At 45.9% G+C, this 71,131-nt stretch overlaps 1 protein-coding gene and 1 long non-coding RNA gene across 4 annotated transcripts; both read left to right on the top strand.

The window, feature by feature from the left end:
• The first annotated feature begins 7,735 nt into the window (after positions 1–7,735).
• On the top strand, positions 7,736–12,791 carry LOC120855872. The gene is made up of 3 exons (XR_005719327.1): positions 7,736–9,317; positions 9,693–9,815; positions 12,493–12,791. It is a non-coding gene; the product is annotated as an uncharacterized LOC120855872 (long non-coding RNA).
• A 31,490-nt stretch (positions 12,792–44,281) lies between these two features.
• On the top strand, positions 44,282–70,730 carry CGN (cingulin). Of its 3 annotated transcripts, none has more exons than XR_005719326.1 (21): positions 44,282–44,389; positions 50,927–51,801; positions 52,527–52,627; positions 52,771–52,840; positions 52,941–53,030; positions 54,968–55,095; positions 55,700–55,832; positions 56,339–56,551; positions 56,986–57,134; positions 57,383–57,515; positions 60,575–60,775; positions 61,107–61,313; positions 62,091–62,348; positions 63,357–63,527; positions 64,610–64,771; positions 67,986–68,075; positions 68,537–68,620; positions 68,732–68,850; positions 68,969–69,059; positions 69,169–69,277; positions 69,662–69,771. XR_005719326.1 is itself a non-coding variant. In XM_040230682.1 (21 exons), exons 2-21 carry the CDS (start codon positions 50,941–50,943, stop codon positions 70,239–70,241), a joined length of 3,585 nt encoding a protein of 1,194 aa, XP_040086616.1. In that variant the 5' UTR covers positions 44,282–44,389; positions 50,927–50,940; the 3' UTR covers positions 70,242–70,730. The 3 variants fall into 3 exon arrangements, 2 of the variants coding, with proteins under 2 accessions (XP_040086616.1, XP_040086617.1); XM_040230682.1 differs by lacking the exon at positions 68,969–69,059 and adding an exon at positions 70,100–70,730 and having other exon boundaries at positions 69,662–69,825; XM_040230683.1 differs by lacking the exon at positions 69,662–69,771 and having other exon boundaries at positions 68,969–69,264.
• The last annotated feature ends 401 nt before the right edge of the window (positions 70,731–71,131 follow it).

The raw sequence follows: 71,131 nt of genomic DNA, 5'->3' as shown, positions 1-71,131 counted from the left end.
TGATGACTGTTGGCTTGGACTGCACCTAGGACTGTTAGTCAGAACAGTCAACAGTTGGCCTCTCCATGTGGCCTGCTGCTACTGCTGCTAAGTCGCTTCAGTCGTGTCCGACTCTGTGTGACCCCATAGAGGGCAGCCCACCAGGCTCCCCCGTCTCTGGGATTCTCCAGGAAAGAACACTGGAGTGGGTTGCCATTTCCTTCTCCAGTGCATGAAAGTGAAAGGTGAAAGTGAAGTCCCTCAGTCATGTCCGACTCTTTGCGACCTCATGGACTGCAGCCCACCAGGCTCTGCCATCCATGAGATTTTCCAGGCAAGACCCATGTGGCCTAGGCTTCTTCATATCATAATGGCTGAGTTCCAAGATTGAGGGTCCCAAGAGGACCAGGCAGAAGGTGTATGGGTTTTTGTGACCTAGCCTCAGAGGTCACTGAAGCTAGCATCACTTCCACCACAGTTACACACCCACCTTGGTTCATGAGGGATGGGAAACATCTCTCAAAGGAAGTAGCAGAAACATCACTTTGTAAGTAAAGTGTGTGGAATGCGAAATCTTGTTGTGGTCATCTTGAAGAGTACAATCTACCACACAAATAAATGAATATATAATAGTGATATGGTGTAAGTGCTAGGGGTGAGGAAAAGGGAAAACAAGGAATTGGGGGTGTAGGAAAACAGTAGGGGTGGTTGGAGGAGGCTTTGTCATTAAGGTGACATTTGAGCACAGCCCTGAAGAAGGTGAAGTCAAATTCAGGTTTTATTCTTAGTGAAAGTGAAGTCAAGGGAGGATTTTGAGCCAAGGAGTGACATGGCCTGACTAACATTTTTAAAGGACTACTCTGGCCACTTGGCGAGAACAGCTGGTAGGGGCAAGGTTAGCGAGCTATTGCAATTTGCAGGTGAGAGATGATGGTGGCCTGGACCAGGGTGGGAATCGTGGAGCTGCGCTTCAGTTGAGTGAGTTCTGGAGTATGTTGTTTACTTCTATGTGACCTATTTTTCTGTAATTTAGTTTGTGCCCTGGGAGACAGTTTTGACCCATAAGGGCTAAAAAATGTGTGTGGGTAATGGTACTATGCCTGCCATAAAGAAATAAAGGAAGAATATTCTGCTGAATGTTAAAATGGGAGTTTTGCAGGGGCTGGGGACACCTTTGAAGAAAGAATTCAGGAAACAAGGATAAAGATCAACAGATCATCACAGGATGGAGTAAGTTCTTTGACACTGGAAAAGATATTCTAGCTCTGCCACAGCCTGGGGGGATTGATCAACAGTTGAATGATAGCTGGAAGAAACCGGGGGCAGAGGCATCTGTAACCTCAGAGCATTTGAAGAAAACTCTAAACCTTGCAACACCAGAGCAGCATCTCGAAAAAAACTATATAGTTAGCATTTCCATTTCCAGAAATGTATTCCCCTAGCTAAACAGGGAAAACCCATATTAATCTGGACAGTCTTGGAACATTGTGTCATCAGCTAACACACAAATTTCTAGAGTGAAATATTAATAATATGATTGATACTTGTCATCTTGATGATTACGGGAAAAACCAAAGCAACAGAACAAATAGCCTGGATCAAATCCTTAGGAATGAATTCACGTAGGCCTCTATAACATATTGGGGATGGGTCTGAAAGCCAACCCAGTTTTCTGTATTGAAGAAATTGGGACCCTAACACTGCTGCTAAAAAGCTATTCCAGTCTTCAGTAACCAACTTAGAAAAACTGAATCCTCTCCATATGGGTTTCTAAGAAAGAAGGTCAAAAGTTAATGGAAGTCCCAAGTTGGGCATTTCACAGTTAGGGAGCAGGAGGGTGTTTCTTTTCAACAGTTTTTGGAAACACTTATTTGCTTCCTTGGCTTATGGTTTCTGCCACGAGTTGAAAATTGGAAACACCTGTAACTTGGAGAGAGTCAAGGCAGAGATACAAATGATTTCAACATGTCTTCAGAAGTAGTGAGCCTTGGGTGCCCCTCTGCTGTCATTTTGTTAATGTACAGACCTAGTCACTGACTGCTCAGGTTCAGTGTGAGGGTGACCAGTACGTGTCAGGGTGGGGATTGGAGAGGACTGTGAGGTCAGTCCAGGAAGAAAGCAGCTTTGCGGGGACCAATGCCAGGTTTCCTTAAAAATGAGCATCCCGTTCTTATAGAACACATTTAGGGTCGTCAAAACCAAGAGCTCAAAGGGAGCGACTCATTTTGGAAGAGCTAGGAAAACAGTGGCAACATTGTTCACCATCTGAACATCTCCCAGCTCAAAAAGATTGACAACTGATTGCACTGAGCCTGGAAGTCTAAAGAAGTCAACATGTAGGAGGAGAAGGAGACACGCAATGTCTAGCTTAACAGGGAAATCATCGGGAAATAAAGGGCAAGTGAAGAGCTATATCTGACCGGTGTCAAATTAAAAATGGGAAACTTGGAGGCTGCTGTAGATTGTACTTATGAATATTGCTTGGTAATTCCTTCTGTTTATAGGCTCTGAGGTCTTTCCTTGGGGCTCAGAAAATTCTCAGGAGGTGAGAAATAGCTGGAGGAAGTTTTCATATTGGGTTTCTCAAAGCAGAATTCCTGGTTCTCTTCCAATAAGAAGCAATGGAACGTCTCTGTCTTCAATATATATTTTTCAAGAAATGCATGAGCAGTAACTGCATCAGTCATGAAGACTTCTCTGTGAGCTGCTATATGATTTCATGGAAGATAATAACTTAGTTAAGTTTAGAATTAATATTAGTTAAGAGATACCGAGAAGCAAACCTATACTTGTTGCATCTAGGTTGTTGCCATGGAGGTGAGCAGGTATAAGAATTGAGTAATTAAACTGATTCCATAAAACTTCATGGAAAAATGAATTGGATTACTTTATGGACACACTTGGTTGTTTGTTTTTTTAGTTTTACCAGTTTATTGCTACCAACCCATCTCCCTCCACCCTCATGCATGCATTCTCAGTCATGTAACCCCATGGACTGCAGCCCGCCAGGCTCCTCTGTCCATGGACTTTCCCAGGCAAGAATCCTAGAGTGGGTTGCCATTTCCTTCTCCACTTTATGGACACACTTGTTATGTGGCTTGTTCCTTATAAGAGATTGCAAAGCAAAATTTAATTAAAAATTGTTTTTGGTCTAAGATACATTCTTTTTCTAAGTTAGCAGTGTTTGTTTTTTATTATGGTTGTAATAATTTCCAGACACAACTGTGGATGTTAAAAAAAACTTGAGTCATCCTTTTGAAGGACATGAGGATTAAATCATTGTTTTACAGTTGAGGAGACTGAGGTATCCTCCAGAATTAAGTTTAAACATTTTCTGGTGTAGATAAGTGGTCAGATTTTTTGAGGGGTATCTTCTAATTGTTGGTTATATACAGTAAGAGTTAGAGATAGCACAGAGACCATCTCCTGTGATAACCAAAGAGGCATTTTTAATGCCTTTCCCATTGCCTGAAACATAAAGGTAATAAAATTTGAACATGTGAAAGTGCCAAGATTCACCGATTTAAAATCATTTAAAAGGAGGAAAATTGTTTAACCTTCATTCAGCCAGGAAATAATTCTCACTTCTAGGTTTGCATGCAAATGCATTGGTGTGTTGGTACTATGAGTCAGGTGGGAATATGAATTTTCTCTTTCCTATGCACCTGCTTCCTGACAGCCTCTGATCTCCGCTTCTCCTATTTAGAAACCCTATTCCTAGTTTAGAAACATAAATGTTAATGTTTTATGTACTATCAAACTATTGAAAATCTCTGTGAAAGCTATGGATAATCTCTACCAGAAAAACACACATTTGTGCATCTACACAAAATTTTGCAAACATTTTGCGGTCTAAAGCCCATTCCCACGTCTGTACATGGTCCCCAAGGAAAGCACCTCAGGTCCGGGGCTCGTTGGACAAGATGCTTCATGTCCTATCTTCCCAGAGAGATGATAGCCTCTCAATAATCATATGAACAGGTGTGCCCAAAGAACTATAGAGTTCCTTCTTATTCTAAGTGGCTTATTATTGTTGTTGTTACTGTTATTTTATGTCTTCCTTTACCTTTGCCCAAATGTTCTTCAATATCTGTGAAAGTCCAAGCACCTCTAAAACCTGAAAGATGATGAAATAGTCTAGCTACCTCAGCCAGCTGAACTTGATACCACTGGAACTGAGGAGGTTATCTCTGATTCTCCAATCCTACAAATAAAGTGACCCTCTTGGGATGCCTGGCCCCACTCCACCTGATTCACTGGCTGTGGCTTATTGAATATTCATGTTCTCTCTGCATTTCTCAGGCTCCCTTGCAAGTGTTAGGTAGGGCCTCAAGATTGAGTCCTGGCAAATGGGAATATGGGTGTTAGGTGATGGGTGACTCCCAGCCCACTTAGAGACTGGTGTGGCTGTCCTCTTCCTACTTAGAGGAATGGTAGAAACATAATATAGAAACAGCCAAGGCTCCTAAGTTACCCCAGGGAGAAGACCTGAACTACTGAGCTTTTCAAAATACATTGGGTTTTACCAGAACCACCACAAACCTTTATTGTGCTAAGCCTTTGAGATTCGATTAATTTGCTAATTCAGCATGGCCTGACTATACTGATAAGTACATTGGTATAAAGACTGGATTTAGAAAAGAAGAAAGAAATTACCCCAGAACATCTTTATGGCTAAGAATGGAAATAAGTATGGTTAACTTGATAGAGCTTGATATTCCTTACATCGCAGGGTTATTGTATTATAGATATGACAGTATATAAAATGCCTAGGATGGCACCTGGGTGATGTTAGTTACTCCATAAATGGTGGCTTTTATTGTTAGTTCTTAAGATATCCTATCCCATAAGTATTTAATGGGACATGATAAAACTTGACTACTCTCTTAGATGATAGGCTCCATATTCTGATTCTTTCTCAGATTTCTTCCCTTTAGGGTGTCTCTCCTAACCAGTTTGGGTGTCTTTTATAAAATTACTGCAAATCATAACTTCCAAGAAACAAACTGTATACTGTCTTTAATCCAATAAAAATTGAGTCAAATCCTGTTATTTCTTCCACGTGTTAACTAACAAAACAGCATAACAGGCAGAATAATATCTCTAGGTGCTAATTCCTGTAGTCCAGACAATGAAAGAATATGACATATAAAATATTGCTACATGAGGGACTTCCTTGGCGGTCCAGTGGCTAAGGCTCCATACTCCCAATGCAGGGGGCCCTGGGTTTGATCCCTGGTCAGGGGACTAGATCCTGTATGCTGCAACTAAGACCTGGAACAGCCTAAATAAACAATTTTTAAAAAATAAAGTAATGCTGCCAGAGACAGACAGTACATTCTGGATTGGTGGGGAGGATAGCTCTATGCAGGCTCAAGTCTTCAGTGAAAACTTGAAAGAATTAGGGCTCAGATCTTGTCTTAAAGCACAGGTAGGATGTAGATAAGTGAAGGAAAGGAAGAAAAACATTCCAAGTGGGCAACAGAATGATCAAGGTACTGATCAAACTCACAAAGGTTAAATATCAGGTTAAATCATATAAAATTATTGGGGTTTTTTGGTAGGTAAAAAACAGTCAAATATGGGCAATTTCATCTTGTTCAACCTAATAAAAGTGACATTTGTGGAGTGGTATACTGGAAGTTTCAACTGTGTTGGTAATGTTCCTGTCTTTTGTACTGAGTGGTAGTAGATACATAAGTTCTTTACATGACTTCTTATTTCTTAAATATTTCACAATTATTAAAATAATTAAAAGAAAAGCAAAAAAAGAAAGTTAAGTCTCATTAAATAAATAACTCCTTTAGGTAACACTTTTTCTCTGGATGAAAATAACATTTCTCAGCAATCTCACATTTTCTCAGCATTCTGACACCTTCACCCTCTTCCCCAGCATTTCTCCAAGTGTACCAGCAGGGCTTATCAACCATATGACAAAGGAGAGAACCCAGAGACCCCTCAAGTGCAGTGTCCTTTGACTCCTCTGGCCTTGGGGGCCATGTCCCCTCTCCACCTGGCCGCTCCTTGCCCTGTTGGTGTTTGCAGCTGAAATTTGTGCTTGGAGACCATACAGCTATGATCTGTGAGGTGGCCTTCCTCAGGGTGCTCAGGCCCTGTGGCCCTCATTCAACCTCTTCTTAGCTCTCTGACTGTGGGTCTATGAGGCCTGTGGCGCCCTGGCCCAGGGTAGCCGAAGGGCGTGGTTCCCTCTGCAGTGTTCACTCCAGGGTCACCTTGCCCCGAAAGTTCACCCCTCCAGCCACCAGCCAGAGAGTCAGTCACTGTGGCTTTCCCAGGAAAGCTGGATCTCCAGGCCTCCTGCCTGAGCACACTTCTGCATGGTGTGACAGAGTGGAACAGAGCCTCCTGGGCCTCCTGACGAGGGCCCAAGTAGGACGAGTCTCTGCCATTCCCTCCGATTCTATGATGCACCCCGGTCATCTCTACGCAGAAGCCTGGAGGGGAGAAATTGGGACACACACCTGACAGTTTCCCCCTTGTGCTTATTTCTTGTTCCCATCTTCCCATCATTCCCCCAGGACCAAAAACATAGTGTCCTTCTGCCACTGAGCAGCAGGCATCGGACCTGGCAGTCATACCCTCTGGGAGAACTTCCTGAACTAAGTTCCCCAAGTGGGGCTCTTCAGGGAGGCACAGGAATTCTCTTTTTCAAAGGGAATTTAGGAAATCCTCTTTCAAGCCACTAACCTGGCTTATAAAGTTCTTGTCTTGCTATAAAATCCCATGTTGACTGTCAGAAGCCAAATATCTCAGTTATTTCCCCCTCATTCCTTCTGTAACAAATCCTTATTTCCCCTAGGCAGATGAATGTCAAGGGCCAACTGAGGATCAAGTCATTTTCTCAGAAAGGGAAAAAGGAAAGCATGTTATTCTTCAAAAGATTACTTTTCTAATTGCACAAAAATTCTCCCCATCCCCTGTTGCTCTCCCTCAAAGAGCTCCAACAACTCTCATGACCCTTAAAGGTCAAACACCAAGATTTACTGGCAGGATTGGTACTCAAACATGAACAGCTAGCTGAATAGCAACCCTGACCCATGACGAACATGTACAGGAAATAAAACCAGCTAAGTAAGTTCACAGTGTTTGCTTTTCTTCTCTCCCAAAACATATCTGTGTATAGCTTTGTATACAATTTACCCAGGGGCTCCCCTTCCTCCATTCACGTTTGCAATGACCCCTTCCTGCCTGGTAAATAAAATCTGTGGTGCACTTCAGATGCCAGTTAACAAGGCATGACTTACATAATCTATCTCACTGGTATCACAATTGCCTTTTAGGCAAGAGGTCTTTGGAGGAAAACACTCAGATTCCGTATTCAGTCAGTGAAAAAAAAAAAAAAAATGAAAGGAGAGACCAGGTAAAGAGTCCTGCCAATCACAAACCAGCACATCACTTACCCTCGTCTAAGCTCGGTTTCTTCAATTATGAGATAGGGTTATTAGGAGAATTCACTGACCCGATGCACGTAATTTGCTTAGCACAGGAAAGTGTTGAGAAATAGGTGTTAATGATAATCATCATTATTATTTTATTGTTATTACTGGGCCAGTGGCCCACTACTGATGATGGAAGTGTTTCCCTGCCATCAGCACCTTTACCCACACATACATGTGAGCCTTTTGATCCAAATGTTGAACTAATGAAAATGGCAGGAATGAAGTGAGTGTGTGTAATGGGGGCAAAAACAGAAATTTCAGTCAGAGACCATAGCCCTGATTAGCACAAAAGCAAGCTTCCCCCACTGAGAAGGGACAAAGTCAAATTCAAGCACTTCAGGCTCTCATATGACTTATATAGACCAATAAAAATATTTTAATAAACAATTAGGGAAAAGAAAAATGTTTATTTTAAAGTAAACATATATTAAAAAATAGACCCACAGGAATACTTGACCACATGATGTTCTAGTAACCCAGACTTTCAGGTCTGCACTTCGACAGCGCTTCCAGACGTGGAATGTATCCAGGGCCCCGGGGTCACACGGTAATAGAAGAGCCATAGGGAAAAGAGGAGCTTGGCAGAATTCCCTTCATATTTTAAGCTACAGCTTTCTTTACTGAAATAATAGCTTTCAAGACACAAATTGTTCACAAACCATTAATAGTATATATTGAGATGGGAAGATAAGCAGGAAGAATAACTAAGTCTGGCCTATTCTTTAAATGGGGACTTCCCTGGTGGCTCAGACAGTAAAGAATCTGCCTGCAATGCAAGAGACCCAGGTACCATCCCTTGAAGATTCCCTGGAGAGGGGAATGGCAGGCCACTCCAATATTCTTGCCTGGAGACGTCCATGGACAGAGGAGCCTGTCCATGGGTCTCAAAGAGTTGGATAGGACTAAGCAACTAACACACACACTCTTTAAATGAAACACTGCCTAAGCAGAGAAGAATGAAGTAGATGACTTTTCAAACGCTTCTAGGTCTCTTAAAATAATTCCACTGTCTATTGCAGTGGTTTTTCAGACATTTTTTTGACCACAACACACAGCAAGAAATATATTCTGCTTCTTGATCCCGTACATGCAAACATGATACTGGTTTCGTGAAAGAATACTGGCTCTTAGTATGGAATGTTTTTCTGTTCTTTTACTCCGGCTCCCGCCTTCCTTTCCCTTTCTTTCTCCCTCCCTTCCTCTCTAAAACTCCTTGCCAAACTGATTTTTGCCATTTATAATCTGAAAACATACAGGCCTAGTGGGTTTTTCTAATCACTATATATTTCTGCAGGTGAGTTTACCCATCCAGAATATGGATAGAATTCAGCCAACTTCCCAGGGCAGCAGTTTCTAGGTTTCACTTTTGTCTCTAGGATTCAAGAAGTCATTCCCAGGGGATCTTGTTTTCTCTATAGATGAAGGTAAGGATTTAGGAGCCTGGGGGAAGAAGGGGTTCAGATGAGAATCAACAGAAAGAACTGCAAGGTCTGAAAACAAGAACCATTTATCTGGTGCAATAAATTTTATGTTAATTTAAGAAAAAGTCTATCTTAAATACTTAGCATCATCAAGCATCTTTTACAGTTAACCCAGCAAACAAAGCTCTGGCTTGGAGGCCCAATCATTTATTTTCACGGAAAGAGACCTCTTTTCTAAAAACCAGGTCCCATCCCCCGCCCCCAGAGCCCCGACCCCTCCCAGGCCTCGGGTAACTTTTCCCTCCAGTTTGGTGGAAGGTTACATTAGAAGAAAATAGTCCCTACCGTCTAGAAACTTTTCAGGGGAAAAGAGGGCGTTTGACGTGTGGGTGGGTGTGCGGAAAGCGCCAGCAGCAGCAGCGGGAGCGGCGAACGCCCGGGGCTGGGCTGCAGACGGGTGCGGAGGCGCCAGCGGCGGGGGCGGGACCGGGCGGGGGTAGCGAGGCGGAGCGCAGGGAAGAAGATAGCCCTGAACTCTCCCAAAGGGCAGGGGCTGCCGGCTCTCCTCGGTTGAGCAGTCGCTGCCCGCGAGGGGGCGCTGGCGGCCGGGGAGTGAAGGATGGGGCCTTGGTCTCCCGAACCCAGTGAGTGGCTTGGGTGGTCAAGACTCGTCTTTTTTTTGATAATTTCTTTTTGTCATGATGCTCTTTTGGCCTCCGACTCCGTGAAGGGAGCCATATTAAGAGTGCAGAAGAGGTGACCTGGAGGAAAAATTAAAAGGCGACTTTTAAACATAGAGTTTTTCTTTCTTTTCTCTCTCAAATTAATTTAGATGTAAATTACATTTGGAAAGATCAGGCTGCGAGGCTATTTACCCTCACCAGATACTTAGAATAAGATTTCGGCGTGATAGTAGTTTTGCCAGTGGAGGCCGACTCCCCAAAACATCACCCTGGTAAGTAATGGACATTTCCATGGGTTATGACTTTGAGGTTTTGTTTTACTCCATTCTAATACATGGCCCTTCTAAAAGTGGTTAGATCATAACTCAGCCCAGGTTTAATTAAAATTATTTTTGAAAAATCTCAATGGGTAGGTAATTTACCTAGTTTCTCATTCAGATTGAGGAAATTTCGCTTTATTGCTGCATTAGTGTGGATGGAAGACAGCCTCTCTCTTTCCTGGTTGGTATGTCAACAAACATTTGAGGAGTGTTTAGTTCAGAATACTGTTGGGTATTATGGATTAAATGATCTGATATACCTGTCAATTTCATCAGAAACAGCATTTATGTATACATATAGTCTATATCGGGCTTCCCAGGTGGCATAGTGGTAAAGAATCCGCCTGCCAGTCCAGGAGATGCAAGAGATGCAGGTTTGATACTTGGGTCAGGAAGATCCCTGGAGAAGGAAATGGCAACCCCCTCCAGTATTCATGCCTGGAAAATTACATGCACAAAGGAGCCTGGAAGACTACAGTCCATGAGGTCACAAAGAGTCAGATGCAACTGAGTACACACACACGCACACGTCTATACCACGCTATACACCAGAACACACACACACACGTCTATACCACGCTATACACCAGAAATCTTTGTGAAATGTAAACTCAAATTAGAGACCTTGTTTTATTTTGCAGTGAAGTGGAGTTAATCTCATTGCAGTGTTGTGTAGATTTTAAGATACCTGGGATATAATAGGGACTCATTAACTGATAACTATTTATTATTTATCTAGATATGCTCCAAAGTGCTTTGCTCACGGCAAACAGTAAATACTGGTTGAATGAATGAACATGGCATGTTCCTTACTATATACGTAGGGAAAACAACAGGATGGGGATCCAGTAGCGAGATGACGTCATCAGTGAAGCTTAGCGTGGAGGTGTCTGCCCTAAAGCCCTTTCACCAGATGCAGGCTCTCTTGACCTTGGAATGTGGATTACTTAAAATTTTAGGGGGAAAAAAATGTGTACCTACTTGACTAGTAGGCCCTCGCCTCTTGTTAGTATGGAGCTTGAGAAGTTTTCTTAAATGTGGAAAAGCTAAGCTCACTTGACACAAATCAGGGGGAAAAAAGGTTTCTACAAGTTATTCAAGTTATTCATGTCAAAAGCGATTAGTGGGCCCCAGCTTCCATTACACCATTCATTGGGAGAGTGTAGGCTGGGAGCTCTGCAAGTCACATGATTCCATGGAGGAATTAAGGCTGAATTTTCTTTTGTGTTTCTGCCCTTAGCTATATTCAGTAGTAAGCATGTTTGGAAAAGGTTAAAACAGAACATGGAGCTCTAGTTTATTTTAATGCTGTCAGACTGCTAAGCAGTGGAAACTTGCTGAAGAGATTTACCAAGCTGTTTCCTTAAAGACTTTAGTGAATTAATTAAAAGGGTTCTGAGAGATACAACATGCCAGACCCCTACTGGCTCATAAAATTGTTCTTTCTGATTGATGTGACTTGACAGCTAAGCACAGCGCATGTAAAGCTGCAGGGGAATAAAACAAGCGTAGTGCTGATGTGTTCAAAAGACATGTGAGTGTTCCGCTTGAATTGGCTGTGACCGCAGAGTCAGCTGGACACTGTGCTCGTTTCCTTTGGCTCAAGTACCCGAGCTCCGTAGAAGCACAGATTTGGCAAGGTGCTCAGCCACTGAGTGAAAATGAAGTCACAGCTTCAGAAGAGATTCACAGATGGTGATGTGTAGGTATTCTGTTTCGCGTTTTAGTCATTGCCTTTAGAGTGCCTGCTTTAAGTGGTCCTCGGTTACGGAACCATGCCTGTGCCACGGTCTCCAGAGGGCCTGAGCCACAGGTGAACTGTGTTCTTTAGTAGACAAATATCTAAGACAAGCAGATGGGTCGCAGAAGTATTCTAAAGTTTTTAGCCAAATTCTGGGCAATGTTGGGTCTAACTGATTTAGAAAACACATTCTTTTTCAGCCAACGGTGAAGCCAAGATTGTTAACAATATGAACCAACACTGAAAGCCTTCATCATTAATACATACCTGCAGTCAGAATTTGAATGTGACCTGGCCAAATATATTTACTCATTCAATGCTTATTTAAATAAGTGGTAGGCCTTGGAGATACCTCAGTTCTTATATTCTCTCATAGTGCTGTTCAGTAGGAACATAATGTGAGCCATATAAGTAATTTAAAATTTTCTGGTAGCCACATAAAGACATTTAAAAGAAACCAATAACATTAATTTTAATTATGTATTTTATGTCCACCAAATATATATATATCATTTTAATATGTAGCAATATAGAAATTATTAATATTTGCATTATTCATTTTGAATTGTTTTCTAATTCAGTGTGTATTTTACACTTAGAGCACATCTCACATTGGCACTGCTCAGATTCCACATATGACTAGTGATGCTGGGCAGCCCAAGTCCAGAGGGAAATACAGATTGAGTATTGAGTAAAAAGGTAATTTCAGTAAGACGTAATAAAGGCAACGATGAGAGAAGTGTAAGGTACAATGAGAACACATAGAAAGGGCTTACTTCCTTTAGTCTTCCACCTGAACTTTCCATACTTTTCTCTGCTCCTCTGTATTCTTCCTGCCACCATGCCAATCCAAGCTGGCATCATCTCTTTCCTTGATTTCCACCACAGCCTCCAAAATTGCCTGCATTCACCCACGGCCCTCTCTGCAGCTACAGTGGTCTTTTAAAAATGACCGTGTGGGACTTCCCTGGTGGTCCAGTGGCTAAGAATCTGACTGCCAATGCAGGAGACATGGGTTCGATCCCTGGTCTGGGAAGATACCACATGCTGCAGAGCAACTCAGCCCATGCACTGCAACTGTTGAAGCCTGCTCACCTGCAGCCTGGGCTCTGCAATGAAGAGTAGCCCCTGCTCACAACTAGAGAAAGCCTATGCACAGCAGGAGAGACCCAGCGTGGCCAAAAATCAATAAGCACTTTTTAAAAATGTCCATCTGATAATATCATTCCCCTGCTGCAATCCTTAACTGTATGATGAACGCACATTGAACAAGCGTGGAATGATGGATATAAAACCCCCAGCACAAGGCTTCTGCTCACTGGTTGGTTCTCCCCCATCTCCCTTTCGCTGTCTTGTTTCTGTCCTTTCCCTCTCTGGCTCTGGAAAAGCCATCTGCCTCTCACTTCCTCTCATCACTTCTTAGTCCCTTATCATTTGACTTTTCTTTTTTCTTTCTTGCTTTCCTCTTTCCTTTTTCTTCTCCTCTCTCTCATGCTGTAGTTTATTACAATATAGAATTTAAACAGGCGTAAATTTTAGTGCTGTAGTGAGTTCCCTGGTGACCTAGTGGTTAGGATTCTGGTTGCGAGTCTAGATTTTCAGTACCGTGGCCTGGGATCAGTCCCTGGTCAGAGAACTGAGATCCCATCACGCACACTTCACAGCACAACGGACAAAAACAAACAAAGAAATGTGTGCTGTAGTTATGTACTTCAAGTTCTTCATTTTATTTGTTTATTTGCTACTCGGCATGTGAGATCTTGGGCTTCCCAGGTGGCGCTAGTGGTAAAGAACCCGCCTGCCAATGCAGGAGACGTGAGAGACACAGGTTCAATCCCTGGGTTAGGAAGATCCCTTGGAGGAAGGCATGGCAACCCACTCCTATATTCTTGCCTGGAGAATCCCTTGGACAGAGGAGCCTGGCAGGGTATAGTCCATAGAGTCGCAAAAAGCTGGACATGACTGAAGTGACTTAGCACAAACGCACTCATGTGAAGTCTTAGTTCCCTGGAAACAAAGTGTCAACCACTAGACCATCAAGGAAGTCCCAAGTTCTTCATTTTAAAACTTAGAAGAGATTGACCTTGTATCAGGATTAAATTAATATGCTTTTTATTTCAGCATGGCCTTCAGTTAACTCTTCTTATAGAGAACTTCTGTAGAAGCAAACGTATTCTCTCCTGGGAGGAAAGCAATCCCCTTTCATGTTTTGTAGAGGAGAAAATGATGCAGCTATATGCACAGTATCCTCCTCTAGTGATTTGAAACAAGTCAGAAGGAGAATCCAGGTACCTGCCCGTAGCTGTGCCTTTCTTAGGTAGATTGCTGCTGCCTTCTGGCAGTAGGGCAGTGAGGCAAGTTAATTATTCAGTGTCAGTGAAGGTAAATAAATAAATGAATTACCTAATTAAATAAACCTTCGGGGTGCTAAAAGCTGGCAGTTTCCTTAAGCACACACTTTTTTTTGAGAACCAGTTCTCTTGTATGAAGGAACAGGCAACCCAGGCATATGGACTCTTCCCTTTTACCTCTGAGAAAGTGGATTTATGACCTTCTGTGTACTCATCTCTCTGTTTATGTCTCTGACATAGACCACTCTGCCAGTTGCCAGGACTCTTTCTACCTCCACTGAGAACATGGAGAGATTCTGCCACGACAAAAGGAAAGAAAGTTATAATTCAAGAAGGACTTCCTGGGCTTCCCTGGTGGTCCAGTGGTTAAGAATTTGCCTAGCAATGCAGGGGACAGGGGCTCGATTGCTGGTCCGGGAGGACCCCACACGCCGCAACTACTGAGCCCATACGCCCTAGAGCCTGAGCTCCACAACAAGAGAAGCCACAGCAACGAGAAGTTCATGCACCACAACTGGAGAGTAGCCCTCACTCGCCACAACTAGTGAAATTCCACATGGAGCAACAAACACTCAGGGCAGGCATAAATAAACAAATAGATATTAAAATTAAAGAAAAAGAAAGGCTGTCAAGGCATGACATGGTGTCAAGGCTGTCATGCTGTCAAGGCATGACAAACACCAACACAAAACAAGTGAGGGAGAATCTTAGCTGAGAAAAGATGTTTCTGTTATAGAAAATACCCCACCTCACCCCCTTCCCCCATCCCAAGCCTAGCTTGAGCCCTACTCCCGGAAAGGCTTGGGTGTTCAGAGTCAGAATCAGCAAGCTTTTGTTGAATAGACAGATACTGCATACAAGGCAGTTCTGTGTACTTCTTTATACTAACCCATTTAATGTTTGAACTTAAGAGAAACCCTCCAACTTTTTCCTAAATGGAATTTTATTTTGAAATGAGATCCTGCAGCATGAGGACCAACTACAGAAATACTTTAGTGTTAAGGGACCTCCACAGCCTGAAGCATTTTTCCTAACTTGGACCACTGTTCCATGTGTATCCAGAGGCTATACCACATCCTACGCTAACAGCTTGTTCTTAACCTCCCACTTCAAAGATCTACTGAGAATTTCTTTCTGAGCAGAACTACTCTTGTCAAAGAAATAGTTGAAGCATGTTGTGTTAGTTAGGATAATTGCTATAATAAAAAGATCCAAGTAAAGGACATAGCTCACATACAGTAGTTTATTTCTCGCATCTAGAGTTGTATAACTTTTGAACTGTGGTGTTGGAGAGAACTCTTGAGAGTCCCTTGGACTGCAAGGAGATCAAATCAGTCAGTCCTTAAGGAAATCAGTCCTGAATATTCATTGGAAGGACTGATGCTGAAGCTGAAACTCCAATGCTTTGGCCACCTGATGCGAAGAACTGGCTCATTGGAAAAGACCGTGATGCTGGGAGATATTGAAGGCAGGAGAAGGGGGTAACAGAGGATGAGAGGGTTGGATGGCATCACCGACTTGGTGGACTTGAGTTTGAACAAGCTCTGGGAGTTCGTGATGGACAGGGAGGCCTGGCATGCTGCAGTCCGTGGGGTCTCAGTCAGAAACGACTGAGCAACTGAACTGAGGGTTGCAGAGCAGCACTCCTCCATGTAGCCATTTAGGAACTCAGGTTAATGAAAGCCTGCAAAAGGCGTGGAGGAAACACCTAGGAGGTTTTTATGAATCTAGAAGTAGGGCTGTTGTCATTTTTTTGCTAAGTCATGTCCGACTTGGTGACCCCATGGACTGTAGCCCACCAGGCTCTTCTTGTCCACAGATTTCTGAGGCAAGAATACTGGAGCGGGTTGCCAAAGAAAATTTTCATATGTAGAGAGGACTGAGCCCCCAGGATGCGGGTGAGCAATGGGGAGCATATCCATCTTACTTTCATCACCCTGGAGACCACTGACGGCCATTGGCATTAGTTACCGTCCAGAAGGATTTGACTGCTAAGGCCTGAAGGAAAACTGTTGTGTTTATTGACTGTTCATCTCTCACACTCAAACTTTTCTTTCCATTCTCCCAACTATGTCTTAATTCATCATTTCCTTTTTTAAAAAAAATATGTATTTGGGGGCACTTGGTCTCAGCCACCGCTCACAGGATCTCTGATCTTTGTTGTAGCAATTAGGATCTTCAGCTGCAGCATGCTCAATCTTTTGGTTGTGGCATGCACACTCTTAGTTGCAACATGTGGAATCTAGTTCCTTGACCAGGAATCGAACCCAGGCTCCCTGCATTAAGGGCTTTGAGTCTTAACCACTGGACCACCAGAGAAGCCCCCAGTTCATCATTTCTTGAACTACGTAAATAGCCTCCTAACAGAGGCCCCTACCTCTGTCCTCACGCACCCTCAACCCCATCTAACATGTGACTCTCACCGTGTTATGCTTCAATAGTTCCTTATCACTCGCAGGCTTGAGTCAACTTTCGTGATAAAAATCCCATCAGGACATTCACATTCCAGTTCCTTCCTACCTCTTAGACCTCATCTCTTGGCATTGCGCCCTGGGCATACTGTGTCCAGCGTTGTCTTCCCGGCATACTCTATGTACTGACGTGCCTCCTTGCCCGGGATGTGCCATCCTTCCTGGGCCCGCTCCCACCTGTCCATCAGTTCTCTCTTTAATGTCACTCTGTTGGTGAAACCTTTCTTGATTCTCCTCAGCTTGGTGATGCACCCCTTCTTCAGGAGAATCATAATTGATTGGTAAAGAATAGTTCTCTCTCTAAAAAATGTATTTTTCTCCCCTAGACTACTAAATGAGGCCCTAGAACATGTGTTTTCATTGTGTATCTCAAGCGCTTCATATGGTTTCGGACGAAGCGCTGGTGCTCAGTGAAGATCTGTCGAGTGAATGAATGGGTTTTAACATTTGGATCATTTAAGGATGAAGATGCTCTTTCTTGTCTGTCACCCACCTAAGAATAAAGGCTTTGGAACTTCCCTGATGATTCAGTAACTAAGACTTCATGCTCTCGTTGCAGGGGACGCTGGTTCAATCCCTGGTCAGGGACAACCCATATGCCACAACTGAAAATCACACATGCCGCAACAAAGACCTGGCACAGCCAAAAAAGGAGAGAAGAAAAAGAAAAGAATAAAGGGTTTGAGGAAGATAGGACAGGAAGTTGATGCAAAACCAGAAGAAATGAAAGTTGGATCTCAGAAGACTGTCGAAGGAGAGGACTCTGACATGTCAGTGTGTGGGGTTGGATGGGACATCTCAATGCTGTGAGAGAGGAGACTGCTCGTCAGTACCCAATCTTTCATGCCTCCTTAATGACAGAGAGCCCTTATTGTGTTAGTAAGCCTAGCTTATTGGAGGGGGTTTCTTGGAACAACCTTTAAAGATGGCTGACTTTGCTGGGAGGTCTCCCCTTTGCCTCAGCCTCATTTCTGCTGCTTAGAATGGATGTGGTATCTGCAGCTGCAAATCTTGTTACCAGGAGACAACCCTGAGGATGGAAGCCATGGGCTAAGGAGAGCAGAATAGAGATGTAGAAGGAGCCTGAGTCCCTAATAGGATGGAGTCACTCTACCGGGCCTACCAGGCCTATTTTGAACTTCCCCATAAGAGAGAACTAAAGTTTCAACTTGTTTAAATCACTCTTACTCACATTTTCTGTTTTATGTGAAAGTGAAGTGAAAGTGTTACTCGCTCAGTTGTGTCTGACTCTTTGTGATCCTATGGATTGTAGCCCACCAGGCTCCTCTGTCCACAGATTTTCCAGGCAAGAATACTGGAGTGGGTTGCCATTCCCTTCTCCAGGGGATCTTCCCGACCCAGGGATCAAACCTGAGTCTCCTGCATTGCAGGCAGATTCTTTACCATCTGAGCCACCAGGGAAGCCCAAACTAATCCCAGCTGATACAGAGATATTTACAGAGTCCTCATACATCACATGGAGAAGGTCGCTAAGAGTCAGACACGACTGAGCGACTTCACTTTCACTTTTCACTTTCATGCATTGGAGAAGGAAATGGCAACCCACTCCAGTGTTCTTGCCTGGAGAATCCCAGGGACGGGGGAGCCTGGTGGGCTGCCATCTATGGGGTCGCACAGAATCGGACACGACTGAAGTGACTTAGCAGCAGCAGCATACATCACATATTTCATGCATGTTACCTCTTCATAGCTTCACAATAGTGCTATAAAGGTTAGCTAGCTTACTCCTTATCCAGCTGTGTGTTATTAGGAAGGTTACTTCACCACTCTGCACCTCAGTTTCCTCATCTGTAAGATGAAGACAACACAATAATAGCACCTCCTCATAGAGTTATGAAGATTGGACAGTTCCTGTTTGTAAAATGCTTAGAACTATGCTTGGCATGTAGTCAGTGCCTACTGTTGCATGCGTGCTCAATCACATCTGACTCTGTGACCCTGTGGACTGTAGCCCACCAGGCTTCTCTGTCCATGGGATTTTCCAGGTAAGAATACTGAATTGGGTTGCCATTTCCTTCTCCAGGGCATCTTCCTGACCCAGGGATAGAACCTGCGTCTCCTGTGCTGGCAGGTGGATTCTTTACCACTGAGCCACCAGGCAAGCTGGTGCCTACTCTTAGCAATTGCCATGTTAGCAATAACATAATCGCATTCAGATGCCTGACTGTAGCTCAGAAAACTTCAGTAACTTGTCTAAGGTGACACAGTAAGTGGTAGAGCCAAGCTGCAAACACAGGCCTACGTGAATCTTAAAACTCTGCATTTCTCCATGCACTTTGGAAGGACCCAATGTGGGTAGGCTGCAGGGTGGAGGGCAGGAGACTGGACGGATGAATGAAATCCTGCCTTTTGCTCTGTGTGACCTTGAGTCTTCCCCATGGAGCCAACATCCATCTCACCATCTTGTGGCCACAGGATTCACTGAGGTCTTGATAAGAAGTGACATGGAGTCCAGTGGGGAGAGCTAAAGCCAGCCAAGGGCTTAGCTCAACCCACCATGGGAAGAAGATGAGGAATTTAAGGAGAAGGAAGGCAGCAAGCAAGTTTAAGGGAAGCATGCTTAGCCCAACTTCCCAGTCCCAAGTCCCCATCCTTAGATCGAAGAGTGTCAGCCTCCCATATAAGTGCGGCTCAGGAAACTCTAGGCAGTTGATAAGACTTCTTAAGCATGATATGGGGCTCTCAAGAGAAGAAATGGAAGATATAATGCCCTCAAGGAACTGGTCATACAATTATCCATTTAAGCAATCAGCAGACAAAACTGTATATGGTTAAGGGCATGACTCTTTGACAGAAAACAGAATTGTATATGGTTTATTAGTCTGAAAGTGAAAGTCATTCAGTCATGTCCGACTCTTTGTGACCCCATGGACTTATACAGTCCAGTAGAATTCTGCAGGCCAGAAATACTGGAGTGAGTCACTGTTCTCTTCTCTGTGGGATCTTCCCAACTGTCTCCTGCATTGCAAGTGGATTCTTTACCAGCTGAGCCACCAGGAAAATTTTACTAGGTGTGAATTCTGTCTCTACAATTTGCTGGGTGACCTTGAGCAACCTATTTAACGTCTCTGTGCTCCGGTTTCCACTTCTAAAAGAAGGGTGATAATACCACCTTCAAGGGTCATTGAGTTCTCATGGCAAGAATGCTGGAGTGGTCATGATCATGGTATCCAGTCCCATCACTTCATGGCAAATAGATGGGGAAAAAGTGGAACCCGTGACAGATTTTATTTTCTTGGGCTCCACAATCACTGCAAACAGTGACTGCAACCATGAAATTAAAAGACGCTTGCTCTTTGGAATGAAAACTATGACAAACCTAGACAGTGTATTAAAAAGCAAAGATATCACTTTGCCGACAAAAATTCATATAGTCATGGCTTTTCCAGTAGTCATGTATGGGTATAAAAGTTGGACTATAAAGAAAGGCTGAGCACTGAACTGATGCCTTCGAACTGTGGTGCTGGAGAAGACTCTTGAACGTCCCTTGGACAGCAAGGAGATCAAACCAGTCAATCCTAAAGGAAATCAACCCTGAATATTCACTGGAAGGACTATGCTGAAGCTGAAGCTCCAATACTTTTGCCGCATGATGCAAAGAGCCCACTCATTGGAAAAGACTCTGATGCTGGGAAAGATTGAAAGCAAAAGGAGAAGAGGGCAGCAAAGGATGAGATGGTTAGCACCGCCACCGCAATGGACATAAATCTGAGCAAACTCCAGGAGATAGTGAAGGATAGGGAAGCTTGGTGTGCTGCAGTCCCTGGCGTTGCAGAATCAGACACAATTTAGCAACTGAACAATAATACCACCTGGGCTTCCTAGGTGGCGCTAGTGGGAAAGAATCCTCTGGCAATGTAGTTGGCCAGGTTGGATCCCTAGGTCAGGAAGATCCCCTGGAGAAAGAAATGCAACCCACTCCAGTATTCTTGCCTGAAAAATTCAGAAACAGAGGAGCCTGGCGGGCTACAGTCCAGGTGGCCACAAGGAACACACACATATAATACCACCTACTTTATAAGATCATCATGAAGATTAAATGAGGTAATATATGTAAAAGAATAGTGTCTGACATATAGTATAAATGCATAGTGTGAAAGTCACTCAGTTGTGTCTGACTCTTGATAACCCCGTGGACTACACAGTCCATGGAATTCTCCAGGTCAGAATACTAAAGTGGGAAGCTGTTCCCTTCTCCAGGAGATCTTCCCAACCCAGGGATCAAACCCAGGTCTCTCACATTGTGGGAGGATTCTTTACCAGTTGAGCCACCAGGAAAGTCCATAAACACATGTGTTGTTTAAATAAATATATACAATTTGAGAGTTATAGATAACATATAAATGAAGCACTCCTTTTGTAGTTTAGCACCATAAAAATTCAAAAACAAGAAAAATCATAGGAAAAAAGAAATTTCACTATTTTAGTGGAACGAAATAATGGACAGAGATGTGGGCTGGATCCAGGCAAAAGTATGGAGGCAGAAACTTGCCTGGTCAATGCTATGGATGAGGTGGGGATGAGAAGGGATGGTCAGACAGTAGAACTGGGGAATAGGAGAGAGAAGGTTGAGGTCTGATTACATAAGACTCTGAAAGCTAGATTTGCTTTAATGGGCAATGATGAGTGGTTGGAACATTTCATGATGAACGTGGCCTATCTGGAAGATTCATCTGGCAGATGAAGATTGGAGAAGAGAAAATTAGAAGGAACGACAATTAGGAGGCAGTTACAAAAATTCTGGCTTGAGGCAGTGAGAACCTAATTTAATATTGCATTAGACATGGAGGAGATGAGGGGAAATTTTGAGATATATGGTTTTATTTATTCTTTTAATTTTTATTTTATATTGAAGCATAGTTGATTAACAATGTGTTAGTTTCAGGTGTGGAGAAGGCAATGGCACCCCACTCCAGTACTCTTGCCTGGAAAATCCCATGGATGGAGGAGCCTGGTAGGCTGCAGTCCATGGGGTTGCTAAGAGTTGGACACCACTGAGCAACTTCTTTCACTTTTCACTTTCATGCATTGGAGAAGGAGATGGCAACCCACTCCAATGTTCTTGCCTGGAGAATCCCAGGGATGGCGGAGCCTGGTGGGCTGCCATCTATGGGGTCACACAGGGTCGGACACGACTGAAGCGACTTAGCAGCAGCAGCAGTTTCAGGTGTATATCAAAGTGATTCAGTTATACATATACATGTGTTTATTCCTTTTCAATTTTTTTCCCATTTAGGTTTTTATAGAATATTCAGTGGGGTTCCTGTGCTATACGGTCAGTTCTTGTTGGTTGAGATATATGGTTTTTAATTTATTTTCAAGAAAATAAAGGTAAGTTATATTTAAAGTTGAGCTTCCCTGGTAGCTCAGCTGGTAAAGAATCTGCCTGCAATGCAGGAGACCCTGGTTCAATTCCTGGGTAGGCAAGTTCCCTTGGAGAAGGGATAGGCTACCCATTCCAGTATTCTTGGGCTTCCCTGGTGGCTCAGATGGTAAAGAATCTGCCCGCAATGCAGGAGACCTGGGTTTGATCCCTGGGTTGGGAAGGTTTCCTGAAGGAGGGCGTGGCAACCCACTCCGGTATTCTTGCCTGGAGAATCCCCATGGGGAGAGGAGCCTGGTGGGCTACAGTCCATGGGATCACAGAGATTCACACATGACTGAGCGACTAAGCACAGCACAGGACAGAATACTTCGAGTTAAAAAAATCGAATAGTACATAAAGGCATAAAATGAAAAACAAAATCTCCCTTCTCTTCCTCACCTCCAGTCTAGCTTCACAGAGGCAACCACTCTTAACAGTTTCTTGTGTATCTCAGATGAGTTTTAAGCACATAGCTGTCAATAAACAGTTGACTCTCTTTTTTTCAAGGAGGTTACGTTCTATAATGTTGCCTCCAACACTGAATTAGCAAATACCATTGCTCCTGGGGGGAAATACAGGGTAGGTTTCTTGCAAGACTCTGATCAGAACATTTTCAACTAATAAATTCATAACCTTGTTTTGTGTTTCTGTCAAAACACACCTTCTTTAATAACTATTGTTTCGTTAACTTGTGACTAACAGCTTCTAAATCCTGCCTGAAGGAAGCTTATTTAACACCTGTTTTCTCTGTAGGGCACAGGTCAGCCTTCTTGCACCTGGAGGTGCTTAAGCACTACTGCTAGGGGCCACTGAACAGTGAAATCACCAACAAAAACCAACCTGAAAACCACACAGTACTGAGCAGACTGTGAACAGGACACTCGGCAGGATGAGAGCTGAGACAAGAGGCAGAGGGTTGCCCTGTTGGGCCTCAGCTGGAACGCAACTGTCCCATGACTCAGATTTGTTGTTACTCTGGACTTGTCTGGGAATGACCATGAAAACCTTATGAGTACTGATTGGGGAATTACAGATAAATTTTAGTAAGTAGGCAAATTGACAAATACAGAACTTACAAGTCATGAGGTTGAACCAAATGTAGAGAGAGGACCAGTTTCTCAACCGTGTGACTTGTCCAGTCACACAGATTGCATTCGGAAGGGCCTTGAGCTTGGTTTAATGCTCTGCTGTTGTTACTGTCCTGAAATTTCTAACCTAAAAACAAAAATTATTGTTGATTTACAATATTGTGTTAGTTTCAAATGTATAGCAAACTGATTTGGTTATATATATACTATACATAATTTTATATAAAATAAAATTAATTAAATATTTATTTTATATAAAAACAGATTATTTTCCATTATAGGTTATTATAAGATATAAAATATAGTTCCCTGTGCTATACAGTAAACCCTTGTTGCTTGTTTTTATCTATTTTATATATAGTAATGTGTATCTGTTAATCCCATACTCCTAACTTATCCCTTCCCCCCACCTTGAAATTCTTAACTTTTGAACAAGAGGCCTCATGTCATTTTCACTTTGCACTAGATTACAAATTATGTAGCTGGTCTTGTCTTTATGTTTGTGTATGCATATTTAATTGCATAAATGAGATCATATTATAAATACCCTTCCTTTTTTCCTTCTTATAGTTTTCTTTTTTAAAAACTCAATCTTCGGTGGTATTTTTATATAGACATATATAAATCTACTTTCATCCTTTTAACATCTGTGGTATAGATGTATCATGATTTATTTTTCAAGTCTCCAATTACTTTGGACAATACTTTGTTTATGAATTTTTGCTTTTAGGAATTATGCCAAAAGAACTACCCTTGCTAAACACACACACATGCTTTGGCATATCATCCAATTATATTCATACACTAAACTAGCAGTAGAATTGCTGCTACACTGAAGTATATTTGTATTTCAAATAATGATCATTATTGCCTTGTTGCTCTCTAAAAAGTTTGTACCAGTTCTCACTCATACCAAGAACATTTGAGAATTTATGTTCTTAAATACAGCTTGCCAACTTCACAAATTTCCAAACTTAAAAAAAATTGTCAATCTGGGCTTTCCTGGTGGCTCAGTGGTAAAGAATGGAAGATCCCCTGGAGAAGGAAATGGCAACCCACTCCAGTATTCTTGCCTGGGAAATCCCATGGAGAGAGAAGCCTGCTGGGTTACAGTCCATGGAGTCGCAAAAGAGTTGGATACAACTTATTGACCAAACAACAATACCATTCTAAAAAAAAAATAGTGGAAAAAAAATTTGCCAATCGCATCAGCTGAAGAGGTATTTTGAGCTTCCCTGGTGGCTCAGTGGTAAAGAATCTGCCTGCAATGCAGGAGACCTGGGTTCAATCCCTGGGTTGAGAAGATCCCCTGGGGAAGAAAATGGCAACCCACTCCAGTATTCTTGCATGGAGAATTCCATGAACAGAGGAGCCTGGCTGGCTACAATCCATGGGGTTGCAAAGAGACATGACTGAGCAGCTAACAAACTAAAGAGGTGTTTTGTAATTATTTTAATTTGCATGTATTTAATCATGTGTGAAGCTGCACATTTTTTGCATGTTTATTTATTAATCATTTTTTCTCTGTTTTTGCATCTCCTATTGCTATCCTTTGTTCATTTTCCTATTAGGTTGTCTTTGTGCTTTATATAAATTTAAAAAATTCACCCTTTGCTTGTTATATGAATTATAAATAATCCTGACTTATGAGTCTTTTGCTTTTATTTGCAGCATTGTTTTTTCCAAAACAGAAATGAAGATTTTTGTGTTATACACTGAAACTTCTGGATGAGAGATATTTTAAATTTCAAACAGGGAATTCCCTGGTGGTCCACTGATTAGGACTCTGCACTTTCACTGCTGGGGTCTGCGGGGAGCTAAGATCCTGCCAGCTGAGTGGTATAACCAAAACAAAACCTTTCTTAATCAATATTACTTGATGATAGCTCAGATGTAAAGGGCCTGGTAGAGGAAGACATCAAAAGACAACAGCGATGTTTCTAGATTTGGGGAATAATAATAGTGTCTTTACCAGGTTTCTCCGACAGGAGTTCTCTCAGTGATAGGTCCTTCACCACGAGCTTAGGGAGCTGAAGTTTCAACATCAAGAATTCATTAGAGTTTACTGCTTTTATTTTTTAATAAATGATTCAGGAATAATTTTAGATTTACAGAAAAGTTGCAAAGATAGTAAGTAAGAGATGGTTCTCAGATACCCTATGCCCAATTTTCCCTATTATTAGCATATTACATTAACATGGTGTATTTATAGCAACTAATGAGCCAATATTGACACATTGCTATTGAGAAAATCCGTACTTTCTTCAGATTTCCTTGGTTTTTAGTCTCATATCTTTTTTCTATTCCAGGACACCATTGGTAACGTCTGTTTTAGCATCTTTTTGGCTGTGACAGTTGAGTTTCCTGATTTTTGTAACTGTCATTCCACATCAAGTCACTAATGGGAGCAAAATCCTATCCGAGCTAGCCGTCCCAGGGCAGAGGATCAGCAAACAACTGACTCTAGATTCCTATCTTCCCTCTCTTCCTGCTTCAAATCCCCCTTTTCTGAGGCTCTCAGCCACCCTCCACTTCCTCTACATTCACTCCAGTACCCTGCACATGCCTTCTTTGTCCTCTGACTTCAACCTAGTATTGGTTAAGACTGTTTTCTAGACTCCTTTGCCGAAGATTAGGATTAACCCCCACATCTTCCCATAAATTTGCTTTATTTATTTATATAATTATTTGTTTATCCCCTGAATCAGGGTAGCTGGCTAGTTTTCTTAGCAGCTAGTCTCTGGTACAATTCTAAGCCTGGAGTTGCTCCTGATACTGGAGAGAAGGAGGACTATAATTAGCTGCTACTGCTGCTGCTGCTAAGTCGCTTCAGTCGTGTCCGATTCTGTGCGACCCCATAGACGGCAGCCCACCAGGCTCCCCCATCCCTGGGACTCTCCAGGCAAGAACACTGGAGTGGGTTGCCATTTCCTTCTCCAATGCATGAAAGTGAAGTTGCTCAGTCGTGTCCTACTCTTCGCGACCCGCATGGACTGCAGCCCACCAAGGCTCCTCCGTCCATGGGATTTTCCAGGCAAGAGTACTGGAGAGGGGTGCCATTGCCTTCTCCACTATAATTAGCAGAGGCAGGGAAGTTGGGAAGGAGAACCGGTTACTGGGGAATTTAGCGCACCTGGTTTGTATGTGTCCTAAGTAAAGGTGAGATACACAAGTGCAGAAATCCTGGAGCAAGTTAGAAATACAGATTTCGTACGCTGATGAGAGGTCAGTGTTTAAAAGAGAGCTTGGAGAGATGTTGTCTACTTTTGGAGGTGTCAGTAGGAAGCATAAGAGTGAGAGAGAAGAGTGGGGGCAGAGGAAGAAACTTTGCCCACAGTCAGGGGATGGGGGAGACACTCCCACGTAGGAGGCAGGGGAGGAGCTGGAGTAGTAAGTAGATCATGGACAGAGCATTGGTGTAGGAACCCAAGGAGAAAGGAATATGGAATACCAGGAAGCCATTCAGTGTAGGGAGGACTAAGAAAAGCCTTCAGTTTCTGAGCTCACCTGCAGAGGAGGGACGGGAGGACTTGGAACCCTCCCATAAAATAAAGTGCTTGACTCAGACATAGTAAACAGAAAGGAAAGAAAGAAGACAGCAGCTTCCGTCTGCAAAAGAATGGGGCTAAATTTCTCCTATACATCTTCAGGTCATAAGGAAGGTATCACACAGAAGAATTATTGAAGATGATAGAGAAGAAAGGGAGGTTAGTGGAAATAAGATTCTAGCTTTTAGTTGTCCTGCTTCACTTAGGATGTCAACTCATGAAGGCAGGGGTTTCTGTCTGTTTTGACTTCTTTAATGTTCCAGAAGCCTAAAACAGTGTCTGGTACCTGGTGGGTTTTCAATAAATATTGCTGAATGGTGGAAAGGAACAGAAATTATTAAGTCTAGACACTCAGAGGAGAGGCTGGTTTTAGAATGAACGATAAATTAATATCTCTTCCTCTGAGACCATGAGGAAAACTGAGGAGCCAGAGGGGAAGAAGGAACTTATACCTGAGGCCCTAAACTGAATAATAAGGTACCCGATGATGATGGACTGCAGGAAAGCAGATCTGGCAGGGAACTGAGGGCAAAAGTCCCTTCCTGCTCCCATGCAGGGAAGCCAAGAACTGGCCTGGGACACCAGCTGGGCACTCTTCCCAGCCCTTGCATTCCAGCCGAGTACCCTACACAGTGAAGAAAGGGGGCTGACAGTGCAGTGACATGATTTAGGTTAATGAACTACTGACCATCTGCCAAGTGGGTGGGAAGTTGTTTTTGTCTGCCTGCTTCTGTGGAAAAAAATTTTTATGAATGATTCATCTTGTCTCATTACTCAAGAGCACAAATTGATAACAAGAGTTTAAATCTAGGGAGAACATAGCTACCTCCACCCTATCCCACAGCCCAGTTTTTGGTGGATGGGTACGTTCACCCTCTCACCTTCTTCTTTTTTTTTTTTTTTCATTTTTTTTTTTCACCTTCTTGATTATGAGGATTTCACAGATGTGTGTGTGTGTAAATATATATGTATATATATAGTCAAATTGTATATTTATATGTGCACAGTTCACTGTGTGTCAATTATACCTCAATCAAGCTGTTTAGAAAAAGGAAAACAGAATCTTACATGTAAAATTATTTCAATCACAGAGTTTGGATTATATATAATATATATATATACAAATACATACACAGGGCTTCCCTGGTGGCTCAGATGGTAAAGAATCTGCATGCAGTGTAGGAGACCCAGGTTTGATCCCTGGGTCAGGAAGATCCCCTGGAGAAGGGAATGGCAACCCACTCCTGTATTCTTGCCTGGAGAATCCCAGGGACCAAGGAGCCTGGCAGGTTACAATTCATGGAGTCGCAAAGAGTCAGACACGACTGAGCGACTAACACACACATATTTACATACGTATATATATTAACTTGCATATATAAATTCATCTAATTTATCTTTACAATCCAAGAGAAAGTTGTTTTGAAATAAATTATTTGAGGGGAAAATAAAGGTCAATCTAGGGAGACAAGATACAAAGAGAATCACTGTAAGATTCCCAGCCACATCCCAGGATAAACTAAGGAATTCCTTCTCTCGGGGAGAAAACTGAAAAGGAGAAAGAAAGTTTTTGGTTAGCTGGGGGTGAGAGTGTTGTGTTCTTTTTGTAAACTGTAATTCTTCTTGAGGTCATGCTCTCCTTGTAATCTTCAATCCATAGAAGACCCTCTCTTCCACAGCCTGGAGAGAAAGATGGCTTTTTCCTAGGAAGGCCTGTTGCTCTGCCATTCTGCTGCCGCCAAGGGTCACATTTCTTCATCCTCCTGATATACTACAGAACTCGAGAGACACCGGTACAACTCACCACATAGATGGATCTGGGGCCTCGGCGGTGAACCAAATCCTGGCTGAGGCCAGTTTACTTTAAACTTTTCTGAAGAGGTTTTGTAAATCATTTCCAAAGGAATTAAATTTAATCGAGTAAGGCTGAAATTACTCCCACTGTGGTGTCTGCCATCATCTAGCAGTCTTAGGGTTTTTATGCCAGACAATATTCATGAAACAGTGCTGGGTGCTGTTCTTATCCCTAAAGAGGCAGGCTTGATTCTTGATCTCAACTTGAAATTCAGAAAGCCTAGAGAATGAAAATCCCTGGGGTGGGGGTAACAAATCAATATTTACTTTGTGAGTTGGAACTGGTCTGCTTAATAAAGCTCGTTCATAAGTGAGCAGGGTAAATATCAACTCACTTCCTGAACTAACAGGCCCCCCAATTCACCAAAAATCTCCAGAGGACTAGAGGGAAAAGAACCAAGTGTGCCAGTAGTTGCTTTCTAATCCTTCAGGCTGCGCCTCCAAAGCCAGTTCCTGCTTTTGGTCAGATCAGTCCCCAAAACTTGTCACCATCACGATGCCCTTTAAAAAATTGTCTTCATGGCACTTATCAGTGTTTTGTCAATTACTTTAGCTGTTTATTTTCTGTCTCTCCTACACTGGAAGAGAATCTCCATGGGAGCAGGGACCTTACCTCCTGTTTTCAACACTGTACTGCCACAATAATGTAGTGTAACGGCTTCCCCAAAATGGGCTTCCCTTGTGGCTCAGTGGTAAAGAACTTGCCTGCCAATGCAAGAGATACAGTTTGGATCCCTGGTTGGGAATGTTAGGTTGTTAGAACAGGAAAAAGGAGTCCAAAACAGTGGTGGCTAAAAGACAAAATGGGCTTCCCTTGTAGCTCAGTCGGTAAAGAAGTTGCCTGCAGTGCAGGAGACCTGGGTTCGATCCCTGGGTTGGGAAGATCCCGTGGAGAAGGAAATGGCAACCCACTCCAGTATTCTGGCCTGGAAAATCTCATGGACAGAGGAACCTGGTGGATTGCAGTCCATGGGGTCGCAAAGAGTCGGGCACAACTGAGCGACTCACACACACACACACAAAAGACAAAAAGAGGAAAAAGTCCTTGAAAAGGGAGCAAAGGAAAAATTTATGGACCCAGAATGGGAACCTCAGGTGAAATAAACACTCCCCCTTCCTGATCATTGATAGGTGTTCCGCTAGTCTTAATTTGCAAAGGGCAGGCTCGGGGGGTGGAGACAAACGGTATAAAAAGAGGGAGCCAAGACAGGCTGAGGCCTTTCCTTCCAGGGTTGGCCTGCCGTCATGCCTCCGGGGTGTATTATCCTTTGTTTACCAAATAAAACTCTGAGCTCTAACCCTGGTCCTTGTTGTGGCAAGACTGAACAGAGGAAATTACGCACTCTCCCGACAGGAAGACCCCCTAGAATACTCCAGTATTCTTGCCTGGAAAATCCCATGGACAGAGGAGCCTGGTGGGCTACAGTCCGTGGGGTTGGGAAGAGTCAACCATGACTGAGCGCGTGCGCACACACACACACACACACACACACACACACACACACACACACGCACGCAAGTCCCAGGGGGAGTGATGGGCAGGGTTCTTTCCTTGCCTGTCTTGTTCAGTTCTGTATATCTGCAGTCCAAGGGTTGCAAAAGAGTTTGATGCAGACTTAGTGACTAAACAACAAACCAAAGACGGCCACGTCCTAATTCTAGGACCTCCTGAGTATGCTACCTCAGGTCATTAAAGGGACTTTGCAGATTTAAGTTAAGGATGGGGATTTAAAAGTAGGGAGAATATCCTGCATTTTCCAAGTGGGTCCAATGTAATCACAAGGGTCTTTGTAAGAGGGAAAGAGGATCAGTGTCAGAGGAGATAAGACAAAAGAAGTAGCTACAAAAGCGGGAGAGGGACTGGCAGGGGCTGTGCTGCTGGCTTTGGAGATGGAGGAAGGGGCCACGAGCTAAAGAATGTAGACAGCTCCTAGACGCTGGAAAAGACAGGGAAATAGATTCTCTACTAGCCTTTAGAAGGAATACAGTCCTGTGACAACATGATTTTAGGATTTCTAATTTCTAGAACTGTAAGATGATAAATTTGTGTTGTTTTAAGCTGTTAAATTTGTGCTAATTTGTTACAGCACCCACGGAAAACTAACATAAATGATACCTGATGCATAACAGACTCTTAACAAACATTTATCGGTTGACCAACTTCCCTATATATGAGATCCCAGCCAACAATACAAACAACACTTTGCAAACTTCATGGTGTATAATAGCCAAGTGTGTTCATAATCCTAAATTCATTTTATTTTCACAATTATTATTCTTATGTTACAGACAGGGAAATTAAAACTCAGTTGTCCAAATTCCCATAGGTTTTAAGAGGCAGAAAGTAGATTCAGAACCAACATTCTTATTTTCTCCTTATTTTTATGTAATCTATAAACAATGTTAACAGAAAAGGACAGGTTGTTAAAAATTCATTTGCAATCCTATTATTCTAATAGATTAATCAGTTTTATTTTTCTATGTTTTCTTCCAGGTTTTATCTATGTAAATGTAAAAAATCTTTGTAATTATAGTATGTGATATATACATGTGTAGTTTTAATTTTTCCTTGTTAATATATTTTACTGCCTGGCTGTATTGGTTTGGGCCTTTTGGGAAACAGATGCTAAGACAAAGTTAACCATAGAAGAAGTTTATTGGGGGTAATACCTGAGAAAGATACAGAGTGAGGAAGCAGGAGAGGGCAAGGAGAATCCCAAATCATGGTGCAGCTCTGACAATCTCAGCAGGCCCAGCAGGGAGGTCTGGGACAAAGATGGCCAGTGAGAGGAGTCTATGGAGCAGAAGCTCCATGAAGCTGAAGCTCTAATACTTTGGCCAACCGATGTGAAGAGATGACTCATTGGAAAAGACCCTGATGCTGGGAAAAATTGAAGGCAGGAGAAGAAGCGGATAACAGAGGATGAGATGGTTGGATGGCATTACTGACTCAATGGACACGAGTTTGAACAAGCTCCAGGAGATGGTGAAGGACAGGGAAGCCTGGCGTGCTGGATTCCATGGGGGTGCAAAGATGTGGACACGACTGAGCAACTGAACAACATAGAACAGAAATGGCCAGTCCTGGTACCCACACTGGGCTCAGTCATTCTTGGGCCTGCCTGGGAAGAATCTGGTCTCAACCTGAATATGATAATGAATCCTGAAGGTGCTGCACCTGGAAGCGGTGAGGTCACTGCATTCTGGCAGGTGAACACAAGTACTTTCCTGAGGGGAATCCAAGTGGGGCACCTCCAGGGCTACTACAGTACCCCCTTATGTCATGAGGATTCACTTCTCCCTACATATTGATTAAGTGTTCCCTGGACCTCTCCTCCTCAGGAGAAACTTGGACAAGGGAGGTTAGTGCAGTAACGTGCGGGCCCATCGCTGCAGCTGGTCTCAGGGCCGCAACTTGTGCTCACTGTTTCCTTCCTCCGCTCCGAATCCCCTTTGCTCTCAGCCATTACCTCTACTGGTCTCAGTGGCTTACCCAGTGGTGCAGCCCAAACCCCAGCCCCTGAGGGGTGTGAGGTACCTTCTCAGGTCAAAATTGCTACATTTGTCCATTCAAGGTCAAAACTAGGCAAGATGTGCCCAGGTGGGTCACTGCACATATTCCTCCCTGCCCAAACTGGGTAGCAGCAGTTTACCTCTTCCCTAATCAGGGCCAATGATCCCCAGATAACATGGTCATTTCTCTTCTTGCTTGCTGCTCCCTGTGTACAAGGAATCCAAAGTGACCAGGCGGCAGCCATAGCATGAAACTCAATGTTACACTTCTGGGAAGAATATAACCCTCTGGGGATTAGAACCGCAAACCCTGCAGAGCCCAGAGTTGCAGAAACAGTCAGTGCAAAGTTCCCAGTGACTCACTGAGAGTGATGGTGACTGGGTGTCTGAATGTTTTTGTCCCTCCAAAATTCATAGGTTGAAATCCTCATGCCCGGTGTGATGGTGTTAGGAGGAGGGGACTTTGGGAGGTGATTAAGTCAGGAGGGTAGAGCCCTCATGCATGGTATTAAGTGTCCTTATTAAAGAAGTCCAAGAGAGACACCTCCCTGCTTCTATGTGAGCACACAGTGAAAAGACAGACATCTAAGAATCAGGAAGCCCTTACCAAATACTGAGATCCTGGGTTTCCCAGATTTCTGAATCATGAGAAATAAATTTTTGTTGTTTATTAGCTACCTGATATGTGGCATTTTGTTATAACAGTGTGAGCTGACTAAGATTTGGGGGCTACTCCTTTCCTGCTCTGGGCCGCATTCAGAACTGGCAGTTTTTTGTCACCTAGTATGTAGGCCAGAGCACTATTCCTAGTGTGGAAAGCATTGTCCTCACAAGCTGAAGAGGCCTCCCAGGTCTGTGATCCCTTCTTTGCGATAAGGCATGGAAGAAGAAGTAGTATGTCTTTTCCTTTGGAAGGGATGTCCTGGCATGTCTCTTCAACACTGGAATCTTAAGAACTTGACTGATGTGGGAGGCCTCTGCATTTCTGCAGGGATTATCTTCCACGCTCTGGCGTGCGTGTGTCTTCCCGAGGCTTTTAGAGCTGTGCCAGCTCTTCTTGCTCATCCTGACCGATCGGCGTGATGTCATCAATGCAGTAGACCAAAGGGTGCTCCGCAGGATGCCCACACAGTCCACACTGCTTTTGACTAGACAGAGTGGATCCACAGGACCTTGGACTCTGACTGGGACTCTGCTTACCACTGGATTCACACAGGGTCCCACCCCAGCAGTGGGGTAAGGATGATGCTTTGGTTCTCCAGGTGTCAATGTCAGCTGAGATTCTGTGTCCTACAGTCCTCAAGATACCAGGGGGTTCTTTCCTATCTTTACAGTCACCTGAGTAAATAGTCATAAGTTCCTTTCTGGAAAGACTGGGGAATCACTACAATATATACTTACTGTGGTGTTGCCAGTCTTGGAGACATGGACATCACTTTAATCAGTGAATTCTGGGTCTGGAAATTGACTAAGGCTGGGAAACTAGATAAGAGATCATTATTTCTTTTTTTTTACTGGGACCTCCATCTTGAGTTTCTGCTCATCTATGTTTACTTTCTTTTGATTACATATATTCAGTAATACCCTTGTTTTGGCTGCCCCTAGGGATGCCATGTTCTATTACCCATCTATACAACTCCTTGTGTCAAGCTCCTGGGCTGTCACTATGACCTTGCTTGTCATTAGGATCATTATAACCCCCAGCCTACTGGCAATTAAATGTTGCCACTTGGCCTCTATTGCTTTGGGACCCCATTATCCCTGTTGCTGTTGGAGAGCCAGGCTGTGACAGCATCTTCTCTTGCTAGCTCTGGTCTGCAGAAGAAAACCAACACTGAGCTTCTTAGTACTGCGTGACTCCTCTCACCAGCACATACCCGATAGCACTGGTAAATGGACCGTTCTAGCCCACTCCAGTATTCTTGCCTGGAGAATCCCATGGACAGAGGAACCTGGTGGGCTACAGTCCATGGGGTCACAAAGAGTTTGACGTGACTGAAGTGAATTAGCATCCACGCAGACCTTCCATGGAACATCCTTTGGTAGGGTTTCTGGCCTCTTATCATTGACTCTGGCATGATCATTTCACTGAGCCATTTAATCCTTTCTTCCCCCAACTGCTGTGGCAATCTAGGCAACTGAGCTTCACTCAGCAAAGGTTACCACATCCTCCATGTTCCTAGGAGCCGTAGGAGCCACTGAGGCAGGTCCTTAAGAGGAAGTTAAATTCTATTGCAGGAGAGGGGCGGGGTGGTCCCAGTCAATAAACTCTTCCTTACCCAGTCTTGTATTTCAGCCCTTTGATTAAGCACCATCAAAAATCCAATTCTATAGATATTCCCCAACTCTTACAGTTCATATTGGTCAGTTGTCACAGCTACTTTGGGGGTATGTCCTTTTCTTCCCTCATCAGGACCAGTATGTTCCCACTGGACTATGTTGTAACTTAACCCCTAATAAGATCCTGGCAGTCAAGAGAGGAGGTGGAGACAAATTCTGAGGGCATGGGTGTGGAGGTGGCGGGAGGCCTCTGCAGTCTCTTTCCATATGGAGGGAATGCTAGGTCCTAATAGGAAAGAGTGGGCCCGCTCTTAAGGCACTGAGGAGTTCAGAAGATTGTGGGGAGTCAAAAATCTTTGAGGGAACCCCCTAGATACCTCCATTCAGTGTGTCAGGGTCCTGGGTTTTCCTAACTAGGATGCTGACCTTGAGAACCGATCTGCCTCCCAGAATTCTCAAGTCCTGAGTTTGGTCTTCAGCATTTTTTCTTTTTTCTTTCCTCCCCCACTGCACTAGATAAGGGCCTCTTTGTAACCCATCAAAGAGGCTCTCTGGCCTTCACAGTCAATTTTCAATGTTTGGTAACTGCTCTCAGCTTTTCATTATCTCTTGGCAGGGCTCAACACTACTTAATAACAGTCAGCCCATCCATTGTCCTTGGATTCACTGCTATCCCTCCGCCTACCACATATGTCCAAATTGTTGCACCATAGGAATATTTTCCTGCTTCACCATCAGTGAATGTTTTAGCAATTGGATCATGCTCTTGTCTCAGAGACTATCTATCTGTACCCCCACAAACTATCCAGGAGGGGTTCTTTTTTTAAGGTTCAGTGAGGCAAAATGGCAAAATGTTTGTCTGAGGAGGCCTTACAAATAGAAGAGAAGCCAAAGGCAAAGGAGAAAAGGAAAGATAAACCCATCTGAATGCAGAGTTCCAAAGAATAGCAAGGAGAGATAAGAAAGCCTTCCTCAGTGATCAGGGCAAAGAAACAGAAGAAAACAATAGAATGGGAAAGACTAGAGATCTCTTCAAGGAAATTAGAGATACCAAAGGAACATTTCATGAAAAGATGGGCACAATAAAGGACAGAAATGGTATGGACCTAACAGAAGCAGAAGATATTAAGAAGAGGTGGCAAGAATACACAGAAGAACTATATGAAAAAGATCTTCACAACCCATATAATCACGATGGTGTGATCACTCACCTAGAGCCAGACATCCCAGAATGTGAAGTCAAGTGGGCCTTAGGAAGCATCACTACGAACAAAGCTAGTGGAGGTGATGGAATTCCAGTTGAGCTATCTCAAATCCTAAAAGATGATGCTGTGAAAGTGCTGCACTCAATATGCCAGCACATTTGGAAAACTCAGCAGTGGCCACAGGACTGGAAAAGGTCAGTTTTCATTCCAGTCCCAAAGAATGCTCAAACTACCACACAATTGCACCCATCTCACATGCTAGTCAAGTAATGCTCAAAATTCTCCAAGCCAGGCTTCAATAGTACGTGGACTATTGAACACCGTGAACTTCCAGATATTCAAGCTGGATTTAGAAAAGTCAGAGGAACCAGAGATCAAATTGCCAACATCCATTGGATCATCAAAAAGAGTCTTTGAAAGAGACTTCCAGAAAAACATCTATTTCTGCTTTATTGACTATGCCAAAGCCTTTGACTGTGTGGATTGCAACAAACTGTGGAAAATTATTCAAGAGATGGGAATACCAGACCACCTGACCTGCCTCTTCAGAAATCTGTACACAGGTCAGGAAGCAACAGTTAGAACTGGACTTGGAACAACAGACTGGTTCAAAATAGGGAAAGAAGTACGTCAAGGCTGTCTATTGTTACCCTGCTTATTTATCTTATATGCAGAGTACACCATGAGAAACACTGGACTGGATGAAGCACAAGCTGGAATCAAGATTGCCAGGCGAAATATCAATAACCTCAGATATGCAAATGATTCCACCCTTATGGCAGAACGCAAAGAACTAAAGAGCCTCTTGATGAAAGTGAAAGAGGAGAGTGAAAAAGATAGCTTAAAACTCAATATTCAGAAAACTAAGATCATGGCATCCGGTCTCATCACTTCATGGCAAATAGATGGGGAAACAGTGGAAACAGTGACAGACTTTATTTTCTTGGGCTCCAAAATCACTGCAGATGGTGACTGCAGCCATGAAATTAAAAGACGCTTACTCCTTGGAAGAAAAGCTATAACCAACATAGACAACGTACTAAAAAGCAGAGACATTACTTTGCCAACAAATAGTGATGTATGGATGTGAGAGTTGGACTATAAAGAAAGCTGTGTGCCAAACAGTTGATGCTTTTGAACTGTGGTGTTGGAGAAGACTCTTGAAAGTCCCTTGGACTGCAAGGAGATCCAACCAGTCCATCCTAAAGGAAATCAGTCCTGAATATTCTTTGGAATGATTGATGCTGAAGTTGAAACTCCAATACTTTGGCCACGTAATGCAAGGAACTGACTCACTTGAAAAGACCCTGATGCTGGGAAAGACTGAGGGCAGGAGGAGAAGGGGATGACAGGGGATGAGATGGTTGGATGGCATCACTGACCAGATGGACATGAGTTTGAGTAAGCTCTGGGAGTTGGTGGTAGACAGGGAGGTCTGGTGTGCAGCAGTCCATGCGATCACAAAGAGTCAGACTCGACTGAGCGACTGAACAGAACTGAACTTCGAAGTCACTTCAACATGTCAAGCTGTTTGCAAGTCTCTGGACTGTAGTCCACCAGGCTCCTCTGTCCATGGGATTCTCCAAGCAAGAACACTGGAGTGGGTTGCTGTGCCCTCCTCCAGGCAATCTTCCTGACCCAGGGATCGAACCCACGTCTCTTACCTCTCCTGCTTTAGCAGGCAGGTTCTTTACCACTAGCACCACCTGGGAAACTACCCAATAAATCTCGTGCACTCCTAAATTTGTTTCAGCATCTGCTTACCAGACCACCTGAACTGACTCACTTGGTTCCAGGACAGGTCTGAGAAAGCAGACAATAAGATGGAGTTTGGGAAGTATATTATTCACCACCTGGCTGGCAAAAAGAACCCCTCCTGGGCACTTCCCTGGTAGTCCAAGGGTTAAGACTCCTCATTTCTAATGCAAGGGATACAGGTTTGATCCCTGGTCAGGGAACTAGAGTCCACATTCTGTGGGTGGCCAAATAAATAAGTAAGTCCTTGCCTCACAGTTCAGTTGCTCAATCGTGTGTGACTCTTTGTGATCCCATGAACTGCTGCACACCAGACCTCCCTGTCCCCCAGTTATCTGCGGTTATCTGAATTATTAAAACCTTTTTTGTATACTTCTGTGTATTCTTGCCACCTCTTCTTAATATCCTCTGCTTCTGTTAGGTCCTTGCTTTTCTGTCCTTTATTGTGCCCATCTTTGCATGAAATGTTCCCTTGGTATCTCTAATTTCTTTGAAGAGATCTCTAGTCTTTCCCATTCTATTGTTTTCCTCTATTTCTTTGCCCTGATTACTGAGGAAGGCTTTCTTATCTCTCCTTGCTATTCTTTGGAACTCTGCATTCAGATGGGTATATCTTTCCTCTTCTCCTTTGCTTTTTGCTTCTCCTCTTTTCACAGCTATTCATCCCCAAGGAAAAGAAATGCAAAAAAGCAAAATGGCCGTCTGAGGAAGCCTTACAAATAGCTGTGAAAAGAAGTGACTTTGCACAAAGGCACAAAGATATAGGGGAATGAAACACGAATGGGTAAGTAAAGTTTTCAGATGATGATACAGATTTGATAACTGAAAGAAAAGGAAGTAGGAAGGAAAATTGGGCAAAGAGAATCTCAAACCATGATACAGACAGAGCCTCCAAAGTCGCAGTTGACCCAATGGGCTAACAGCAAGGCTTAGAGAAAGGCTTAAGAGAACACTGAGCAGAAATGAGCAGTGAGCAGAGAACAGTGAGCAGAACCGGCCAAGCCCTAATGCACACATGGTGCCTAATCACAGGCTGAGAGCTGCTCAGGGGGAGTGGGGCCCCAGCCTTAACACTGCGAGTGCAGTTGCTCAGTTGTGCCCGACTCTTTGCGACCTCATGGGCTGTAGCCCACCACTCTCCTCTGTCCATATAATTTTCCAGGCAAGAATACTGGAGTGGGTTGCCATTTCCTTCTCTAGGGGTTCTTTCCGACCCAGGGACTGAACCCAGGTCTCCTGCATTGCAGGCGGATTCTTTACTGTCTAAGCCACCTGGGAAGGTGATAGCTCCTAAGATTACGTCACTGAAGGCTGACAGCTAACAGCACTCTGGCAGTTGAATGGCATGTTTTTCTTAAAGGGAGATCTGAGTTACATTTCTCTGTGGCTGCTGCCTCAGGTGTTTTGTTTTCGAGTCCAGTGCTCTGTCCGTGTATCATCTCGCCTCTGTATTTAAGACATATACTTTGAAAATCGTTCAGATAAAGAGCCTAAGTAAATCAACGTGAGACTCTGCTGAAACTCTTTGCCACAATGGACTGTGAGAGAAAGTGGGGCTTCGGGAAAGTGTGTATAGGTTTAAGCTGTCCAGCTTCTGCCTCCTTCACTGATGAGGAAAGGAAAGGAGGGTGGGAGGTGGAATCAGCTGTTGTTTGGGTGTATGGAAGAAAGCTGGTTCTCTCCTCAGAATGGCGATTTACCAGCTCAGGAAAAAAAAAAAGTAAAAAGTATGCAGAAGGAATCTGTTCCATTTAATTTCCATTGGAATTGCAAGTATGTAGCCTTCTTGCTCTATTTTTCTTTTAAATGATACTCATATTTTGAATGTATGCTGGAGACTGAACATACTGGAATTTCATTGCTCAGAGCATTGGAAGCTGGGACTGATGAAAGGGTTTGAGGTTAAGGGGTCACATCACAAGCTGGGAGAGAAGTCTTTCCCTTATCAGGAAGTGACTCTGATTAGACCCAAAATGTTGCTTGGAATTCTTTGTCCCAAACAGTTACCTTGTTATATATCAGATACTGTTACACATATTCATGTTTCCAGCTGATAATAAAAGGAGGAGCTGCAAGACCAACATGACTTTTTCCTCCCAAGGAGCACAAAGGAAATAATATAATTAAGGAATTCAGAATTATCTTAATTTCTCAGAAGAAACTGAGCTCCAGATTTAGGAAATTTGGCTAGGATTATAGTACTCTTGCCTGGAAAATCTCATGGACGGAGGAGCCTGGTAGGCTGCAGTCCACAGGGTCGCTAAGAGTCAGACACGACTGAGCGACTTCCCTTTCACTTTTTACTTTCATGCATTCGAGAAGGAAATGGCAACCCACTCCAGTGTTCTTGCCTGAAGAATCCCAGGGACGGCGGAGCCTGGTGGGCTGCCGTCTATGGGGTCACATAGAGTCAGACACGACTGAAGTGACTTAGCAGCAGCAGCAACATAGCTTTTTCAGACTCAAAATTAGAATACAGGTCTCTTGACTCCTGACTCATGCTCTGCCTCAGTGATGTCCACTCATAAAATCTCTGTGGACAGAGTGGAAGATGTGGGTCAGAAGAAGTGAAATATCTTTGGGGGACTCTTGGCAATCCTGAGCCCCAAGACTGGAAGAGTGTATCAAGTGAGTATATGAAGTGACCATTTCTTATCTTCCCTAACTACACCCATAATAGAAATTTTACTCAACCAGGAAAAGCCCTAAGCATGAGTGCAATTACACGTTGTTACTGCTGTTGAAGAGCAAAATATTTGTAATGAAAGTTGTAAAGAAATGATGAGTCATGTGCTAAAAGGACATTCCTCCCTTGGTCTCTACCCTAGCGCAGGGCTTACCACCTCAATCAAGACTTGCCATTGCATTCATCATCCCAACCTAGGTCACCTTCTGAAGTACACCTTCACTTTCTTGTTCAAAAATCTACAGTAGCTCTCCGTGATCTATCAATAAAGCCCACATTCCTTACCTTGATATTCATAAAGAAAGTGAAAGTTGCTCAGCTGTGTCCGACTCTTTGCGACCCCCATGGACTAATTCTCCAGGCCAGAATACTGGAGTGGGTAGCGTTTCCCTTCTCCTGGGGAATCTTCCCAACCCAGGGATCAAACCCAGATCTCCCTCATTGCAGGTGGATTCCTTACCAGCTGACCCACCAGGGAAACCCAAGAATACTGGAGTGGGTAGCCTTTCCCTTCTCCAGCAGATCTTCCTGGCCCAGGAATCAAACTGGGGTCTCCTGCATTGCAGGCAGATTCTTTACCAACTGAGCTATGAGGGAAGCAAGGCCTTGAACAATTTACCTTTCCGGTCTGTTTCTCAATACTCGTCTGTCCCTCTGCTCAGCCTGGAGGATCTCTTTCCAGTGTCCACAATAAACATTGTGCCTTCCTGCTCCAAGGGCCTCTCCCTACCCTTTCACCTACCTGTTTTTTTTTTTTTTTTTTTAAGGTCCATATTAGATAACTTCCCATTCTAGTTGAAAGGAAGACTTTTCAGTAGTATTTCACTTGTGCCGTTCATTTGGCACTTTCCATACTCTTCCTTAGGCTTATGGGTAATTCCAACAGCTTCAAAACTTATTTACAAACCCTCCAGGCCTCAGAATCACTCTCCTTGGGACTTCCCTGGTGGTCCAGTGGCTAGGACTCCGTGCTCCCAGTGTAGAGGGGCAGGTTCAGTCCCTGATCGGGGAACTATATCCCACATGCCACAACTGGCAGTTCATGTTCCTCAGCTAACAGATCCTGCATGCCTCAACTAAGACCCAGCACAGCAAATAAGTAAACAAATAAATACGAAAATAATAATAATAATAAATAATTTAATTTCTCCATCAATCTGGTGGGCTAAAGTTATCTGACTCAACTTCTGCAACTCCTCACTCCTTCATGTCTAGTCTTCCAATTTAAGTTCCAGAACACAAAATTTACCTTTTCTTCTATGTCCAGGCTTTCACTGCTCTCTATTTCTTGAATCTTGCTCACTCTTCTGGCTTATTCTTAAAATACAACATGGTCTCTCTTGAAAACAAAACCAACATAAAACTTCCCCTTTCTTTCACCCTGTTTTTCTTTAAGTCAAGGTACATTTTCCTCTTTTCTTGATATACTTCTGTTATTGCAGTTTGCCCTAAGGGTCTGGCACTCTCCTGAAAGCACCATGTAGAAGATCAACCATAATTTCTAAATCCCAAATTTCAGTCTCTTCTACTTAAACAACCCTCTTCTATGGACTTTTTCATCTACTGCTCTGCCTACTCCATCACTGGTTTTTATTTTTGCTTTTATCCACCTACTCCATACTTCTCAAGGTTTGTTCTTTGGTCCTGTTTAGAAACTTTCACATCTATGAGGATGAGTCTTAGATCCGGTCTTTACCGCTAACTTTAACTTCATTTCCAGTTGTCTGCTAGACTGTTTGTGTGTGAAGAAGTCTTTGGGCCTAGAAAAGAAAACAACAGTCTCAAAGGCCCTTGCTGAACCAAACTTTAGGTCCCACTTCCCTGGTGGCTCAGAGGTTAAAGCGTCTGCCTCCGATGCGGAAGACCTGGGTTCGATCCCTGGGTCAGGAAGATCCCCTGGAGAAGGAAATGGCAATCCACTCCAGTATTCTTTCCTGGAAAATCCCATGGACAGAGAAGCCTAGTAGGTTAGAGTCCACGGACTCGCAAAGAGTCGGACACGACTGAGTGACTTCACCTCACCTCACCTGATGCTCCAGGCGGGTTGTATCTACCTGGGACTTATCACCCCCTGTCCAGAAACCTTCCACCCCCTACATCTGCCAGGGACTTATCACTCCCTGCCCAACTACAAATGCCATCTCAACTAAAGAATACCCAAAACATCCTGCCTAACTAACGTTTCCCTTATTGCTTCCACAAACCTCCCTTTAAATATGAAGCCTCCCTGATCCCTCTTGCGCTCAGTCTGGTCTTTGGCCAACTGTCGCCCCTCCTTGCCTAAATAAAGGTAACCTACCTCTGTTGAGGTCGTCTCTCCTTTTCTGCCTCGGCCTGAACTATACCTTACAGTGTGTGTGTCCCACCTCCCAAGATGGAATTTCCAAAGCTAATTTATTTTATTCTTCCTCTTTTAGGTTATCCCCAAATCCCTTCTGTCTCCTGTCCTTTTAAGCTCAGCCAGTGGCATCACTCCTTTTTTTTTTTTTTTTTATCACTCCTTTTCAGTTATTTACTTATCTTTAATTACTCTTCCTGTGGAGCCTTCCTGCTGCTCCATTTAGAAACTGGGCACAGAATAATAGGTGACCCCTGAGACAACGATTTCAGCAGAGTTGTTAGTGGTAGTGGTGATAGGCTTGGATAACTCAAGAAGAACCGAGGAAAGAATTGTAGGATAAGAATTTGGCTCCAAATTCACTTTTCTTTCATGAAGCCTTCTCCAGTTTACCTATATCATTCTCTTCTATTCCATTTCACAAAAGTAAAATTGCCCTCTTGAATATATACCAATGTAATTCATTTCTTCTTCCTGGATTCTATGTTTTGCTCTAATTTTCTGCCTTTGCTGTATTTATAAACTGGGGAGAGAGAACATAAACTCTGAAAAAGGCCTTAGAGTCATCTTTGCCCGGTGTGTCTGGGAAGTGTCTCTCTGAGATTGTGTGCTTCCTTGAGGAACAGGTGACTATCACTGTGACTCAGAGGCCTCCTGGTTTTTCCTTGTAATCTGTATTCATAGGGTTGGGGTGGGTGTCTCCTTTGTTACTAACTTTACAAGTACACTAAGTAGCCTAATGATTGAGGCGTTACCTTAGGAGTTTAGGCATTTCCATTTCCCAATATTTAGGACAGTTAAACAATCTTATATTAAAAAAAAAAGAATCTCTTAAAAAACCACCCCAGGGGTTTGAAGGTACTTGGTCCTGAAGAGGCACTTCCTTTTCCAATCCCCAACCCCCTTTTCTTTTTTGTCCCACCCTGGGGCATGGGCCAGTTTGATGACTCTGATCCCTACCTAAAGCTTCCCTTGGAATGCAGATTTGCTTCCCAGCCTAGGAACCTGGAGATGGACTTTACTCTCCAGGACCTACACCAAGCCTTCGAAGCTTGGGGGAAGGGGAGGGAAATGAGCTCCCTCGAAAGCACTACACTGTCAGTAGCATATAGGATTCCTCTTCAACGCCAAATAGGAACACAATCAATATGTGTTGAATAAATGCGAATATCGGAACCTAGCAGGGCAAACTAAGTCTACCTCTTTTTCACATACCTCAACCATTAAAATCTCAGAAGTTAGCTTTCCCGCTGTTTAACTGCAGCTAGTTGATTAGCCGGCGTGTCTGCAGTTTGCGGAGCACCCCGACTTTACTCTTCCGGGTTCTGGGATCAATTTCCCCACTTCTTGAAACGCTAAAGTCTAAAATGGATTTACAATCTGGGGTTGAGATCCCCTTCTGAGAGTTATTCGTATTCCATGTAAATTAACCCCGCCCCTTCCCATTCATTCACTCGACAAATATTTACTAAGCGCCTAACAGATGCCTGTCCCTGTTGTAGGCATTTGGGATAAACCAGAGAACAAAACAAGAGATTTTTGCTCTGGCGAGAGACGAACGACGAATACGAATTTTAGATTATATAATCTGGAAGGTGATACATACTATGAAGAAAAAGGTGCCAGGCTGAATGGTTTGTGGAGGCCAGGAGATTAGGGAGAAGAATCCAAGATTGGGATCCGACTCAGGTTGGGAAAAAGGGAGACGGAGCTGAAGTGGAGGGGCTGCTGACGTCTGGGGACCGGGAAGGTATCTTCCGCAGGATGCCACGGAGGAGTATTCTGGTTTATGCGGAGGTAGGGGAAGGACAGAAAGGAGTCTGAACAGAGGTTCCGGCCGAGAACCCGGCAGCCGAGGCACTCCGCAGCTGAGGCGAGAAGATGCTCTGGCGGGCGGCTCCCAGTCCAGCGCCCGGGCAGGGGCCGGTCAAGGGCGACCAGCCACTACGCCCCCAAAATGGCCTCCCGATGCCCCTCGCCGCCCCACCCCCGCCCCCGCGCTTCACCGCCCGCCGCCCCACGTGACCGCCGGCCCCTCCCGCCCACCCCGGCTGGCGACCCCGGGTCCCGGTCCCTGCGGCGGCGGCCCCGCCCCTCGCGGGAAACGGACCAACCGGAGGAAGGGTAGGGCGGGGCGGGTGGTGACGGCCAATGAAGGTGGAGCTCCGGAGGGGAGTAACAGGTTGGTGGGAGGGGGAGAAAGAAGGAGGGAGCGCCGAGGGACAGAGGGGGAGGGCCCGGGAGCCGATCGTGCAGCACTCCCCGAGCCCGAGCCCGAGCCCGAGCCCGGGAGCGCCGAGCCCGGCTAGGGTGAGTGAACCGGGCGGGAGCGAGGGCACTCAAGAGGCAGGCGAGCCCTCAGGTGTACCCTTGAGGGGCGGGAGTCAAGGCGATCAGAGATACCCAGGGCACAGGTGCTGTGTTGGCGAGAGGAGGAGGGGAGGTCAAGGTAGGGTGGGAGTACTACTGATAAAGAGCTGGCTTCTGCTCTAAGATGCCAGACGCAGGTGCTTGGGAAGGTGCCAGGTGAGGGGCACCTGAGGCTAAGGCTATTCCCAGGGCATGAAAGCGTTTCAGGGCCAAGATATCTCTGGAGGTCAGACGCCAGTCCCTGGGGCAGAATTTCTCCTGGAGACCGGAATGGTAGGGGGAAGGAGTCAGTCTCGGTAGGGTAAAGGGGACTTGCTGTCTATGGTTCAGAGACGGAAGGGAGAGGGCGTGGAAAGGTGCTGTTTCTCTGAGGTTCTTTCCCCGACTGCCAGTCTGAGCCGGCCCTGATACCTCTGTTCTGGCTCTGAGATGGCTCTGAGGTGTGGAGTCTTTAACCTTTCACCTATGGGAGGAGACAGGTGCAATTAATAGACACAGAGGTAAAAGGAGAGGATACCCCCATCCCTTTGCTAGGTGTGAAACTAAGGCTTTCGACATTTGTCCTCCTTTGCTTTCTTGCCAGAGAGGATTTTTCCTTCTTCCTCTTGAGAGAGTGCTCTATGAGAGAGGGATTTGAGTAAGCACTGATCCCTAGGCCTACAAAATATGTAGAAATACTTTTTTCTAATGAGGCCTCTTTCTGGGGGCTAATGTCAAACCCTCCCTTCAAGCACACATACTTCTGGGGTTCTAGATGGAGGCGTTGGGTGAGGTTTGGGAGCCTAACCACTTTTCTTGATGCCTCTTGGAAATTCTCCAGTATTCGCTGAGACCCCACCAGGCATCCCTGACAGCTGGACCGCGGTGGCTGTCAGACTGGCGGGAGACACTGGTGCAGGAAGTAAGCAGGGCTCCTCAGGAGACCCCAGGACTGGGAGATTCAGCACCTCTGCGTCTTCAGGCTGGATGAGAGGTGCACATGAGGGCCTAGACTAAACTTCTGAGGCAGATTTCCTTGCCTTAGGCGGGTGAGGGAACCAGAGCCAGCCATAACTTGGCCCCTTTGATGCCCTGCCTGAGGAGAGTTGTTGTAATTGGGAAATAATTAGCAACCGCTATGTAGTCGACAGGCTGCCTACACATGCCTCCATACCTCTTTTTTCATCCTGGGTATTTGGGAATGGGGGGCTGGCCCTAGGGGACTGCTAATCCCGAGATTTGCCTGACCCTAAGAGGATTCTGGCTTCCTAGAACCCTTCCTGCTTTCCCCAGGCTGACCTGCTTGTCACCACCCTTGTGGGAAGGGAGGAGAAGAGTAGGGCCGCTGGTTTTCTTCAGGCTAGGCAAGGGGAGAACCAAGAGCCAGGGAGGTGGCCCAGGTTATGTGGGATGTGGAATGCAACCTTGGGAACTCTCAAGAGGGAGGGGTAGAGGGAGACAGTCTTCCTGTCACACTCCGGGCTGTCGGCTGTCTCTCACTCACCAGGCTCATTGTGTATCTGTCCGTGTCTCTGTTCCTCCTGCCCGTTCCCTTCCCACCTTCTGCCTTGGCATCTAAGCTGGACAGAGTCCCTGCCCCTCGTTTTGCCCCTCTACCTCCTCTGTGGTGTGGAATTTCTCTGATCTGCTTCACAAACTGCCAGTGGAGTCTCCCTGGCCCTCCCCTTCCTCTTGCCTCTCAAACCTGTCCAGCCAGTTTGCAGGGGCCCAGTTCCTCATTGTGTCCGTCTCCCCCCCCCCCCGCCCCCAACTGGCCCAGCAGCTCTAGCCTGGCGCTCAGGTTTGGCTGTTTCAGTGGACTGAGCCAGGAGTACACTTGGAGAGTTCTTTTTGGATCCTCAGTCAACCTTATCTCATTACCTGTATGAGAAAACAGTAGCCAAAAGATCAAGGTCACTGAGTGGTCCTTTTCTATTTTGTTTTCCTTGTTACCTCCAAGGGGAGTCTAATCAGTGTACCTCTAGTTTACCCATTTTCTGCATCTGCCAATTATATAGCATCTAGTATATTGCAAGGCCCTCTATATACCAGTTCTTCCTGGGCACACCCAAAACCACCCCACCCCCACTTCTGCCAGGAGTCCAGAGACCCTGTCACTCCTAGTTGGAAGCCAGACGCTTATGGCTGGGCCAGAGATGATGGAATTGGGGCAGGGCAGGCTAATGAGTAACTCAGGGAGAAGTGGCTGCCTGATACAGGTGCTGTGTCCGCCCCCTCCTTGCAGGCAGGAATGACAGGCACACAGATGAAGCTGAATTAACTTGTGGTCTAGTCTCCTTCCCAAGTCCAGTTGGTGAAGAGTGCCCTGGGCACTCCCCGGCGGTGGGAAAAGCAGGGTCAGGCATCTGGTGAGAGCAGAGGCTCTGGGCTCCCTGTTGCCTGGCACTCGATCACTGTTTACCTGCCTCTGGCGCTTACGCAAGACCTTGGAGCTGCCCTGCTCCCTGGGCCCGCCCCGCTGTCCTCTGTAACTGAAGGCGGATTGGTTTCGGGTTTTCCATGTTGAATCATTTAGAGTCCTGCTTTCTGACCCACCTCAAAGATCCCTTCAGCCCTCCTGGCCCTGGATTCATATGTTCTGGGGCTGAAGAAGATTGAGTTTTGGGAGTCCCTGGGACCTAGGCGTAGGCTTGGTTCCACCTCTGAGCAACCTGATGCTCTTGGGTGGGCAAGGGGCTATGTATTCTCTGGGACTAGGCTGGGAACTCCTTGATGTGAATCTGGAAGACCAGTTGATACACTAGCATGGTAGAGCTGTATCATGACTTCTGATAGCTGGCTGTCTAGGCACATTTGGTTCCAAAATTATGACTGAAGAGGGCAGGGAGTCCAGGCCAGGAAAAGGTTCCGTTACGAGGGCAAACAAGAAATGGCTGTGTGGGGTCCTTGGGAAATCTCCCCACTGCTGTGTGAGTTCTCCTTGGTTCAGGATACAACTTTTAATAGATATATGTTGATGTCTACTATCTGCTATGCCCTGGGGACACAGGAGTCAGCTGAGAGCAATGTTTTTTTCCCCTCCAGGAGCTTATAATCGAGTGGAGGAAACAGGAAACAAATTGTCATTCTGATAAATACATAATCGTGGTACATGTATACAATGGAATATTACTTAGCCATGAAAGGGACTGAATTTGAGTCAGTTCTAGTGAGGTGGATAAACCTAGAGGCAGTTATACAGAGTAAAGTAAGTCAGGGAAAAATAGATATTGTATATTAATGCATACATATGGAATCTGGAAAAATGGTACTGATGAACCTATTTGCAGGGCAGGAACAGACGTGGATGTAGAGAACAGACTTAGGGACATGGCTGGGAAGAAGAGAGTGGGATGAATTGAGTGAGTAGCACGGAAACACATGTGTTACCATATGTAAAACAGATCACTCATGGGAAGTTGCTGTATAACACAGGGAGCTCAGCCTGGTCCTCTATGGCAACCTAGGGGAGTGGGATGGGGTAGGGCGTGGGAGGTAGGTTCAAGAGGGAGGGGACATACATATACTTACAGCTGATTCATGTTGTATGGCAGAAAGCAACACAACATTGTAAAGCAATCATTCTCCAATTAAAAATAAATTTAAAAAATAAATAAACTGAGGCAAACTCATGAGGCCATCTGTGGAGCATATAATGTGCATCTGATCTAGTCTGTGGGAGGGAAGGGTCAGGAAAGGCTTCTCTGAGGAAGTGACATCCTTTTGTAAACCAAGTGAAGCCAGGAAGGCCCCCTTGGAAGAAGCAGCATATGTGCAGGATAGCATTTGTTGACAACTTTGCGACAGGCTTTTGCTGCTAGGTGTGTTCATATTTACCATCTTGTCATTTTCCCTCTTTTTACTGAAGTAGAATCTAAGTAAATAAAGGGCAAAAATCTTAAGTGTATAACTTAATAAATTTTTATAGTTGCGTATACCCAAATAATTGTTATTGTCTAATTCTCATGGGCAGTTACCTTGTGAGGTAGTATCATTATGTCCATCTTACAGATGAGGAAACAGGCTTAGAAAAGTTGTGATTTGTCCAAGATAATATACATTAAGTGAAAAACAGAAACAAGGATTCCAGGTCAGATCTGGAGTCTAGTCCAGAGCCTTTTCTGTAGGATGAGTGGCTTGGAGAACTTGTACCTTTGCCTTGTAGCTCCTTTTCTGGTCCCATTTATTTTCTTTTTTAAAAAGAAGTATTTATTTATTTTTGGCCATGCTGTGTCTCCGTTGCTTCTTGAGCTTTTTTCTAGTTGTGCTGCATGACCTTCTCATTGGCTTTCTCATTCCCTTGTTGTGGAAGATGGGCTCCAGGGTGCCTGGGCTTTAGTAATTGTGGCTCCCAGGCTCTAGAGCACAGGCTAAGTAGTTGTAGCACATGGGCTTAGTCGCTCCACAGCCTGTGGGATCTTCCCAGATCCCTGAATCTATGTCTCTTGCCTTGGCAGGTGGATTGTTTATCATTGAGTCTCCAGGGAATCCCTCTGGTCCTATTTCTTACTTGAATTCCAGCATACGGTCCTACCAACTAAGTATCTTGCTTTCTGGGGCGTCTGAGTCAGAGGTTGGTTGGTCCAGAGAGGTTGGTCCACCCCATTGTCTGGACAGTGGAAGGATGGGGTCCTCGGGTTCATGGGTGGGCTTTGAGGACCTTTTGAGATGCTATGCTAAAAGTTTGGGAGAGCTGTCACCTGGGGGAAGGGTGCATTGCTTTCACATTTTCTCAAATACCAAAAAGGTGAAGAACCATTGCTGATAAGGGGTTCCGCCCCTCTATATCTTCCTCTGGAGGGGAGGGACTGGGAATGTTAGGAATGCTCTTCCTCCAAGCCCTGTCTCACCTAGAGCTCTGCCCCTCCTTTCCTTGTTCCCGCTGGTTCATGGGCTTCTTAGCCCTTCTATAGTCCCTGCCTGAAGGAGGCCTTGCCAAGTTTCCTTGGCCCAGAGCTCTTCTGGGGGGTTGAGTTGGGTATGTTTGTGACTCTGGCACTTCAGAGGCTCCTCCTCCAGTTTGGTGCTAGGCCCTGGTGGAGGTTAGCAGAAGGGGTGGGGGAAGCTGGTTTTTTATTTGCTTAGAGGAGAAACTCCTCCCCAAGTTCCTGGAGCCAGCGCATACCTGGACTACATTCCATCTGCTGACTCTGGGCTTAGGCATTATGGACCCAGGGAGGCGACCTGCGGGTGGTCTTGGCCCTGGCCCTCAGATGGACAAGTCTGCCTGCCCTGGGGCCTCTTGGACTCATCCCACATGGCCTGCGGGATCTCAGTTCCCCAACCAGGGACTGAACCCTGGCCCCGGCAGTGAAAGCATGAACTTCTAACTACTGGACCGCCAGGGAACTCCCTGGACTGGTACTCTGTTAAATGTTATTTAAATCTTTTCTTGAGTGGGCTTCCCTGATGGCTCAGATGGTAAAGAATCCTCCTGCAGTGTGGGAGACCTGGGTTCCATCCCTGGGTCAGGAAGGTCCCCTGGAGAAGGAAATGACAACCCACTCCAGTATTCTTGCCTGGAGAATCCCATGGACAGAGGAACCTGGCAGGCTACAGTCCATGGGGTTGCAAAGAGTTGGACTTGACTGGGTGACTAACACTTTTACTTTTTTCTTGAGTAGGCAGTACTCAAAAGGGACCAGCTTCAAAAGGTAGCAGATTCAAAAGGGACCAAAAGGTACTTCCCTGGTGGTCCAGTGGCTAAGACTATGTTCCCAATGTAGGGGGCCTGGGTTCGATTCCTGGTCAGGGAAGTAGATCTCATGTGTCACAGCTAAGATCCTGCATGCCACAACTAGACCCGGCACAGCCCAGTAAATGAATAAATAATACAAACAAACAAAAAACCCCAAAGGGACAAAAAGAGGTCTAGGAGAGAGCCAGTCATTCTCCCAGCCCTGTCCCCTATCCTCAGTTCCCCCACCCCTGATGCCATCACTGCTCTCAGTTTCTTTGAGTATCCTCCCAGAAATGGGATGACATACCCTGGGGTCTGCTGTATTTGAAATGAGCTCTGGGAATGGAGGCCCCTGTTCTCCACTGGGCTGGAGGTATCTACATGTAGGGGTTGTGCCTTCCTTGGGGTTGGGGGAAGCATACGGTAGTGCTATATGTGTATGTGTGAAGATAAAGAAAAATCTTTAAATGATGGCAAAGCCAAGCTCCTCAGGACTGTATTAGAGGAAAGGAGTTCTTCTGGGTCAGTGGGTCTCAAAGTGTGGAATCTGGATGCGGCATCAGCATCACCTGCAAACTTGTTAGAAATGTAAATCTGCCCTTGGGGGCTACCTCCTGAGTCTCATACTCTGCAGGGCGGGGGGTGGAGTCTGTGTTTTAACAGGTCCTTCAGATGTTGCTGCTCCGATGAAGTATGAGAACCACTATTTTGTATAGAGGGAATTGGCCGGCAGTCAGTCTCATAGAATCTGGGCAAGTGGAGGTTTCTGGGTTTCTATTTCTAATCTCTCAGCTTAAGCTCTTTCCTTCATCTTCCAGGACCCCTCCTACCCATGGAGCAGGCGTCCACCATGGCCGAGCCCCGGGGCCCTGTTGACCATGGAGTCCAGATTCGTTTCATCACAGAGCCAGTGGGTGAGGCAGAGATAGGCACCCTACGTCGTGGTGGGCGACGGCCAGCTAAGGATGCAAGAGCCAGTACTTACGGGGTTGCTGTGCGCGTGCAGGGCATCGCTGGGCAGCCCTTTGTAGTGCTTAACAGTGGAGAGAAAGGCAGTGACTCCTTTGGGGTCCAGATCAAGGGGGCCAACAACCGAGGGGCACCAGGAGCTCTGAGCTCTGACTCAGAACTTGCCGAGAACCCCTACTCTCAGGCCAGGGAGTTGCTTGCCCCCTCGCAGGGCAGCACCTCAGATGAGGAGCCCGGGGCCCACTGGAATGGAAGGCTACTCCGCTCCCAGTCCCAGGCCTCCCTGGCAGGCCCTTCCCTGATGGATCTGGACAATAGGAGCACCAGCCTGCTGGAGCTGGCCCCACAGGGGACTTCCCCGGGCAACACCATTGACACTGCCCCCCTGTCTTCGGTGGACTCACTCATCAACAAATTTGACAGTCACCATGGGGGCCAGACCCGGGGCCGGACTGGCCGCCGCACGCGGATGCTGCCCCCTGAACAGCGCAAGCGGAGCCAGAGCTTGGACAACCGGCTGCCACGGGCCACCCTCCAGGAACGGGAGCGCCAGTCCCCCAATCACTGGATCCCTGGTGCAAAGCATGACCAGCGCACGGGCAGCTCGAAACCGTTAGCCCAGAGCTCTCTAGGCGGCTTTAGCCGTGCCCGTCAGACCCAGGACTGGGTCCTTCAGAGTTTTGAGGAGCCACGGGGGAGGCTACAGGACCCTGCAGTGTTACAGGTCAGACCCCACCCTTCTATGGCTTCCAACCCCTGGCCCCTTCTCATCAGTCCCGACCCACCAGCCCTGGGCCCCTAAGTGAACTCATGATCTATAGCAGGGTCTACGTTTTGTCTTCCACTTTATCCATCTGCGTAACAGATGATATTCACGTGTACAAGATACTTCCATGGGCAGAATTCTAAAGGAAGTGGAAGTAACTGTGAAATCACCATTCACAAGCCTGGAGAGCTAACTCGTTCTTGCCAGACCACTGTGTGTGCCTCAGTCACTAGCATTTGCTAGGGCTGCCACAGACGTGAAGCAGGCTTGGAGGATATGAGTGGCTCTCTGCTGCTCTGGCCAAAACTCCCACCTTTGTCTCCCACTCAGGAGGGGAGTGACGTTACTCTGAGACAAAGTTAAATCTATTCTAAAAGTAAATCATTTACACATTCTAGTACATTAACTGCCATTAGTGACAAATAGCCTGTGACACAGCTCACAACTGGTTGAGAGCTGCCTGTTGAACAAAATCTGGTTTGCAGCAATAGTGAGATGTGGATCCTTCCTGGCCTGTTGCTCTGGCCTCAGAAGTATTCCTCTGTACCCCCTTTTCAGGCTCGTTCTTCATGCTTGAAGGGCCTCATCTCCCAGCTGCCACTTCTCTTCTACCTGAACCCCATACACGCTTCTGGCTTAATCTTCTCAACCTCCCAATTTCTTTGGGTTTACTTCTTGTGTAGTTCAAATCAACTCCAGACCTTCTCCGAGACCAGCAGGAGGCCGCCCCACCAGGCAGTATGGATCACGTGAAGGCCACCATCTATGGCATCCTGAGAGAGGGGTGAGTGGGGACCCCTCCCAACAGCAGAGTCACTTTCTTGTTCTAACTTTGTTCCCCATCTTCCCTGCTCATAACCCTCCCTTCCCTCATCTCTTCCATCCCTTGCCTCCCCTTACCTTTCCATCTGTCCTTTCATCCTCCAGAAGCTCAGAAAGTGAAACCTCTGTGAGGAGGAAGGTCAGTTTGGTGCTGGAGCAGATGCAGCCTCTGGTGGTGAGTGGCCTTCGTGGTGGAGTGAGGGGGCCGGCTTAGGGCCTTGTGCGCCTCAGGATCTGGATGTGGACTCACTTCTTCCCCCCACTGTCTCTGGCAGATGGCTTCTCCTGGGTCTGCTAAGGCAGGGCAGGCTGAACTCACCCAAAAAGTGGAGGAGCTGCAGAAAAAGCTGGATGAAGAGGTGAAGGTGAGGAGAGGATCAGAGGTGCAGGAGGGGTGAAGGACCACATGGGAGAAGAAGCTTGGCCTGGATGGGCCCTTCCAAGCAGTGGAAAGAGCGCTTGTATGTCCCGTGAGATGAGACAAGAGTGTGTGCTAGTCCCAGGAAGGACTTTGGGGGTTCTCCAGAACTTGGAGAGGAAGAACACATTCAGCAGGGGTCCAACTACTTTTCATTCTGTTCCTCTGGACGGTCCTGTCCTAGCTCTGCCCCTTGTGCTGTGCTTAGTTCCTCAGTTGTGTCCAACTCTCTGCAACCCCATGGACTGTAGCCCACCAGGCTCTTCTGTCCATGGGATTCTCCAGATGAGAATACTGGAGTGGGTTGCCGTGCCCTCCTCCAGGGGATCTTCCCAACCCAAGGATTGAACCCAGGTCTCCCGCAATGCAGGCAGATTCTTTAGCATCTGAGCCACCGGGGAAGCCCAGTTCTACCACTTACTGACTGTATAAATCTTGAGCAAATTATTTACCTCAGTTCTTTTCATCATTATCATAATGATGGCAGTAATAGTAGCTGTCATTTATTGAGTTGAATTATTGTAGTAGGTACTATTGGAGAAGGCAATGGCACCCCACTCCAGTACTCTTGCCTGGAAAATCCCATGGATGGAGGAGCCTGGCGGGCTGCAGTCCATGGGGTCGATAAGAGTTGGACATGACTGAGGGACTTCACTTTCACTTTTCACTTTCATGCATTGGAGAAGGAAATGGCAACCCACTCCAGTGTTCTTGCCTGGAGAATCCCAGGGACGGGGAAGCCTGGCGGGCTGCCGTCTATGGGGTCGCACAGAGTCGGACACGACTGAAGCGACTTAGCAGCAGCAGCAGCAGGAGGCACTATCCCGAGTAATATGTAATGATTATAGTGACCCTGTAAAGTAAATATCCTGGACCCTTGTGTGATAAGAAAGTTGAAAATCAGAAAGATGAAGTAAATTGCCCAAGGTGGTAAGTTGTAGAGGAGTTTAAAATTCAGGTCAGTCTTATGCTCAAGCCTTTGTACTCCTCTTTTTTTTTTTTTTTTTAATACTGCTTCTGCCTTGGCACCGCCTGTCAGCACAGGCAGTGCAGGAGGTGGGGGGTTCGATCCCTGGATTGGGAAGATCCCTTGGAGTAGGAAATGGCAACCCACTCCAGTATTCGTGTCTGGAAAATTCCACGGACAGAGGAGCCTGGTAGTCTACAGTCCATGGGTCACAAAGAGTCAGACACAACTGAGCACACACACACAGTTATTACTGTGTAACAAATTACCTCAAAACAAACGTCACCCAGTATCTGAGTGTCCAAGATCTGGGAGCCACGTAACTAGGTAGCTGTGGCTCAGGGCCTGTAATGAGCTTCCAGTCAAGATATTGGCTGGGGGTCTAGTCATTAGGATACTTGACCAGAGTTGGAGGATTTACTTCTAGCATGGCTTACTCAATGGTGGTTAGCTGGAGGCCTCGGTTCCTTGCTACATGGACCTCTTCATAGGGCTGCTTGAGTGTCTTCACAGTATGGTAACTACTCTCCGTCAGAGTGAGTGATTCAAGAGAGAAGGTAAAAAGGACACTGCAGTGCCTTTTTATGACCTAGTCTTAGAAGTGATACATCCCTTCCTCCTTTTTCTGTTTGTTAGAAGAGATAGACTCCCCTATACTATACTAAGTCCAGCCTCTGCTCAAGGGGAGAGGTTTCACCTTTTGAAAGGAATGGCAAAGAATCTGTGGACATAGTTTAAACCATTACAAGTACCAAGGTTTCATATGAGGCTTAAATGCAGATAATATACTTAAGGTTCCTAGTTCAGCGCCTGTCACATAGTGAATATCAATAGGTGTTAGACATCTCCATTATTCCTGGTCCTTCTGAGAGGCTTGACCTACCCTTCACCTGTTTTATTCTCTTTTCCTTTTCCAGAAACGGCAGAAGCTAGAGCCATCCCAGGTGGGGCTGGAACGGCAGCTGGAGGAGAAGGCAGAAGAGTGCAGCCGATTGCAGGAGCTGCTGGAGAGGAGGAAGGGGGAGGCCCAGCAGAGCACCAAGGAGTGAGTGCAGCTGCTGGTGCACACAGGGCCATGTGGGGACCTCAGCCAGATTCAGAGACGCCCCCAGCGCTGGGGGAGACAGGGAAATCTCCAGAAGCTGAAAGGGGCAGACAGAGATGGTTAAAGATGGGACCTTTCTCTTTACCTTTTCTATCAACTATGCTAATAGTGCATGAGTTAGGCTGCCTGGGTTTGCCTCTGTGCTTCAGGTTCTTAATCTGTAAAATGGGGTTAGTAATAATACCTGCCTCACTGGATTGTTGTGAGGATTCAATCATTCATGTGGCAGAAGTTTTGCGTGGTTCATCAGCGAACCATAAAGATGAAGCAAAGTTTCTAGTGAGGAAAAACAGACAGTAAACAATAAGCATATTATGTAAGTAAATGTGTAACATGTGAGAAGGTGGTAAGTAGAGTAGGTTAAAGAACCTTAAGAGGGCTGGGTTGTAGGGGAGCAGGTTACAGTATTAAGTCAAACAGGGGAGACATCCTTAAGATTTGAACAAATGCTTGAAGGAAGTTTAAAGGAATTAGTATAAGTATAGTGTTTAGAAAATGGACTGACACTTAATGCTCAGTAATGTTGTCTGTGATTGATTATGAGGCTCCAGAACATGAAGCTGCTCCTGGACCAGGGTGAAAGCGCACGGCATGGGCTGGAGATCCAGGTGATACAGCTGCAGGACCAGCTGAAACAGGCCCAGGGTCCTGAAGCTGCTAAGGAGGTGCTAATGAAGGTAGGGAGGACGGTGTGTATAATTAATTGCTTCAGTCATGTCCAACTCTGCGGCCCCACGGACTGTAGCCCCCACCAGGCTCCTCCGTCCATGGGATTCTCCAGTCAAGAATACTGGAGTGGGTTGCCATTCCCTTCTCCAGGGGAATCTTCTCAACCCAAGGATCAAACCCAGGTCTCCTGCTTTGCAGATTCTTTATCGTCTGACACCAGGGAAAGCCCAGGGATATCTGTAGTTTCCCCAAAGTATGGGGAGGAGGTAGCTGATTGCCTCTTTAGGGTGCTTTCAGGCAGGCTCAGTGGTGGGGTGATCCCAGAGACAGAATGGTGGGTTTCCTTTAGCCTAACTAGGCATTGTAGAGGGCAGAGAGCCCCTGTTCACGTGCCTAGCAGATCGGAGGTGCTCAATACAAATTTTTTGACTGACTGGATTAATGAATGAATGAATGAACAGACAGGTGGATTCTAATATGGCCACCTCTGTACTTCCACCTTCACTTTCCCCAGGACCTGGCAGAGACCCAGGAGCTTCTGCAAGAGGTCTTGGAGGGGAAGCAGCGGGTGGAGGAGCAGCTGAGGCTGCGGGAGCGGGAGCTGACGGCCCTGAAGGGTGCCCTGAAGGAGGAGGTGGCCTCCCGGGACCAGGAGGTGGAGCACGTGAGGCAGCAGTGCCAGCGGGACACCGAGCAGCTTCGCCGGAGCATGCAGGACGTGACCCAGGCATGTGATGAGAGCAGGGCTGGAAAAAGAGGGCATCCCGGGGAAGGGGGCTGCCTTGAGGTCTTGGTATCTGGGGATTTTTTTTCCTGGTCATCACCAGAACTCCTGCTAAAAGACACGTGTGAGATGTAATGAAAACCTTCGTCAGGAAACCTGTAAGGGTGGAGAGAAGGAGTGCTGGCCAGAAGTCCCATGAGGGTGTGTGGTCGAAGTCCCATGGGGAAGTAATGGAGGAGACTCCTTCTAGATGACAGAGGCACACTGTGTCTTGGGACGAGAGCCTTGTCCTAGCACTGCGCCAGGCTCCCTGGGTGTCAGGGTGTGCAGCTGGCACAGTGCCTCTGGATCTGAGCCTTACCGTCTGCACTCACACTTTGCTCTAGAGTTAGCTCTTGCCTCTGAACCTCCTGGCCCCCGACTCTCCTCTTCCTTAGGACCACGCAGCGTTAGAAGCCGAGAAGCAGAAGATGTCAGCCCTGGTTCGGGGGCTGCAGAAGGAGCTGGAGGAGACCTCAGAGGAGACAGGGCATTGGCAGAACATGTTTCAGAAGAACAAGGAGGAGCTTAGAGCCACCAAGCAGCAGTAAGGATAGTTCCCCCCCAGGCAGCTTGTCCAGGATTCTTCCATCCCTGCTCTTCCCGGTCAGCGCTGTGCTTTTCCTCTCCCATTTCTCAAACTGCCCTTCTCCATATCCATCTTCCTCCCTCCTGAGGGTGAGCGCCCAGTGTGTTAACCTCCAGGGAGGTGGTTTTCATTGTTCTGCTAGCCTCTCCCCAGCAGGTGGCCTCACTCTGTTCCCCTTCCCTTTTATCTCACCTTGCTGGGCTCAGACTCCTGCAGCTGCGTATGGAGAAGGAGGAGCTGGAAGAGGAACTTGGGGAGAAGATAGAGGCCTTGCAGAGGGAACTAGGGCAGGCCCGAACTGGTGCTGGAGATACTCGCCAGGTGGAAGAGCTCAAGAAGGTACTTGGAGGCTTGGGGGCAGCAGGGCAGGTCGGGGTGACGGGCACATGCCTCGCCCATCCACAAGGGCCTTCATGCTGCCTCCCACGGCTTTGTTTTCAGACTTCCTCCTGCCCCCTCAGCCTTATCTTCGCAGCACACACTCCGGCAGCACTGGTCTCCTCATTCACTGTACACATTTCTAATGGAAAGAACTCTCCGTGGCCAGCTTGGGTTATAGCCAGAGGCTGCTGGCTGCCTCCCAAGAGACCTCATGGGTAGCAACATTGAGGTGAATTTGTGAAACTCCAGGCTCATTTTTGCAAGCTTGGAAACCTCGTTTGGTCAGCATAGCAAGGGTTACTTCATCTTTTAGAAGGGACTCGTTAACTACACTTATGAAACCAACATTTACAGTTAGAACACTGGTTTATTAACTTACAGTGAGCAGTGTTGTCACGTGGATTGGAACACTGGCAGTGCATGCCCAGCTGACCTACATGGGAAGCCAAACTGTAATTTGAAGGCTACTGCAGAATCTAGACCCAGGGAACTAAATGTTTTTATCGTGCGTGGATATTTTATAAACAATCTCATAAAATTGAAATGAACACAGAAATAATTTCTTCATATTCCTGGGATTAGTTTATGAAGGGCAAGAAAGCAGTGCTTTATTTCAAATGATTTGAAAGTTAGAAAATATTTTCATTAATTATAATTATGGAGAATTGGCATTTACAGCCTCTTGAGAATCCTTCCTGGTCTACATTTCTTTGATTGCCTATGCTGGGTATGTAGTAGGTAATCAGTTAACAAGTATTAATTAATCAATGCTTATTGATCATGCATTTACTGTAATCAGTAAGCATTGTATTTTTAAACAAGTAAAGAAATATACCTTTGAATGATGATTTCCCAGATAAATAAAAGCTTGAGCTTATAAAAAAAATTTTGGTGGAGAAAAAGATAATAAATGTTAACCAAATACACTTTGGTGGTTGTCAAATCAGAAGTACTCCTAGTTTTTACTGTATTGTTATTAAGTTAACAAATAAAGATAGTCTGAAGTCTGTTCATTATATTAGCTGACATAGTGAACGTAGACATTCCTCTGGAGAATCTCGATTGATTTATTATGCTAGGTAAAGCTAAAAAGTAATAACTACTGTTTCATTTATCTCATATATTAAGTACATTTTATTAAATATTTAATCAGCCTATAACATACACGTTAGGAAAATAGACTAACCCAGTCCACTGTAAACCACACACTGTGGTAGTTTTCTTTTTGTTTGTAGTTAGTATGTTAGTGTCTTATATAGAAGACTCACTGCTGCTGCTGCTGCTAAGTCGCTTCAGTTATGTCCAACTCTGTGACCCCATAGATGGCAGCCCACCAGGCTCCCCCATCCCTGGGATTCTCCAGGCAAGAACACTAGAGTGGGTTGCCATTTCCTTCTCCAATGCATGAAAGTGAAAAGTGAAAGTGAAGTCACTGAGTCGTGTCCAACTCTCAGCGACCCCACGGACTGCAGCCCACCAGGCTCCTCCGTCCAAGGCAAGAGTACTGGAGTGGGGTGCCATTGCCTTCTCCGAGAAGACTCACTATATATATATAAATAACCTTTCAGTCTAATTATGATACTTTCTGAATTTCAGAAGTAGCTACTAGATAATTAGAACCAGAAATCATATTTTAATATTTTAAAAAAGAAATCAGATCAGCAAATCACACTAATATTTATTGTGTCACATACTTTGGTTTTCAGCATTTGAAAAAAAAATAGCTATTTTTATTTTATTCATACACTCATCTGTTCTTATTCCACATAGATTTTTTAAAGTAGAGATTTAGTTCATGTACCATAAAAGTCACCCTTTTAAAGAATACAGTTTAGTGGGATTTTGTACACTCACACAGTTTTATAACCATCAGTTCAGTTTAGTTCAGTTCAGTCGCTCAGTCATGTCCAACTCTTTGTGACCCCATGAATCGCAGCAGGATATTCTAATTACCCCCAAGAAGAACCCTGTATCCATTAGCAGTCACTCTCCTCATTCCCAGGAGCCACTAATCTACTTTCTCTCTCTATGGATTTGCCTGTTCTGGACATTTCATATAATTGGACTCCTATAATATCTAGCCTTTTGTGTCTGGCTTCTTTCATCTAGTATGTTTCTCAAGGTTTATCTGTGTTGTACCAAGTAACAGTATTTCATTACTTTTTGTGGCTGAGTAATATTCCACTGTGTGGATATACCATATTTGTTTATCTTCATCAGGTTTTAAATATTTTTAAATTTATTTATGGCTGTGCTGGATCTTCCTTGCTTGGTCTTTCTCTAGTTGTGGCAAGTGGGGGCTACCCTTTGTTGTGATGCGGTGGCTTCTCTCATTGTGGAGCACAGGCTCTAGGCAAGTGGGCTTCGGTAGCTGCAGCACACGGGCTTAGCACTTAATTACTCTGTGGCATGTGGAATCTTCCTGGACCAGGAATCGAACCTGTGTCCCCTGCATTGGCAGGTGGATTGTCAGCCGCTGTGCCACCAGGGAAATCTTATCCGTTCATCAGCTGATGGACACTTGGGTCATTTCTATATTTAGCTATAATGAATAATGCTACTATGAACTTTTACCTACAGGTTTTTTGTGAACATATGTTTATATAGTTCTCTTGGGTATATACCTAGGTGTGGAATTGCTGGGTCATGTGGTCACTTTATGGTTAACTCTTTGAAAGTGGAAATCGTTCATTCGTGTCTGACTCTTTGTGACTCCGTGGACTATGCAGTCCATGGAATTCTCCAGGCCAGAATACTGGAGTGGGTAGCCATTCCCTTCTCCAGGGAATCTGCCCAACCCAGGGATCAAACCCAGGTCTTCCGCATTGCAGGCAGATTCCTTACCTGCTGAACCACAAGGGAAGCCCAAGAACTCTTTGAGACATTGCCAAATTATTTTCCAAAGTGGCCATACCATTTCACATTCTCACCAGCAATGTATGAGAGTTTCAGTTTCTCTACTCTCTGGTGTCCCAAGCTGGTTCTCTCTGCCCTGTCACCATTTCCCTTCCTTCTAGGAGCTGCGCCGGACACAGGAGGAGCTTAAGGAGCTACAGGAAGAGCAGCAGAGCCAGGAGGTGGCAGGGCGACACCGGGAGCGGGAGTTGGAGAAGCAGCTGAGGGTCGAGGCTGAACGAAGCCGGGGGCTGGAAGAGCAGAACCTCCAGCTACAAAAGACCCTCCAGCAACTGAGACAAGACTGTGAAGAGGCTTCCAAGGCAAGGGGAGTGGGCATAGGGCTTAGGAAGTGGAGGCTGAGGGGTCTGGAGGGCTGAGGAGCCAGAGGGCATGGAAAATTACCTATCTTGGGTATGTATAGACCAAATACCACGGTCCTAGGTGTGTGCTTAAACGTAGCCAGGATGTGGTTGGGGAGGCCGGGCTGTACCTTATGACACCCACTGCTTCTCTGTAGGGTGGGGTTCTCAGGGAAGCCTCTGGCTGGCGGTACCACCCCTCTTTCAGTCGCTCTCTGTGTGGTGGTTTTCCTGGGAGTCGTCGATGAGTTTGAGCCCCGGGGTCTGAGCCACCTCTCTGAACCGGCCTCAGGCTCAGATGGCAGCAGAGACAGAAGCGGCAGTGCTGGGGCAGCGTCGAACAGCAGTGGAGACGACGCTTCGGGAGACCCAGGAAGAAAATGACGAATTCCGCCGGCGCATCCTGGGTCTGGAGCAGCAACTGAAGGAGGCACGAGGCTTGGCGGAGGGTGGGGAAGTGGCGGAGGCTCGGCTTCGGGACAAGGTGCAGCGGCTAGAGGTCAGTGCTTTCGCTAACATGTTTGGCTTCCTCCCTGTCCTCTGTCCTCTCATCCCTGGCTACATACTGGTGGCTTAGACGGTAAAGAAACTGCCTGCAATGCAGGAGACCTGAGTTCAGTCCCTGGGTCAGGAAGATCCCCTGGAGAAGGAAATGGCACCCACTCCAGTATTCTTGCCTGGAAGATTCCATGGATAGAGGTGCAGTCCGTGGGTTGTGACGAGTCAGACACGACTGAGAGACTAATACTTTGACTTTCATGGCTGAGATGGTAAAGAATCTGCCTGTAATGCAGGAGACCTGGGTTTGATCCCGGGGTCGGGAAGATAACCCTGGAGAAGGGAATGGGAGCTCACTCCAGTATTCTTGCCTGGAGAATCCCATGGACAGAGGAGCCTGGTGGGCTACAGTCCATGGGGTCACAAAGAGTCAGACATGACTGAGCGACTAACATGAACATGGAAATACTCAGCCATCACTTTTATTTTGCCTGTAATGTGTTTCTGTTTGCCTCCCTAACCCTCTTTTAACCTTGGGTTTGTTTCCGGAATGTGCTTTGGTGTGAATGTCTTAGCCTTTGCACTAGTGTTTTTGTCCATCTCCCACTCTATATGGTCTCTGATCTTGGTTGGTTCCTTTGAGCCTGTTTTCATTGTCTATCTTTTTCAGAAATATCTCTTCCTCCTCCCTCCCATCTGCTCACCCTCACCTCCAAATGGCTTGAGCCTGAGCTTTGCATCTTCTTGGTCCAACATCCCTCACCTTCCCCTCTCCCAGGCAGAGAAACAGCGGCTAGAGGAGGCCTTGAATGCAGCTCAGGAAGAGGAGGGGAGCCTGGCAGCAGCCAAGCGGGCACTTGAGGCACGGCTAGAGGAGGCCCAGCGGGGACTGACCCGCCTGGGGCAGGAGCAGCAGGCGCTGAACCGGGCGCTGGAGGAGGAGGGGAAGCAGCGGGAGGTGCTCAGGCGCAGCAAGGCCGAGCTGGAGGAGCAGAAGCGCTTGCTGGACAGGACTGTGGACCGGCTGAACAAAGAGGTGGGGCACGGGCTGGCCCAGCCTCAGGAAGAGGCTCAGCTCATACAGAAGCTTGCCTGGAGCAGTGGATAGGGGAGGGAATGGGGTCACAGCGTGTGGTGTTTGCTTTCCTCAAGTTCATTGTCGGGGCAGCCAAGGCCAAAGAGGCAGAGTGGCATCCTTCCTGTATCCCCTGTGTTCTTGCTCTCCCCTGCCATCCCATTCCTTTATGGTCTAATCCTTGGAGACCGTCTGTCTCCTGGAGTTCCTTTTAGAAGTTTATAAGACCTAAACATAGGAATCTTCATTGGTAGAGTTTTATATTTAGAGGAAGGGGAAAAAAAGGCCTATGGTCCCTCCTTAGACATCTATAAGACCTAAAAACAGGAATTTTCATTGGTAGAATTTTATATTCAGGGGAGGGAAGGAGAAAGGAAGAAAAGGAAATAAATTGCTGTTTTTTCCAGTAAGGTTATCCACCTAGTCTCTTATTTATAAAACTGGAGCAAACACCTATTTTATCAGTTCTCAAATGTATATTGTATCATCTCTGGAATTGATTTGTCTTATAATTGATGGTATATTATAGTTCAGTTGGCAACTTTTTCTTTCAGTGGTATACCTTATAATAATCATTGGTATCATGGGTTTGCTAAAATATGGTCTTTTCAGGCTTACTTTGTATCAGGCACTGCTGTAAGTACGTATATAATTAATTAACATAATTCTCACAATAACCTTGTGATGTACTATTATTATCCCATTTTACAGATAGGGAACTGAGATTGAGGGAGGATAAGTAACTTGCCTGTGGTCGCACAGCTAAGTGGTAGAGCAGGATTTGAACCCAGGAGATCTATATATTACTCCCAGACATACTAGGGACCTAGGTCCCGGAGAGAGCAAGAAAGGGCTGCTTGGGCAGGAAAGAGGCTCTGGGAGAACCTTGGGAGTCTGGGCCCAGAGAAGGGACAGAGGCATCTGTTAAAGAGTTGCAGGGTTGAAAAAGCTCTTCTTTCTGTGTCTCAGCTGGAACAAATTGGGGATGACTCAAAGCAAGCCCTGCAGCAGCTCCAGGCCCAGCTGGAGGATTACAAGGAAAAGGCTCGGCGGGAGGTGGCAGATGCCCAGCGCCAGGCCAAGGAGTGGGCCAGTGAAGCTGAGAAGACCTCTGGGGGGCTAAGCCGGCTTCAGGATGAGGTAGGAGCCTAAATGGCAGGATACTGGGAATCCTCCCAGTGTTCTTATATTGAAGGTCATTCATTGCCTCTTAATTAATTGTGTCTGACTCTTTGAGACCCCATGGACTACACAGTCCATGGAATTCTCCAGGTTAGAATACTGGGGTGGGTAGCCATTCCCTTCTCCAGGGGATCTTCCTGACCCAGGGATTGAACCAGGGTCCCCTGCATTGCAGGCATACTCTCTACTTTCCAAGCCACCAGGAAAGTGAAGTGAAAGTTGCTCAGTTGTGTCCGGCTCTTTGTGACCCCACAAACTACACAGTCCATGGAATTCTCCAAGCTAGAATACTGGAGTGGGTAGCCGTTCCTTTCTCCAGGGTATCTTCCCAATCCAGGGACTGAACCCAGGTCTCCCACATTGTAGGTGGATTCTTTACCAGCTGAGCCATGAGGGAAGCCTGCCTCTTAATTAAAGCTCTTGCCAAAGGATCCTAGGATCTGGGTTTAGGTCTAATCACTTAGCTGGCGGGGGGTGGAGGGAGTTGTCCACCCTAGATGCAGACAGAGGATGCATTCCCCAGTGGCTCAGCAGTAAAGAATCCGCCTACAATGCAGGAGACATAGGAGATGCAGGTTCAATCCCTAGATTGGGAAGATCCCCTGGAGGAGGAAATGGCCACTCACTCCAGTGTTCTTGCCTGGAGAATCGCATGGACTGAGGACCCTGGCAGGCTATAGTCCATAGGGTCGTGAAGAATCAGACATGACTGAATCAACTGAGCATGCATGCACTTAGGTAGGGCTGTACACTGTAGTGATGCACTGACATCACTCCTGTGCAGACAACACATCCTCCACTGATGGGTTTTCAAACCCTGCTGCACATTGGGGGCACCTGGGGAGATTTTTAAAAATCTCAATACCCAGGATGCATCCTGTCCTCTTAAATCATAAACCCTGAGGCTTGGTTTCAGGATCAGTTGTCTGAAAACTCAGGTGATTTAAAGTGTTGAAGAATTCTCCCCCGCAGGGTAGACTGCTCCCACCCCACCTCCACCTCACTTTATCTGAGCTGCTGCATTTTTCTCTTCTGACCAGACTCAGAGGCTGCGGCAGGCCCTGCAGGCATCCCAGGCTGATCGGGACACAGCCCGCCTGGACAAAGAGCTACTGGCCCAGAGATTGCAGGGGCTGGAACAAGAAGCAGAGAACAAAAAACGCTTTCAGGATGACAAGAGTCGGCAACTCAAGAGCCTTGAGGTGAGGGGTTGACGTGTGGAGGCAGGGTGGGAGAAGATGGGGGGAGGTCTGGATCCTGGTACAGGTGGGACTCCTGTGGGGGAAAAAGCCAGAACACTCCCAGCCTCTTTCTGTATTCAGTTCAGTTCGGTTCAGTTGCTCAGTCGTGTCTGACTCTTTGCGACCCCATGAATCGCAGCACGCCGGGCCTCCTTGTCCATCACCAACTCCCAGAGTTCACTCAGACTCACATCCATCGAGTCAGTGATGCCATCCAGCCATCTCATCCTCGGTCGTCCTCTTCTCCTCCTGCCCCCAATCCCTCCCAGCATCAGAGTCTTTTCCAATGAGTCAACTCTTCGCATGAGGTGGCCAAAGTACTGGAGTTTCAGCTTCAGCATCATTCCTTCCAAAGAAATCCCAGGGCTGATCTCCTTCAGAATGGACTGGTTGGATCTCCTTGCAGTCCAAGGGACTCTCAAGAGTCTTCTCCAACACCACAGTTCAAAAGCATCAATTCTTCGGCGCTCAGCCTTCTTCACAGTCCAACTCTCACATCTGTACGTGACCACAGGAAAAACGATAGCCTTAACTGGACGGACCTTAGATGGCAAAGTAATGTCTCTGCTTTTGAATATACTATCTAGGTTGGTCATAACTTTTCTTCCAAGGAGTAAGGGTCTTTTAATTTCATGGCTGCAGTCACCATCTGCAGTCATTTTGGAGCCCCCCAAAATAAAGTCTGACACTGTTTGCACTGTTTCCCCATCTATTTCCCATGAAGTGATGGGACTGGATGCCATGATCTTCGTTTTCTGAATGTTGAGCTTTAAGCCAACTTTTTCACTCTCCTCTTTGACTTTCTTCAAGAGGCTTTTGAGTTCCTCTTCACTTTCTGCCATAAGAGTGGTGTCATCTGATATCTGAGGTTATTGATATTTCTCCCTGCAATCTTGATTCTAGCTTGTGCTTCTTCCAACCCAGCGTTTCTCATGATGTACTCTGCATAGAAGTTAACTAAGCAGGGTGACAATATACAGCCTTGACATACTCCTTTTCCTCTGTTGTTCCATGTCCAGTTCTAACTGTTGCTTCCTGACCTGCATATAGGTTTCTCAAGAGGCAGGTCAGGTGGTCTGGTAGTCCCATCTCTTTCAGAATTTTCCACAGTTTATTGTGATCCACACAGTCCAAGGCTCTGGCATAGTCAAAAAAGCAGAAATAGATGTTTTTCTGGAACTCTCTTGCTTTTTCGATGATCCAGCAAGATGTTGGCAATTTGATCTCTGGTTCCTCTGCCTTTTCTAAAACCAGCTTGAACATCTGGAAGTTCACGGTTCATGTACTGTTGAAGCCTGACTTGGAGAATTTTGAGCATTACTTTACTAGCGTGTGAGATGAGTGCAATTGTGTGGTAGTTTGAGCATTCTTTGGCATTGCCATTCTTTGGGATTGGAATGAAAACTGACCTTTTCCAGTCCTGTGGCCACTGCTGAGTTTTCCAAATGTGCTGGCATATTGAGTGCAGCACTTTCACAGCATCATCTTTTAGGATTTGAAATAGCTCAACTGGAATTCCATCACCTCCACTATCTTTGTTCATAGTGATGTTTTTCTAAGGTCCACTTGACTTCACATCCCAGGATGTCTGGCTCTAGGTGAGTGGTCACACCATCGTGATTATCTGGGTTGTGAAGATCATTTTTGTACAGTTCTTCCATGTATTCTTGCCACCTCTTAATATCTTCTGCTTCTGTTAGGTCCAGACCATTTCTGTCCTTTATCAAGCGATCTTTGCATGAAATGTTCCCTTGGTATCTCTCATTTTCTTGAAGAGATCTCTAGTCTTTCCCATTCTGTTGTTTCCCTCTATTTCTTTGCATTGATTGCTGAGGAAGGCTTTCTTATCTCCTTGCTATTCTTTGGAACTCTGCATTCAGATGCTTATATCTTTCCTTTTCTCCTTTGCTCTTTGCTTCTCTTCTTTTCACAGCTAGAAAACTGGCAGCCCACAACTGATGGGTTTTATTTGAGTGCTGTGCTTTAAGCAACTCTGAATTAATTGCCACTGGTTAGAAGTTTAAAGATGTCAAGTAAAATTTTGGATTTCTGGCCTCTTGTTTACCTTTGAAAAAAATAACAACGAGGGGCTTTGAGTCCCCAGTTGTCTGCATGGTAATAGTTGGCTGGAGCTGAGCAGCAGCTTCTCCCCTCTAGAGTCAACAGTGGTCTTCAGTTTGCTGTATTTGGCAATAACAACAACAGTAATAATAGCAGCAACAGCAAATGCTTAATATATTGTGCTATGTGCCAAGTACTTAAGAATCATTTAATCCTGAGCAACGCAGGAGGCCCGGGTTTGATCCCTGGGCCTGGAAGATCCAGTGGAGACGTGAATGGCAACCCACTCCAGCATTCTTGCCTGGAGAATCCCATGGACAGAGGAACCTGGTGGGCTACGGTCCATGGGGTCACAGAGTCAGATATGACTGAGCAGCTAACACTCATTCACTCACTGAGTCCTCAGAATAGCCTTTTGGAATGGGTAGTTTTGTTTTATCCATTTTACACATGTTGAAAACAGACACAAACAGGCTAAGCCACTTGTCCATGGCTCCTTTGCTAGGAAGTGGTGAAGTGAAATGAAGTGAAAGTTGCTCACTCATGTCCAACTCTTTGCAACCCCATGGACTATACAGTTTATGGAATTCTCCAGGCCAGAATACTGGAGTGGGTAGTCTTTCCCTTCTCCAAGGGATCTTCCCAACCAAGGGATTGAACTGGGTTCTCCTGCATTGCAGGCGGATTCTTTACCCACTTAACTACCAGGGAAGGAAGTGGTAGATCTGATTTTTAAACCCCGGCAGTCTGGCTCTGGTGCCCACGCTCTTAGTCTGTATGTGGTACTGCCTGGCTTGAGTTTAGAAGCTTGGGTTTCTATTTTCCCATTAGGGAAATAGGGCTGCCCCAGTGAGAAACAGATTCTGGGGTTTGTCCTCCTGCCAAGGGGTCAGGATCAAAGTGGGCCCGCTCCTTCCTCTTGATGACTCACTTGGGCAGCAGAGGGCGCTAGCTCCACGGTAGCTCTGGGCAGGGGGCGGGACCAACGGATTGTGGGATGGGGAGAGACAAGACTCTTTGGAGGATGGGGTCTGAGAGAGTCCAGGTGAGACTGGCATTGTGGTGTCCAGCATTTGGGGCAGAATTAACCCAAACTGTTGTCCCTCTGCCACAGGAAAAAGTCTCACGGCTGGAGGCAGAGTTAGATGAGGAGAAGAGCACAGTGGAGCTGCTGACCGACCGGATGAATCGTGGCCGAGATCAGGTAACCCCTTCCTGACCCCTCATCTATGTTTATGCCTCTCAGCCCTTTCAAAAACAACCCTACCTTCTCATCTTTCATGTCTGGAGAGATCTAGCTGCAGAACTGGTGCATGACTAGTTCTACTGCAGAGTCTCATCTGCTTTTGGAAGGGGTTGGCAGGTTTCCTCAAGTGGAAGGAAGCCAAGAATTTGAATGGAGGAAGGAATCCTGGTGGCCTGGGCTACTGACCTGAGTCTGGACCATTTCCATTCAGAAGGGATTCTGGTTCCTGGTGAGACTGAGGAGGCCATGTTTCAATCCTTGTGGCTCCTCCCATTTGAGTAGGCTGTGATTTCTTAGTTGCCTGGGAATTTTGGGGGATTCAGAGAGCACCCTCCATTTACTCTGCCCAGCTTGGTTTCAGCTTGCTGGTTCATCACCAGTCCTCCCCAAGTCCAGTTCCTCTGGCCTATTCCTGCTAGGTGGACCAGCTGAGGACAGAGCTCATGCAGGAGAGGTCAGCCCGGCAGGACCTGGAGTGTGACAAAATCTCCTTGGAGAGACAGGTGAGGGGGTGGGGTGGGCAGTCTCAGGGAGAGACCTTGGGAGGGGTAGAATGACCGTGGAAGCAATTGGAAGTAGAGTGCAAACCAAGGAGGCTTCCTGTCCCCTCTCAGAACAAGGACTTGAAGAGCCGGTTGGCCAGCTCAGAAGGCTTCCAGAAGCCCAGCGCCAGCCTCTCGCAGCTTGAGTCCCAGAATCGGGAGTTGCAGGAGCGGCTGCAGGCAGAAGAGAGGTGACATGAGCCATCCTTTCTCTCTCCCTCTGGGCTTTTCTCCTCTGGGGCCCCCCCATCTTCTGCCCCAGTCATGGCAATCTGGCTTGATCTTTCGGGAGCCCTCTTCTCTTGATAGGGAGAAGAGAGAATTATGGAAATTCTGAAATGTGAATGGCCTCTGTCTACCCAGTTCTTTGGATCTGCCCTGGATCCTTCCCAGCCTAATGGTGGGGCTTGTGGCTGAGCCCTTGGAGTCCTTGGAGGCAGTATGGGGCCAAGTAGCAGCTTCTTTAGAAATGACAACAGCCTAGACATCCCCCTACCCCGCCCTTTTAGGGAGAAGACAGTTCTGCAGTCTACCAACCGAAAACTGGAACGGAGAGTTAAAGAGCTATCCATCCAGATTGATGATGAAAGGCAGCATGTGAATGACCAGAAAGACCAGGTAAGGATGGCAGCCAGGGCCAGGCAACCATAGGGCAAGTATATACGATGCATTTTCTTGAAGTCCAGGGGAGGGCCTACCTCATATGTGTTCTATCTTAGACTTTTTTTCTATGAGGACAGAGAAACTAGAGCAAAAGGACTAGATTAGTGCATAGTAAGCCTATGTACTGAGTACTTATGATACACTGGGTACCTTTTCTAAGTGATGTATTAACTCATTTAATCCCCAAGACAAACCTATGAGGTTAGGGAACTTGCCTATGGTCACAACATTTTTCTCGGGGCAACTACATATACCTTGTCAAGATTGCTACAGGGGAGGGCCTCAGGCCACGGTAGCAGCAACTGCTTTTCTAATGGGGGAACTTGGTATCCTGCCTAGCTAAGCCTGAGGGTGAAGGCTTTGAAGCGGCAGGTGGATGAAGCCGAAGAGGAAATTGAGCGACTGGACAGCCTGAGGAAGAAAGCCCAGCGTGAGCTAGAGGAACAGCATGAGGTCAATGAACAGCTTCAGGCCCGGATCAAAGCCCTGGAGAAGGACTCTTGGTATGGGTTGCTCTTCTGCCCCCTGCTCCATTGGGAATGAGCACTCCTGAGCTGGGTGGGGAAAGGGGACTTCACAGGCACCCATTCCTGGATGAAAGCCAGGGTGGTTGTCTTTTAGTACCTCAGTATCCACCCTGTACCCCATCTCCCCTACTTCTTAGGGGAATCTTACGGCTAGTTTTAGGCTTTAGGAGAACTGAGTTTCCTTAGCATGAGAAGGGAGGCTGTTTAAATCTGTCATCTTCCCTGACTGGTATTCCTCTCTTTGACTCAGGCGCAAAGCTTCCCGCTCAGCTGCTGAGTCAACCCTCCAGCACGAAGGACTGAGTTCAGATGAGGAATTTGACAGTGTCTACGATCCTTCCTCCATCGCCTCACTGCTTACAGAGAGCAACCTGCAGACCAGCTCTTGTTAGCTTGTGGTTCACAAGGGCCCATAAACCACACCTGAGGCCTGGCCAGTTCTGCTCTGCTCTGTCCAGCTTCAGATTCCTCATCTCTGGCAGGGATCTAGTTATTAAAGACCTAAGACAGGAAGGGGTTTGAGTGATGGTGATAAAAAAATGCATCTGCGCTAAACCGGTAGAGGGACATTCCCCTTCCTCTGGGGGGAGTGGGCTTTTCAGGCCAACTGAGCCCCCTCCTTAAGTGCCGATAACCCCCTCCTCTGCTCCCTCATAAAAGCAGGCTGGTCAGGGGGATTGAGTGGGCTAGGAAGGGATAGAAATTGCCATGTATATAAAGCTTGCTTTCTTTAGCCCTTAACCCTAGGCTCAGGGAAATACCCTATGTGATTCTGCCCCCTTGACTCCTGCAGTCATTTCCTTCCTATTCTGGAGTGGGGTTAGGGGAGCATTATGGGTAATGGACATGCTGGCGTGACTCTGCCCACTTCTCACATGCTCTTCTTTGCACAGTCATGGGGCCCATGCGGTAGTCCCCACCTGTCTCCATTACTATATTTTTTGTCTTCCCTAGGCTAGGATCCAAGGGACCCTTTCTCCTTCCCTTCCCATCTTTACCATTTCTACGTTCCTTCTTCTCAGTGCCTTAGCCAGGGTGAGGAGATATTGATGCTCTTCTTGCCTTTTATACCTGCACATTCATACCTCTCCAAAGATCACCTTTTCCCCAGCTGGGGCCCTCTGCCTTCCCTGCTGCCCCAGTGACTGGTTGAGAGATCTACCGGCTTCTCTGCTTATGAGCCCCTGTGAGAGGGGCTTTGGTAAGGCTGTAATAAAATGGTGGAGCCTGCTTCTGCTCAGGGTTTCTATCCTTCCTCCTCTCCCTCTGGACTACAATGTGT

This window comes from Oryx dammah, unplaced genomic scaffold, assembly GCF_014754425.2.
Source record: "Oryx dammah isolate SB20612 unplaced genomic scaffold, SCBI_Odam_1.1 HiC_scaffold_28, whole genome shotgun sequence".
In the NCBI taxonomy this organism is placed as follows: Eukaryota; Metazoa; Chordata; class Mammalia; order Artiodactyla; family Bovidae; genus Oryx; species Oryx dammah.
Note: the sequence above shows the minus strand (reverse complement) of the source record. Positions and strands in the feature narration are given on the sequence as shown.

Coding starts and splice junctions, on each gene's coding strand:
- CGN (XM_040230682.1), top strand. CDS start 50,941: ATGGAGCAGGCGTCCACCATGGCCGAGCCCCGGGGCCCTGTTGACCAT. Junction 53,031..54,967: donor AGCTGGATGAAGAGGTGAAG/GTGAGGAGAGGA, acceptor TTCCTTTTCCAG/AAACGGCAGAAGCTAGAGCC. Junction 68,851..69,168: donor CGGCTGCAGGCAGAAGAGAG/GTGACATGAGCC, acceptor CCGCCCTTTTAG/GGAGAAGACAGTTCTGCAGT.